This window comes from Juglans microcarpa x Juglans regia, chromosome 3S (assembly GCF_004785595.1).
Source record: "Juglans microcarpa x Juglans regia isolate MS1-56 chromosome 3S, Jm3101_v1.0, whole genome shotgun sequence".
Taxonomy (NCBI): Eukaryota; Viridiplantae; Streptophyta; class Magnoliopsida; order Fagales; family Juglandaceae; genus Juglans; species Juglans microcarpa x Juglans regia.
In genome coordinates, this window is record NC_054599.1 from 3,064,544 (window position 1) to 3,121,569 (window position 57,026).

The 57,026-nt window shown below is 36.2% G+C and overlaps 5 protein-coding genes across 18 annotated transcripts; all 5 read right to left on the bottom strand.

Annotated features, from left to right (window-relative positions):
• Positions 1 to 585: 585 nt before the first annotated feature.
• LOC121257925 (zinc finger CCCH domain-containing protein 15-like) lies at positions 586 to 3,917 on the bottom strand. Its single transcript, XM_041159200.1, has 3 exons — positions 3,700 to 3,917; positions 2,550 to 3,253; positions 586 to 1,135 (listed from the first exon to the last, which is right to left on the bottom strand). The coding sequence occupies exons 2-3, from the start codon at positions 3,231 to 3,233 to the stop codon at positions 830 to 832; spliced, it is 990 nt and encodes a 329-aa protein (XP_041015134.1). The 5' UTR covers positions 3,234 to 3,253; positions 3,700 to 3,917; the 3' UTR covers positions 586 to 829.
• Positions 3,918 to 7,511: 3,594 nt separating this feature from the next.
• LOC121257923 (putative zinc finger protein At1g68190) lies at positions 7,512 to 13,420 on the bottom strand. 4 transcript variants are annotated; one of them, XM_041159197.1, is made up of 7 exons: positions 13,285 to 13,420; positions 11,841 to 12,481; positions 11,272 to 11,361; positions 11,005 to 11,184; positions 9,920 to 10,144; positions 8,610 to 8,923; positions 7,512 to 7,891 (listed from the first exon to the last, which is right to left on the bottom strand). In XM_041159197.1, exons 2-7 carry the CDS (start codon positions 12,363 to 12,365, stop codon positions 7,765 to 7,767), a joined length of 1,461 nt encoding a protein of 486 aa, XP_041015131.1. In that variant the 5' UTR covers positions 12,366 to 12,481; positions 13,285 to 13,420; the 3' UTR covers positions 7,512 to 7,764. The 4 variants fall into 4 exon arrangements, with proteins under 4 accessions (XP_041015131.1, XP_041015130.1, XP_041015128.1 ...); XM_041159196.1 differs by having other exon boundaries at positions 11,005 to 11,193; XM_041159198.1 differs by lacking the exon at positions 7,512 to 7,891 and adding an exon at positions 8,140 to 8,158 and having other exon boundaries at positions 11,005 to 11,361.
• Positions 13,421 to 17,668: 4,248 nt separating this feature from the next.
• Positions 17,669 to 21,925, bottom strand: LOC121256880. Its single transcript, XM_041157665.1, has 7 exons — positions 21,816 to 21,925; positions 21,629 to 21,704; positions 21,285 to 21,349; positions 20,973 to 21,121; positions 20,018 to 20,228; positions 19,205 to 19,377; positions 17,669 to 17,967 (listed from the first exon to the last, which is right to left on the bottom strand). Exons 1-6 carry the CDS (start codon positions 21,816 to 21,818, stop codon positions 19,210 to 19,212), a joined length of 672 nt encoding a protein of 223 aa, XP_041013599.1. The 5' UTR covers positions 21,819 to 21,925; the 3' UTR covers positions 17,669 to 17,967; positions 19,205 to 19,209.
• Positions 21,926 to 43,556: 21,631 nt separating this feature from the next.
• LOC121257974 (lipid phosphate phosphatase 2-like) lies at positions 43,557 to 48,848 on the bottom strand. 8 transcript variants are annotated; one of them, XM_041159276.1, is made up of 8 exons: positions 48,699 to 48,848; positions 46,261 to 46,482; positions 46,061 to 46,148; positions 45,853 to 45,962; positions 45,625 to 45,718; positions 45,050 to 45,238; positions 44,838 to 44,897; positions 43,557 to 44,222 (listed from the first exon to the last, which is right to left on the bottom strand). In XM_041159276.1, the coding sequence occupies exons 2-8, from the start codon at positions 46,474 to 46,476 to the stop codon at positions 44,014 to 44,016; spliced, it is 966 nt and encodes a 321-aa protein (XP_041015210.1). In that variant the 5' UTR covers positions 46,477 to 46,482; positions 48,699 to 48,848; the 3' UTR covers positions 43,557 to 44,013. The 8 variants fall into 8 exon arrangements, with proteins under 8 accessions (XP_041015210.1, XP_041015209.1, XP_041015215.1 ...); XM_041159275.1 differs by having other exon boundaries at positions 46,261 to 46,487; XM_041159281.1 differs by having other exon boundaries at positions 48,596 to 48,829.
• A 1,724-nt stretch (positions 48,849 to 50,572) lies between these two features.
• Positions 50,573 to 56,095, bottom strand: LOC121257905 (lipid phosphate phosphatase 2-like). Of its 4 annotated transcripts, none has more exons than XM_041159172.1 (9): positions 55,899 to 56,095; positions 55,450 to 55,599; positions 54,067 to 54,291; positions 53,600 to 53,687; positions 53,260 to 53,369; positions 52,464 to 52,554; positions 51,975 to 52,163; positions 51,824 to 51,883; positions 50,573 to 50,961 (listed from the first exon to the last, which is right to left on the bottom strand). In XM_041159172.1, the coding sequence occupies exons 1-9, from the start codon at positions 56,088 to 56,090 to the stop codon at positions 50,759 to 50,761; spliced, it is 1,308 nt and encodes a 435-aa protein (XP_041015106.1). In that variant the 5' UTR covers positions 56,091 to 56,095; the 3' UTR covers positions 50,573 to 50,758. The 4 variants fall into 4 exon arrangements, with proteins under 4 accessions (XP_041015106.1, XP_041015105.1, XP_041015104.1 ...); XM_041159171.1 differs by having other exon boundaries at positions 54,067 to 54,288; positions 55,878 to 56,095; XM_041159170.1 differs by having other exon boundaries at positions 55,878 to 56,095.
• Positions 56,096 to 57,026: the final 931 nt, after the last annotated feature.

The following is a 57,026-nucleotide window of genomic DNA, read 5'->3' on the forward strand; positions in this document are numbered from 1 at the left end:
TAACCACAAGGAATCAAACACCAAGGAGAAAACGGACACACACAAAATAATTTTGTACTGTTTAGTTACTGTTAATGGGCAGATAGAATTGCTCTATACCATATAATTTGGCCTGACATTTTTTTATTTTTTTATTTTTGGAATGGTACTATGCATCTTTTAATCCTTTATTTGGCTTTCGAATCACCAACGCCCATACGGCCTTGCTTTTGTCTGAATGAAAATTTCAATATACTCATTACAAAGTCGATTTTTTTATTCTTAATTAATTACTATTTTCTAATCACCAACATAAACATGATACAAAATAAACATTGAAACACATCTGAAGCTCAAATAATTTCCGAGTCACAACAAACAAATAAATGATAAATCCACCAATAAAGTAACTAACATATAAAGTTGCTAAATCTTGGGCCCAGCTTAATTTGGAGGATCCCTTAAATTAGGTGGGGGAGATTCAGGCCCATTGAAGGAGAGGGTCGTGGTTTTTGTTGGACATGTCAGCCCAAGAACATCCACTCCCCCCACCTTTTGGGTTGAAGACTTGAGCAAACCGGGGTGACAATATCGCACCATGCATAGAAAAGAGTTTCTTTCTGGTTGATATTCAAACCACCAAAAATGATCACATATAAGCTGAACATGATCAATGTTTCAGTATGTCGTTTAAATGGAACCAAAACGGGGCAGATATAAAAGAAGAGTTTCCTCACTCTCTGCCACATGATACTATTTATTTTTTGTCTTTTGTATGTCTATATTTGTGCTTGTTACATCAATGTGTATTATTATGTACTGTACCATTTTTTTTTAGTGTTGATGGTGTTTATAAACCGGACCCAAATATGGCTTTCTCCTGGTCAGTGAGTGCATGACGGAAGTGGCACCTATGGCCGTAAGGGCAGGAAACACCAGCAAGGACCATCCTGCAAACCTCAGTCTTGTAGCGTGGGTGGCGGAGGACTGGGCGGAGCTCCTCAACGCCATGAGCAAACTGGCAGTGGTTTGCGTAAGGGCATGCACCAGTCTCCTGCCACTTGTTGCATAGCTCTGTCTTGAACATGCCTTGGTTGTACACTTCTAGTTCAAGTGGCTCCTCCTCTTGCTTCCCTCCCGGCACGTACACCTTTTGCTGTGTGATTATAAACATGCAGGACAACTTATAGAATCATCTCAACAAATACAATCAGCATGAGGAAGAAAATTATAATCTCCCTAAAACGCCCTTGATGCTTTGGAAAGGCCATTCTCTTTTTCGAAAAGCTGTATAGTTTGGGACCAATGATGCTCTAGAGTCTAGACTGGGGCCAATGGACCCCTTCCTTGTTCGGGCCCAATATGCAGCCGAATTCAATATTTAGAAGTAGAAATTCTTTCCCTCCATTGCCAAAGAAAAAAATTACATATATATTTGAACTTAATAGTATATGAAAAGAGTCGTGCTACACCCTCGTAGTCCGACAAATTCTCCCAATAAAATTAAAATGTTTTAATTTTTATTTTTTTATCATACACTTTTTCTATATTCTTAAATATTTAAGAAAAATTCACAATATTATTAAAAAATATTTAATTAATCACTAAATAAAATATAAAAAAAATATCGGTAGATACTCTCGAGATCCAATCTCAAACCCAAGTTTTTCCCATATGAAAGCAGGAAAAAGTCAAGGTATGATTTTTTTTTTTTTTTTTCCTAATCTCTGCTATAACAATTATCATACTTTACCTGTTTTTACCAATTTCAGCATCCCCACCCCTTATATAAACAAATTATAGACACTATTCACAAAGAGCACGTTGGCCCTTTTCTTTCATTGCAGATTTGCAGCTTAATCAATACACAGCCGAGACACCGTGGAACACATTAAAATCGTTATTCTCCCAATACTCGATGGCGCACAATCACCGAAAAGAACAAGCATGGATAAATACAATATGTCGTCACTTATCATATATATATATATATATATACACACGCATACACACACGCAAAGGAAGTCTCATAAAAGTATAAAACTAACGGAGCAAACAGTGTTAACATGATGAGGTTGAGACAGATGTGGAGGTAGAGAAGTACACAAGACGCAACGGTTCAGCTTTTTTTGTTGTCGGCAGATTAGAGAGAATAATTTAATCTCAATGCAAAACCAAAAAAACAAGAGATCAAGATTTCAATTTGAGTCGATTGTTTGTAATCGGGTTGTAGTTTGTACTATATTTCTTGCCGGGTATGCAGGTTGATACAGGTTCACTTCAAAGATTTTTTGTGAGAAGTTATCCTAGAATTTCAAATTGGGCTTTCTATCAAGAAAGACTCAAGGGTGCCGACTTTAGGTCTTGGCGTTCGATGAAGAAAGGATGGCAAGGAAATTAAGGTGATGGAGGCTGATGAGTCATGACTCTTTGCTCCGTTAGTTTCAAACCATGTTTTCCTTTGTTTTAAATCTCTACCGTCGATGAGTAGAGGTGATCGCATTCTTGATTTGAACCAAAAATAACAATATTATGTTCGCCAGTCAGATGATATATGCAATTAGTCTTACCGTCATATTGAGTGGGTTTGTACTGCGAAGCCCAGTCGCGCTCCGAGTCCGACCGCCTCCACTGGCATTTGCCTGAGTAGCCACCTTCAAGTAACCATTGGATCTCACTGAGATACTTTTCGGCAGCGAGAACCGCTCCACATCAACATTCTGGACCCTTCCGCTCTCGATCACGCTCGTCGGGCTCCCCTCCGCCACGTCATCCCAAGCACTCCCCTCGTCCTCGATACTGAAGCCGCGAAAGGCGTCCAGAACCTCAAGAGACGCTGTGTAATCGGTGGAGGATGAGGCGAGATGGTTTTGGGCCGAGGCGTGGAAGAGGAGGCTGAGCTGCTTGTTGAGCTCGCGGTTCAAGGCTTGGAGGTGTGTGTTCTCTTGGCGGAGGGCCTCGGCTTCTCTGGTGGCCTCGCGGAGGTGAGTGAGGCAAAGAGAATGGCGGTTCACGATCTCCTGGTGCTCCTTTATGGAGCGGGAGTGGTGGAGGTGATTGGAGACGACGCTTGAGGTTGCATCAGAGAAGCCCGAGTCCGACTCGGAAATGGAAGTATTGGTAGGGAAGACTGGGGAGTAGGGGGAGGTGTATAGGGCGCCGTCTGGATGGAGTTGAGACTTGAATGGGGAGGATATGTTGATTGCGGCTGTGGCGGTGGGTCCGCAACGGGCGGAGGAGGGGTCCTTTTGCATTTTAAGCTCTTGGAGTATTGCTGCACAGAGAATCAGAGGAAAACGATAGTTCAGTTATTTTACCGTCTATAATCAACACTGTTTTTGTGATTATTCTTTGCTTCCTTGGAAACTTTTCTCTTCCAAGTCTCTGTTGCATTCAATAAACATTTTTTTCTTTCTAGAATTTCACGAGAAAAAGCCGACGATACGTACAGAGATTTCCGATCGATCAACGAGGTTATAACTAATTACGCAGTAAAGATGAAACATAACTATGATGGATCACAAGCACAAAATGTAGAGGAAAATGGAAAGGAGGAAAAGCAGAGATTGGAAACAATCAATTTGTCTATAAATAGAAAAAAGAGAGTAGAGTAGTTCGCCTTCAAATTCATGAACCGAAGAACACAAAGTATCAAACATAGACAGAAATCGTATTGATCAAACAAATATTGTAGAAAATAGAGAGAAACAAAATGCTCACCCGAAACAAACAGCGAATTAAGGACAGGGAGAACCTCCTCCTTCTCTGTCTGATCACTCACTCTGGAATGTGAGGGAAGGTAGGGCAGGGGTGCATTTATATTCAGACTCCAGAGGATTTGGAGAGAGAGTAAGAGAGAGGAGGGTTTGGTGCGAGGGAAGTAAAAGAACAAAATGAAACTGAAAACCGTTTTGATTTTGGGGCGTACTACTGCGACAGCGCTTAATAAGCAATCCCCGGATATTGGTAGCTCTTTTTACTTCCAAATATTTACCCTCGAGTTATACCTATGAAAGCATTCTTATTGGCTTGTCCAAGGTTAGAAGGAAGGCTAAGATTTAGATAATATATATCATAAAAACATCACATTAGATTAGATATTTTTAAAATAATTTAGATTTCAGCTACAGTACTTTACTAAATATAGTTAACTACAGTTACTTTATCAAACATTAAAATACTAGTTTCTCATTCCAAACAAATAAATTAAATTAATTAGAATATAATTAACATTTAACATTTAGAATATAATTATTATTAATATTTAATTGGTAGAACTACAAAATGTGATAAAAATAAATAAATTATTAAATTAATAATATTTTATTATTAAATAGATGGTAAATAGATAATCCAGTGTGATGATTGAATTTAAATGGAATATGCAAATGTAAATTCATATGATATTAGCTAAAATTTGAAGATGCATTTGGCTAATCTAATGAGAATGCTCTAAACAAATAAGGCCCCATTTGGATATAAAAACGATTTCATCTTATATCATCCCATCATTACAATTTTTACAAATTTTCACACAAAATATAATAAACAATTCTAACTTTTTCAAATTCTAAAATAATAATAATATTAAAAAAATATTAAAAACCATCTCATTTCATCTCACTATCCAAACAGAGCCTAAGACTATATTGATTATTAAACGATTAAAGTATATAATTCTGTTGCTCTAAAAAAAAAGTATATAATTCTGGATATAAAAAATACTTATAATTATAATTATTGATATATGTATAGATAAATAATATAAAGATATTTATAAAAGCTTCAAATTAATTTTTCAGAATTTGTTGCTATATATAGTTATAAAACATAATATAAAAAATCAATTTTTTGAAAATTAAGTAACTCAAAATAAGTTGAGCTGTTTGTAAATATAAAATCTAACTCAATAATAAGTTCGAAATCGACTTGTATTTGAATAAAAATTAAACAGTCTGAATTTGATCATCCATTACCTACTCAAATCCCACAGCTTATTTATAGTCTTAAATCAGCTCAAATGCATGGCATGCGTGCTATCACGACATTTCAGTAAGAAAAATAATTAACTTACAACTCTTTTATTACTATTTTTTCACTCTAATTAAAATTGAGAGTAGTTATAACGAAGTAGCGTGATTATGTTGGTTGATTATAAAATGAGTTATAAAATAGCTAAAAATAATTATAAGCATATATATATATATATATATATATCATTACTTTATAAGATTGTATCATTACTCTGTACTACGTGCCTGTTGTATATACTTGGAACATTAAAAACAAAATTAGATCAATCAAATGAAGGTAAGATCATTGGAAAAAATCAAATTTCAAGTTTTTTTTTTTTTTTTTTTTTTGCCTGGCCTATCAAAATATAAATTATATATGTCTGTATGATAGTCATAAGCATCTTTTCTGAGTTCTGCTTTTCGATTTTCTTCAAGTAGCAGGAATTAAGGTAGTGTGTGGTTGGGTTTTATTGGTCTTTTTATAGACGAGAATGGTTTTGGTATAACAAATTAAAACCTTCATTTTCGATAACTAAGACATTCTTTTATGCTTTCATTTCGTTGTTATATATATATATATATATATATATATATATATATATTACAATATTTGTAAGCTTTTTAATTATCATACTTTCATCATCTTCTAATATGATAGCAAACGATTCACAGATTAAGTGACAAAGAAGTAATTTTTTTAATCACAGATTTTATCATTTCCGATCACAATTATTGATTTACGAATTAAGTTAAAGGACCAATTCATCCCCTATTTTATGCAAAAATGGTCAAATAAGTGATCATAATCCCCACACAAGGGGCCCTTTTTATTAAATTATATATCTTATGTTAAATACACCATATATACTCTCTTTAATTTTTCGAACATTAGAACTGAAATTAAGATAAGGAGGTGGTGACATTGACAAAGCTCCAAGGGGGTGTGTGTGGATCCGGAAGGTCCCACTGCGGTTAGAAACGCATTAATTGATTATAAGAGTTGCTTGGTTTAGAAGCTTACCGGTGGGTTTGGGGTTTCAATGAAGTTTTCAAAGTCATGCAACCAATACTAAAGACATTTGTATCATTTAGGAAGAGAAGTGCCATCAACACTCCTTTTTAGCTTGCTTCTTTATCACAACTATAACAACCACCTCTTAATTTTTTTTTTTTGTCAAATTCTATTATCAAATGTTTGGTGAATATTAGCCCCATCATGTTCATATTCCCTCCTACACTAAAAAGCCCCCATAAATAAATAAAAGTGATGGTGGTTAAGGAGGGCACACATTTATATCTTAAGTGTAAACTGTTATATGTTGTTTATCTTTCATTTTCATTGAAATTGGTTATTTATTTATTTAAGAGTTATTCTATTCTTAAGTTGGTGTATAAACTGTAGAGTACACTATCAACATCACTTAAATGGTAAGATTTGATTTGTAAGACTCAAATTTTAAAATTTATCTTCCAAATCAAATTATGACATGTAAGCATTTTATTCAGTGTGATCTATATACCGACTTGAGAATATAATTTTTCTATATTTATATTCCTTGTAGGCTGCGCGTTTCAATTTCATTGAAATTAGTACTTGGCAGGGTTGGCACTCCTTGTTTTTGGATTAAGTTTTGTCATTAAATTATATAAATATAACAATTTTTAGATTAATAATATTGAAGGCAGATCAGAGACAGAAACGTTAAGCGGGGACTAGTGCCCTCTTCAAAATCTCCTAGCAAAAAAAGAAGTCTTTCCCTAAACAGTGCAGGGGTTGGGTTTTTTCACTGGATAAATCACACAAGGTATAAAATAGACCCAAATACACGTTGAATAAAACTAAAAGGGTGGGCATAAAGCCCAATGCTAGTTTGTCAAAGACAGGCCCAATGCTACTGGAGGAGGGTGAAAGTAAGAGCTAAGAAAATTTCAGTCGGCAGAAATCTAGAATAGAGAATGGCTTCCTTCCTACAGGTTGGAGGAAGGGTGACGATGATATCAAATTGTGCTTGGTCATCACGAGGACAGTTGGTTGGGAGCTTTGCAATTTAAATTTAAGTGATGCTTAGGCTATTATAGTAAAGAGACTGCTAGCTACAATTTGACGTACCAAATCGCGTACCGACATTTACATGATTTTTTTTTTATTTAAAAAAATAAAAAAAAAATTGAGAAGAAAAAAGTCCTCTATTTCACGAAAATTATTTCTGTTTTTAATTCACACCATTTCATTAAACGAATGCCTTACATATCAGCATCAGTGTGTGATTTGATGCGCGAACTCGCTTGCAAGAAGATTTTTCCTATAGTAAAACGTATGTAAAACTGACAGATATGCATTTTGTGTAAACGGGAGAGGGTTTCTAAGCATGCACAAAAATTTCCTAAATCATGTTATCCTTAATCACACTTGCCGATACGATACTATCCGATACATTTTACGTGGTTTCATGTATCGACAACTTAAAATATGTCACATACCCCGTTACACCTACTATGTAATAACAACATCTCAGATGAAGACCTTCATTTTTCTTCGCATAATACCTAAGTGACAGCTCACAGTTTTCAGGACAAGAAACAGTTTGAAAGGAAAACAGAGTTTAGATCTGTAGAAACTTATACAATGACCCTGATCAACTAAAGTTCAGGGAAATGATTTTCCCATAATTTCTTCTCTAAGCCTCATAAACTACTTATATAAATACAAAGCTTCAAAAATTTTACCTCTGCTAGAAATGAAATATATGTATAAGACCAAGATGCAAAGCTAATAGCTTTGTGTCACGTCAACGGTATTGGAGTCATAGTTCTCCGTCCTTACAAATCTTCCTTTTACCCGCTTCCGAATATCAGCTCTAGCTTTGCGAGAGGGATATCGAATTTTGTTTTCATGCCTTGAAAAAACAATGGAAGAAGAAGAAAACTATATTTACCATAGGGAGCATAACCAAATGAAACATAATTCACATTCCTTACCACAACCAACCTTGAGCTGCAGTTCCACAACCGTAATAAAGTTACAGATGACGGAAAAATTCGCTAAGAATAGATGATGCAGTTTCAGTCACAATTAAGTCCCATTCAAGAGCTTTGATAGAAAAAATTACTACCATTTTATTTACTTTTCATTGCAGATTCTTCCATACTGTTTTATTTGTCACCTAAATCCGAAAGGGTAAACCGCTAGTTGACTTAATCCAAATCAAGCTAAAATCAAAATAAATTTAATTTAATGATTAGCTTCCACATATTCGTGGAGAGTGTATTGGTTTTGGCTTTAATTTAATTTTGCAATTAATACAGTGTGATCCAAACTGTGAGACACAGTTAACTAATCTAAGCCTACTGCGCAAAAACAGGAAAATGACAACTGTGATCCTAAACCAGTGATTGATATCTCAAAGCATGTTACAATACTCACCAGCAAGTTATGGTAAATTTCAACTATCTCAACCATTGTTTTTGAAGTCAAGGATCCAGATTTTACTAAACGTATAGGATTTAAACTTAATAATTTGAAAACAACAGGTAGGATTTAAGGTTGCAAAGTTCTCAAACTCTAAAAGATTTTGGTCCGAAAAACCTGGTTGAAGAGAGAAACATAATACTCACAGTCGAGACTTCTTCTTCTCCTTGTACCTCATCTTGGCAATCTCTCTGGCGTCCAAATGTGCACCCTCAAGGTTAGGTGAATTGTGAGAAGGTTCTCCTATAATATAAGGAGAAAGTCCACTATCGAGACAATCAGTACCACTGCTCTCGGCACTGAACCTTGAGACAGAAAATGACAAAGTTGAATAAGATGATCGAATCGGGCGAGGACAATCAGCGCTTCCTGGAAGGTTAAAAACTTGGTCAGAAGGACCTATGTCCTTGCCCATCTGAGCTGAGGGAGTGATGTAAATGGAAGAACCTACTGAGGCATCCTGTCATGATAGAAAAGGAGCAGAGGAGCGTAAAAGTTTTATAGCAAAACTAGATGCATAACTCATGCTAACTTCCAAAATGTGCTAGAAGTAATAAAATCTCATCTAATTGTAAGACAGGTTCACTAATAAACATCGTGTGAAACAATCAATGGCCAATAATTACAAGAACTCTTATGCTTATCAAAGTTATCATGACTAAGACATCGCTCCGTCACTTGACCTAGCTACCTGCATAATTGCACCAACCTGCCCAGTGCCAAATGAGTCCCAGCAAGACTGGTACCATGCTCCAAAGTTCGAACAATATAGTACCGACTGGTGGAGCAACAATGCAGCCCTCCAATGCAAGATATTGATAGCAATTGTAGTAACTCAAAAGATACACATGATCTACAAAATGATATTTATGTGTTAAAATGTTCTAGATGTTCTTCTCAGTTCCAGACCTACATTTTAAGTTTTCTGACGCCTCTTTTTCTATCCCAAAGTGTTTCTCCCATTTATCATTTCTTCCTCCGATTTATTAGGGGAGTTGGCGATGCATGTCAACACATTGAAAATTTTAACCTCAGCGATAGACTTTCAACTAATCTAAACTTTGAATTTTCAATTAATGGACTGGCTAACCGGGGCGCTGATGTGCAGGCTCTTTTCTCACATCTCGCTATGAATTGTCAAGGAATCTTATTGGAATCTACACTTTGTATAGAGCAGGAACTAACCTAGCTTCAGAAACTAGTTTTTGTTTCTTTCGTTTCTTTTTTCACATGCCTGTGAATGGCATAGTTTTTTTCTTCTAATGTTTCATTTGCTGTACCTATGTTTCCCTCCACCACAAAATGCGAAGATGCTATTTTAACAAAGGGAGCTTTTCTGATTTAAAAAAAAAAAAAAAAAAAAAAAAAAAAAAAAAAAAAAAACACTAATTGTGACCTCTTTTAAAACACGAGATTAAGCTTACACAGAAGTTTAAAAAAATGAGTTGTGATTCACCTCCATGGTTCTCCTATGACCATTATCTGATGTATTATGGGACACATCCTTCTCTATGGAGGAGCATGAGACATTATCATGAAGCAGAGCATTGATTGGATCTTGATCGCCTCCAAATAGTTCTTCAAAACCTTGAAATGTTAAATCAACATCAGGTATGTTGAAATCATCATCGCAAAGTAGTTCTTCACAAACCCCTACGTCTTGCATATTTTGAGACCACAACTGCAAAAATCAATTTGGAATAATTAATTGCTTTTGTAGACATATGTAAATATGACCACAAATGAAATGACAACCATTTACTGCCAAGCAGCTAACTATGACATTCTGGTTTCCAAGCAGATAAATGTTTGAAGATTGAGATCAGGATCTTGTTCAAGTCATACATATGGTCACTCACCAATCATACAAGCTATTGCAGCACGCAATGTGATAATCTCACTTTCATTATGATGATAGGGTAGAAGAAGAAGGGTAAGACAAGAGCATCATGAATATGAAACAAGTAGTAATCTCTGAGATGCAGTTCTACACTGTGACAAGATACACTTAAGTCAACAAAACGTTTTACTGTGAAACAAGAAAAACTAAACTCAACACAACTCAACCTAACTTTGTTCCACATTTTTGGATTTGAGTAGAGATCCTAATCTTCCATTCCACATTTACCATGCAATAAGTCTTATTACACTTGAAAGGAGTTATTAACTGTGAATCACAGCTTAATATTCAGAAATATGTGGCATTTTTTTTAGGGCCAAACTTGTAGACCTTATGTTGTTGAGGGCCTAATTGCTACAGTGGACAAGTGAAACAGTGTTTAGTATATATTCTTAGTCATTAACCATGCCATTCATGGAATTTAGAATCAAAACTTTGGTCACAGTAAAAATGAAATGGTAGTGAAAAATGAATTAATACTCTGCCCCTTCATTGAGAAGCAGGAGTTTCAGTTATTCTATGTGCGTAGGCAGATGGCAACAGAAACGTCTATGCTCTTGCACCCCTAAGAAAGAATGCATCATTATGCAGCTAATCTACAAGTGTTTCATCCCACAATGTTCCAATGATAATAATCAAACCTGACTAGTTTGAACTGGACTTTTCCATTGCCAGAAGGATTCTCCGTTCAAAGGAAGGCTAGTAATCGACAATGAAGATAAATGCTCCTGTTGAGGAAATGTGAATGATAAAACGTTCTCTTTCAGATCCTGCTGTGAATTGATCCTTTGCTGAATATCACTACTAAGATCCTGGGACTGCTGTAAATGCTGATCAAGATTTTCATCAAACTTCACTGAAGTATAATGTATTGAAGAAGATATTTCCGTTTGTTCTTGACCACGTACCAGAGGTAAATGGTCAGAACTGTCAGTGAGCTGAAGCCTTTCCAAGTCAAGAATCTGTTGGAGAAGATGGCTAGTGGGGTGCTGTTTAATCTGCAAGTGAAGCACAATACTAAGAAGAATTATAAAGGATTTTTTATACAGAGTTCTTATATACTTAAACATAAAAGTTTTGCATCAGTTTAGTTAATCACCATCAGATGAACAAATAACTTTATCCTCCTTTTTATATTACATCTCTTGCGTCGATTCAACAGTCAGGATGATGGTGAAATTCATCAATATAGAGTTGCAAAAACTTTGTTTTGGCTTCGAGTTTATGGACAAGGTAAGGTGAAATGGTATAAACCTCCTGCAATCCAGCACCATCCCAAATCCGGGACTCGCTAAATCGGAATTCACATAAAATTCTTCCAACTTGACTGGTAGTTTTACCTCCTACCTGGGCCCCAAGTTCTTAGAAGTCGTGAAAGGATAGGAGAATTTCGACATAAAAAAGGGCCTGTTATCATTGGAGTCGTCAAGGAAAACTATAAATATACTTGTGAATGTAAATCCTGCCTAGTGCCTACCTTACTTTGTTGACTGCTTGATCCCACTTCAGATCCAGCATTGGAGACTGGAGTTGCACAATTCACTCTAGATGACACTGAAGAGCCTCCAATTTGTGAGAAAGGTTGTCTTGGAACGTCAAAATCTACAACACTGGAATCCCCAGAACCACAAGAAGTGGACACAAGCTGATCGCAACGAGTACTATCGTTGCCGTCATTCAGTTCAAAACCCCACAATGCTGCAAAATCTTTAGCAGAAGGGCATCCCATGTAACTCCTGGTTCCCTTTTTCTGATGCTGGGAAGAGCTGTCATGCAGGCTTCGGTCACAGCTGTGACACATGAACATTTGGTGATCTGTACACCAAACATAAGCTGGGCGGTATCTGCACAAGTCACACAAGACTTTTCGCAGATGTCGGCTAGAAAGTGCATTGGCCGAATGGACTTTGGCATCACAAGAAAGGCAAAGATGTGCTGTGTCAGCCTTACAGTAAACCACTGGCCTCAGTTCTGTGCAGAATTCACAAATTTTCTCCATCATTTACTCTGCAGTCATACAGAACTACCAGACTCCAAAACCTTATAAGTTGAAGTTTCCCGATTGAGTTTCAATGAATAAGGATATCAACTCGCTAACCTTTTTATGAGCTCTGATACCTTTAGCATTAAATAAGTTGATGTCAATTATTATCACGAGTATTATACCCCCATACTTCAAAATTCTTAGAACAGAACCAGCGGCACAAAATGGAGTATCGAAACGTTAAAACAAGGGAAAAAAAAGAGTAAAAAAATAAATCATACACCTTATTAAGTTCCACATCTAAAACCTTCTGTCGAAAAATCCAGGTTGTGTTGATGAACAGATCTTATACATATATATACGTGTGTGTGTGTGTGTATATATATATATATATATATATATATAGAGAGAGAGAGAGAGAGAGAGAGAGAGAGAGAGAGAGAGAGAGAGCTGAATTTAGACATTTAAGATGTGTCTTTCAACAGATATTTATCTATTATTAAATTTCCCTAGATTATATAAACTTCTTCAAGGATGGTTGGCTCTGAGGACTACCGTACAATAGAAGCCTATCCGACTCTCACAACCCTTCGATTGTAAGAGTCGGATGTAGCTAGCCTTCTTAATAAACAGCTAATTGTAAATTTTTAATGCAGGGTCCTTTTATGGCATTGGATGGAGTCGGGGTTCCAATTCATGATCCCTACACTCATAAAATGATAACTAATTGTTCAACAAAATGGAAACAGATGGAAAATTGGGAATTTAACCACTTAATTATTCAGAACTAAACTAAAAGGGAGATATAAACTAAAAATAAAGTGAAAAACCTCAAACTCAAGCCCAAATCCCGTTTAATTTCACCGATCAAAACTTTTTCGAACTTGTATGCAGAAGAAATCAAGCTTCGAAGTAAGTTTGAACGAGTTGAAATTACCAGGATGGCATGCCCTTCAAAAAAGAGAAAAAAAAATAGAAGAACCTATGGATGTGCACAAGAAACTAGAAGCATCAAGAGAAATAGATCAGCCTTTATGTTTGTTGGAATTCATGGAACCTATTTTTTTTTTTTTTCCGGTCGTCGGAGTCGCGGAGCTTTGCTCTATCTTCTTTCTTTCAGTCTTTATCTATTCTTAGGATACTTTCGATCTGCAACAATGGTACGTACAGACGACTTGTGCACGAAATGATACCTGAAAGAGTAATTCTAATTTCTACGTAATCCGCTTATGTGAAATCGTTTTGAATAGAAAGTAAAATTTATTATTAAAAAATTAATTTTTTTATGTAAATTTTATATTTTATTTATGATTTTCAAAACAATTATATTAGTTTATAAATATTTTTTTTATTTGAAATAGTGTGACATTAACTTTTTTGTATTTTCTGTGCTATACTAGTTAAAATTATTTTATATTAAAAAATAATAATACAGGCAATCATATTAATTGAATATATAAAAAATATATAAAAGTGAGTAAATAGAATTTTTATTTATATGAAAATTAATTTTTTTAATAATAAATTCTAGCGTAGTGCCTGTAGAAGACATGAATTTGTTTAGAATCTAAAATCAACTTAACTTATCTTAATTTATTATTATAATTTTTTAAAATTTTAATATAAAATATAATAAATAATTTAATTTTTTTAAATTTTAAAATAATAATAATATTTAAAAATAATATTTTAATAATATTTTATTATCTCAACTTAACTTAATTTAATATTCAAACGCAGTCTATATCTCTTGTGCGTTACTGAAAAAAACTTTCCAGCGTGGAAGTGGGGCACGTGGCGTTGTGTAACGTGGGAACCGCTGACGTCATCCGTGAGTTTTTCATGTGAATGTAATTTTTTTTTTTTTTTTTTTTTAAGAAACATGGGAATGTGATTTGATCCAACAACCTACCTGCCTCCCCGAGAAACAACTCGAAACTGACGCTGTCCGTGAGTTGTTTAAAATAGAATACATCTTCGCAACCCCTTTACACTCTATATTCTACATTTTTTTAATTTTTATAATTTTTTTCTTTTATCAAATATTTATTATATGAATAATGAATAGAAAATTTAAAATAATTTAAAAAAATAAACTCAAAAAAAATATTAAAAAATTCAAAAATTCAAAACAATGTAGAGTGTGAAGTGTGGTGGAGGTTATGTAGTAAAACTCTTTAAAATATATGTAAAAGGAGTAATTAATGCATAAATATTACGTAATTTTTTGAAAAAAATAAGATATATTATTAAAAAATTAATTTTTTTATGTGAATCTCATGTTTTATTTATTTTTTTCAAAACAATTACGCAGCAGTTATATAATTCACGATTGTAAATATATTTTCTCAAATATATTTTCAATCTTGCTACAGGTACCTGCCATTGGGTACCTTTTGAGAAATTGGCAAAGGTGGCTAATGCCACGTCAGCCGATATTATTATAAAAAGAAAATCGATTTCAAAAGTAAAAATCAAACTCAGCACCAAAATTGATCCCCCATCGTAGAAGAAGTAAGCCGTCGAACTCCCATCGCAGAAGATTGTTGACCATTCCTCATATTCCTCATATTTTGCATCTACTAGTGTTAGATGCCGTCGAAGAAATAAGCCCCGATCCTGTCTCTATTTTTCTTGTTGTGCATTCTACGTGCAATATGTTTGTTCACTCAATGTTGTTTGGAATTATGCTATTTCAAAGCTAGAGTAAGAGGAATGAATGTGCATCTTTAAGCTAATTGCAACTAGAGTAAGAGGCTCCAAAGATGAGAAAAGTCTCGCAAACTATCCACCTTCATAGCTTCCACAATTACATTACACATAAAGTTGATCATTAAGAAATGGAGTCCCAAAAGAGGAACTCATTTAGTGAAAACAATTATAGATAACAAGCATCGCCAAAGCCTGCAACTTTGGCTTCTTCGACCCAAGAACATACACTGCATCATCCTCTAATATTCCCGCTCATAGCCTTTCTTCTCCACTATATTACTCCTTGAAGTTTCCATCCCATCTAGCAACATATTTCTAGTTTTATCAAAAAAATACAATTACTAAAAAAGCTCATAAGAGCAACAAAGCTTCAAGTTTCGTCCAAAAAATAAATATTTGATATTTTGAGAAATTTTGAATTTGGATAGTGTACGTACGATAGATCTGATTGATCAGTCTAGGACAAATCTAAATTAAAATTTTATGTAATAGCGAAGACGAAGAAGATGAGAAGATGTGAACTAGTAGATGAGAAGTCCATGTCTTCGTGTTTAGTCTAAATTTGTTTCGTGGGTTTACGAAAGGAGTGCTGCGTTTCAAATGAAAAGAAGAAGATGAGAAAAAAAAATAAAAAATAAAAACAGAAAATGAGAAGAAGAAGATGAGCTTCGTGATTCTCTATGGAGGTATAAGAGAAGAAGATGAAAAGAAGAAGATGACATCAATCTTTGTGGGTTTCTCAAGCTTGCTGCATATCACTTAATCAAATTCAACAAAACGTCTCGTTTTATTTTTACACATGGATGGACGTGTATGCGGGGTTCCCAGTCCCTGATACGAATAGAATTTTTCATATATTTTACATGAGAAAAGATATTTGCAACCATAAATTGTGCAACCGTCTTGTAATCATTTTGAAAAAAGTAAATAAAACATATGACCCATATGAAAAAAATTAATTTTTTAATAATGAATCCTATTCTTTTTCAAAATGATTACATGTCGTTTACGCACTTTACGATTATATATAGATTACATGATATATATATATATTTCTACTTGAAAATTGAAAGTTGATAGATAAAATATATTTTTTATTTTATTGATACAGGAAGATTTGATTTATAAAAAATTTGAAATTCAATAAAATAGAATGTGTAATTTGCACACTAATTTTCAAATATAATTTTTCAAACCGACAAACTTTGCACATAATTTTATTTTAAAGGTAAGCTCGTACCATTATCATGACTTGTTTTGATGTATCCATTATAAATAATTTTTATTGTAAAAAAAATTGACTAGATTATATTTATTTTGAAATTTTTTTTATAAATTTACCATTTCTCTTTTATAAATATTAAAGAAAAATTTAGCTCATCTTATAAAAATATGTTAACAAACTTATATGACTTGTTATTGCATATCAAATTGTAAAATATTTTTATTATAAAATAGGTTTAACTATAGATATTAAAAGACTTAGAGATTGTTTGGATTGAGAGAGCCTCTCAACTTATTTAATCTAATTATTACAATTTTTTTCGAATTCTCGCATAAAATACAATAAACAATTCAACTATTTTAAATCACAAAATAAAAGTAATATTCTGATAATATTTTATTTAACTTTTTACTTTCATTTCATCTTATTTCAACTCACTATCCAAATCTTTCCTAATTTTCTGAAATAACTTTTCATATTTATTGTTTAGGTCAATATGTGTAACATTAAATTAAGGAATGTGAGTCTGAATATAATATTTATCTCTATTTTATAATTAAAAAATTATTTATTATTTATATGTTATTAATTAATATCATATAGACTGGTGGTTAAAAAATATGAATAACTCTATCTGTGTGGCCAAGCAAATGATTAAAAATTAACTAGAACATATCAATTTAGAAGAAACCTCATACTTGATATGGTATGGATTGATGTCTACTAGGTTTCTCATGATCCTCCACGCCCACCACCATTACAAAATCAAATGATGTTATGTTACTGATACAACCAACAAGAATAGGAATCATTATGACATCAAAATCATGTTATATAAGCCCGTTAGAATAAGTGTTTCATCTCATCTCATCATTAAAAAAATTTTAAATTCTCACACAAAATATAATAAACAATTTAATTTTTTTAAATTTCAAAACAATAATAATATTAAAAAATAATTTTTTTTTTATAAATAAGAAACTTCATTGATCCAATACAAAAGTTCCAGACTTCCTCCGCTGTTGTCTCCTTGTTGAAGCATCTCTCATTTCTTTCTAACCAAATATACCACAATAAACACAAAGGGACCATCCTCCATGTCGTAGCCAACTGAGAACTATGATGTTGCCTATTCCAGCAAGCTATAATATTAAAAAATAATATTCTAATAATATTTTATTCAACTTTTATCTCAACTCACTGTCCAAACGGCATAGTAATTAAAAAAAGAAAAGAAAAGGAACAACTCCCTTCAAACTTTATAGCAATATCCATTTTAGACATACAAATACAATTTTCATAATAGACTCAAATTTGCTAAAAAGTTAACTATTGCTAGTACTTTGACTTCCCGTTCCAATATAGATTCTTTCTTTTAGACAAATGCAAGAAACAATATGGGAATTTATTGCACTAGAACATCTGCACAGGCAATTGTTGCATGATTCCATAACAGAAAAGCTTAAGCGAGTTATCCAAAAAAAAAAAGTTTCAATAAATACAGGGCCAAATAAGAAAATTGGCACTCTTCTCAATTATTGTTCACGACTGAGCCGCTTCAGCTTGTTGCAAAAACTGTTGTTCCAAGCGATTTCAGAAATATCCATGGCCCCAAAGATTCAGAGCCAAATATTGCACAACCGACAAACAGAAAAGAACTATTGCCATGGTTGAAGCATAAACCTGAAACAAAGCAGATGTAAGAAATTTGGAAGGTTTGTTTCAGGTTGATAAGCTCAAAATAAACCCACAACACTAAGTGACATAGTCAAAGTAAACATCTGAGTCAGAACCAGAATAAATAGGAAATTGCACAAAAATGCACACAGAAACAGAAGAATTGCTGAAAGCAAGAATGACAAAGCAAGTGAACCAGGTATAGAAATGTTCATGGCTGATGTTGGAAACTCCCCTACCCCCAAACCAACTCATCACTTCCAAACCAAAATGGGTGTCATCCTCCTAGACCCTCTTGTTCAATTCATCAATATATCCTTTCCTATCGATCAATCTGGTTCTAAAAGAGATGACAAAATACTTTAAAAAAAGGTAAAAAAAAGACATGAAATGAACTCCCAATGACACTAAATAAAGCCTGGCAACAGCTCCATCACATAAATTTAGGCCCTGTTTGGATTGTAAGATGGTCTCACACCCCATCTCATCTCATCTCAACATCCAAACACTACAAGCACAAACACTTTTTCAATTAAAAATATTCAACTTTTTTTTTTTTGATAAGTAAAAAATATTCAACTTTTTCATCTAATCATTAAAAATTTTCCAAACTTCCAAACAAAACACAAAAAATAATTCAAAATTTTCAAATCCCGAAATAAAAATAATATTCTAATAATATTTTCACTTTATAATATTTTTATTCAACTTTTTCTCTCTCTTGTCCCAAAACCCCATAAAATATCTTTACTCAAACTATTTCATTACTATTCTCAAATTTCTCAACTCATTTCATCTCAATATTCAAATGAGGCCTTAATCAATTCTATTTGTTTGAAAAATATTTGTTGTCATAAATAAAAAAATGATCTTCTAAGAGATGTCATATTCTAAGAGTCTTGAACGATTAATTCTACATATAACTGTGAAGTATGTAAATGCCGCATAATCGTTTTGAAAAAGAGTGGAGTCTACTATTAAAAAATTATTTTTTTTCATGTAGGTCCCATGTTTTATTTACTTTTTTCAAAGCGATTACGCGGCGATTGCACAATTCACAGTTGCAAATATATTTTCTCTTATAAGTATGATTACTTCCCATAAAAATTCAAAGCAGCCAATTTTCATAAGCATGTCCAAAAGCTGATCTTGGGAATGATACGGCTGAAATATTTGAAAGTAGAATGGCACACAAAACTGAAGGATCAAAAGGGAGAATAGAAACTATACAGTTACATGTTACCTCAATCAGCTCGACTTAACATGCACCTCGATAATGTCATTATCCTCCATACCAAGGCCATCAGGGGTTGCTGTTGGGTTTATTTTATCCCCATCAAAACTAAATGCTAATTTCTGTATGTCGAGCTTAACTCTATCTGCATACATTTTGAAGAGCCGCCCAAAGTTGTCATCCTGTGGGATTAAAAGAAATCCACTCACAATGTGTAATTGTTGAATTCCTTGACAGTATAATACATAAAACGTACAGCCAAAAAAGGAATGGAAAAAGGTACCATTTAAACACAAAATAAATTCGTATATTCTTGTATGAATATCCAGAATGAAGAAATATAAACATTTAGCACCAAAACTAAATAACTGGTGAAAAAATTGAATACAGAAGAGGGACTTCACTAACTAAAGCAATTATATTGATTTTAAACCACCAAAAGCAGTTCAATGGCTCATTGGCAGTAAGGTTCTTTATTACCGATAAAAAAAATTTGATTTTAAACCACTGTATGATTTAATAAAATCAGAATTATGCTTCATATCACGCTGACTTCAGCCCTATGACTCGTCAACCCAAACATTTTCCACCAGTAAGTATTGGAAAGTATTACGAACATTACAGTTAATTTACCTTATTGAAATTGAAATATTTATAGTTTTTTCTATTGGAAACTGATTGACAGATTTGGGCAATAATCCAGGAAAATAGCAGAGAAGTAAGTGCATTGAAAAAAGCTGAACTTTCCTTACATAGTACTGATAATAAATGAGGCAATAATGATTGAGACAATAATTCCAAAATCCTAGCATGAAGATATACCATGTATATGCGAAATTGTTTCAGCCCATCCTTGTCCTGAATAGAAATAACTATCTTAACTCTTTCACAGGAAGGCTTTGATGGTTGGTCAGAGACAGCCTCCAGAGAGGACTGCCTTGAATTCCCGAGTTCTCTTTTTGCAGACTCCTCCACAGCTCGCAACAAATCTTCAGCTGATTGTGCAAATGACACGAGCTCTTGCTTTTTTAACCTATATCCAAGGATAAACTTTAAATGGCAAAAATGGGAAGGAGTGAGTGTTAATAAAACCAGAAAAACAAAATAAAATAAGTCCTAATGACTTTTTTCTTGACGAAGTGCTTGATTAAATAGCGTAGAATTTATAATATTGCTACCAGATAATATATAAAGTATGGCTTGATCAATGTTCATGACTTGAATGTCTACAATGGGTACAATTCTTGCAACCATAGGATGGTTGACATCATCCCAAAAGCACTTCACGTTACGTGTTAACATCTCTCAACATCATCTAGATACCAAAAACTACATGGAATACAGATGCAGGTAATTAACAGAATGTTACTTCACAGCATTAAAATTTAAGCTTTACTTTTCGATGGAGACATTGTGACTTCACGAAAAACATCCAGATTTCATTGACATTATAAACAAAGCTAATTCAAATCCCCATTCTCTTCATGAGGCATGGACTGGAATTAAATTCTAATTGGCATAGATATTTGGCCTGTGGTGCACGGATGCAATGTTTAAATGAAGTAGCATTTTAGAAGATGAGAGAATCTACTTATAAAAAAGAGCGAGATAATCATTTCTCCTTTCGAACCCCCATTCGATGTGGAAGAGAACAATGAGAATGGAGGAAATAAACAACAAATGAGATATAAGGTTTGGGAGATCTTCCCGTGCAATTTCTTCTTGTAGCTGAAGTATATAGAGTTAATTGAAACCCTATATGGACTTATGTGTATACCTTAACTTCGTTATGGTAGAATCCTCTCCAACAATCTTCTGAATATCCCTCGTAACCTTTGGTGGAGGTGCTAGCCAATCCAAATCGTCCTTTTTGTCACCGTTCCCGATTTGTATGACCTTCGCATTTTCCTCCACATCCTCAACAACCTACCCCCCCACCCACACACACACACAAAAAAAAAAAAAAAAAAAAACCATTACAATCATCAAATAAACTTCAGCGTACGATTCTCTCTAAGCAATTCAATACTCACACTATCACCACGTACACGCACATGTAGGTACATCAAAAACAAAAAGAAAATCTTACAACAGGTTCGGAAATCTTCCTCCGTTTTGGAAAGAAAGCTGGAGATGCATCCGCATCATCATCATCTGCCGGAAAAAGGGTGAAAACGGTGATAGAAAGAGAATAAAATTTCAAATTTCACGGTTCAATTGCTTCCATCACCATAAAACACAGTAAATAAGGCTCAGCAGAGCTAAAATCCCATTTTAACGACAGGTATTAAACAATTAAGCACGTAAAATTCAAGACTTTTAATGATCGCACCAATTCCTAAGCTGCCTCGGCAACCAAACAAATGATAAAAAGATGAGAGCCGAAAAGGATTGCGTGAAAAAAATAATAATCTGAAAGGAGTAGGAACCCACCTTCGAGGCACACGCAATTGAGAGGCTGAACGCGGCTGTAATCGAACAAGGGCTCAAATTCTTCAGTGGAATCCGGCTGAAAATCAAAACGCAGAGTTACGAGAGGGAGAGAGAGATAAACCCTAGGTTAATGAAGGTTAGAGATTACAACTGAAAGCCACTAGAAGCGTAAGAGAGGGAGGCTCACCATTGTAGAGTTGTGGTAGAAGCAGCTATGGCTTGGCTCCGCGATATTTTATTCTTTTCAAATGTGTCCCGCCGGGCACCTTAAGTTTTTGTCATTTTAATAAGAAGTTGATTCGTGAAGCTCATCCGAGATATGGGCTTTATCTTATTTAAAGCCCATTGAACGTGAACGGATAAGCCTAGGGAACAAATCTAGGCCCGATACTGAACCAAAGCCCATATTAAATCTCATGGGCTGATCTTATTACTTAATTTGACATTAAATCTCATGGGCTGATCTTATTAAAAGCCCATCATCTGAACGGATAAGCAACGAGAACAAAATCTAGGCCCAATATGCATGCCAAAGCCCATATTAGTGTTTTCCCCCTCATTTTAACATTAAGGACTCATTTGAATTGAGAGATGAGATGAGTTGAGATGAATTGTAAATAGTAGTAAAATTTATGAGTTAAAATTTATGAATAGTAGTGAGATGAATCTCTCAATCCAAACCAACTCTAAAACTTCAATTTTCAATTTTTTATTTTTAAAATCCAAGTTCTGGTCTTAAAATTGAGTTTCTAAAGTACAAGTTGGTGGATAAAGAAATCACTAGGACCCATTATAATTTTTAAAAAAAATAAGAACAATAACAATTCTTTTAATGATAATTTATGTTGAGAGTTTTTACATTAGTAATGTGTTTGGTGTGTTAATAAAGAGCTTTGCAAGTATATTTTTTTCCTTAAAATTATCAAATTTAAAAGTAATACACTGAGCTAGGGTTCTATATAGATAAATAAACATAAATGAAATTAATGAGATGATAAGAATGCAATAGTACTACTTAATATTTTTACCAAATAAAATGAAGATTTATTAATAACCAAGAATGTTATGACAATTTGATCACATCTTTGAGTACTCTATCTAGCAATATGCTAGCTTTCTTCCATTACAAGTTTAAAGAGCTCCTCTCTTTTAACAATAGAGATAGAGGCACATTAGAGAGAGAGAGAGAGAGAGAGAGAACATATTTGCAATGTGAATTGTACAACTGTTGTATAATCGCTTTGAAAAAAAGAATAAAATATGGGATTCACATGAAAAAAATTAATTTTTTAATATTGGATTCCACTCTTTTTCAAAGTGATTAAGCGACATTTACATACTTCACGGTTGTATGTAGAATTACTAAAAAAAAAAAAAAACACAACAACAACATAACAACCGAACAACTCCTAAACATCAAGTAAATACAAGCTTGGACTCAAACAAACCAGCACTAACAACGTAGCACAAAGGCTAAAGCACCATTACCAACGGAAAAATAAGCTCCAGCAAATACAAGATAAAATATGAAAAACTACTTTGATCAGCAACAACAAGCTGAATTCCAAAGCAAATAACCACCTTTAGGCTTTAGCCACAACAATGCATAGCAAACACTAGAACAATTACGTACACAAAAACACCACAATATAGCAAAGCTAATTAAGAGCAACTAGAATGCAACTAAACCGTCATAGCAGCAAAGCAAAGGTACTGCAGATCATCAAAAGAAGACCAAACTTCCGAAGCAACAAAAGGAGTTAAGCTGTAGTACACGAACCACAGGTCTAAGTTCAATTCATGCATGCCTACTTTTGAGTTAGGCATGCAGCACTTCTCTCTATTATTCAATCATGAGGGATTTTATATATATTAAAAACTATCTTTACTAGTAGTACTTGGCCTGACAAGCCTCCTACCTTCCTGGACGGGGCTTAACACCGCTTTGAGGCCTATTGGATTGCTTCACGGGCGTGGGCTACAACTCAGACTAATAACCCAATTTCCTGAAAGTCCAATCCATCCCAACTATTAAAAGAATAACCGATTGAGAGTCTCTCAAACAAGGAGAAATATCTGATCATTTAGATTTGACTAAACTCTCCATCCTGAGACTTGAATTTCAAATAACAGATAAGCCCGATATCACATGGTAGCATAAATCTCATGAGCTCTATATATACATATCACCCAGGTACGTGAAGATAATCTGATTCATTTGTCTAGAAAATGAGATTCTTATTATCTGACTTAGGCATCAGAGGCGTTCTCCAGAACCCCCAAGCCACACAAATCTTTGGTTGCAGGTGATCGTGTGTGTGAAGCTGTGAAACACGTCCATAATAGTTGGCACCCTCTGTGGGATTTCTCTATTTTTCTTACAACCAACGTGCTTTTCACATTCCCACCACCACTCGATCTCAAGCAACCTGAGACCAAATAGTAATGTTGCGACACATGGAGGAAAGGCTCAAGGAAATGGGGGAAATAGTAAAAAAACTCACTGCTGAAGTAGACTCACTGCGGAAGGAGAACAAGACCCTTAAGGCAAAAATGGGCCATTAAGGGAGGACACAACGCCTAGCCAAGCTGAAAAGGTCGAGATGGAAGCACATAGCGCTGGAGCTGGCCGATCTCTCAAGAAAATGACGAAACGAGAAAGCTGCACCATGACCTACGCAGTTTGATGGACAAATATGAAGAGATGACCAAGAAAATAGGGACAACTTCTTTAGTGGATCAATTGTTAACTAGGACTAATTTGTCGTATAACGCAGAAATCACAGCAGTACCCTTGCCATCAAAATTCAAAGTCCCAGCAATAGACATGTATGACGGATTTAAAGATCTAGTGGAGTTCTTAAAAACTTTCAAAGCCCACATGACACTCTACGGATTCCCCAGAGAAATTGCATGTAGGGCATTCCCTTTAGCTTTGAACTGAATGGCCGGAGGGTGGTTCAGAGCATTGCAATTGGGATCCATCGACATCTTTGAAGAATTGGACAATCAATTTTTAACCCAATTTATGACTAGTTGGAGGTGGAGAAGGCCAATAGTGTACCTACTAACTGTGAAGTAGAGGGAAGAGGAGAGCTTGAAGGCATATTTGGCACGATTCAATAAGGAGAGAATGACAACCGACGATCAAGTTGAAAAAAAAAATTATGTTGCCTGCTCTGCTCAAGGGAAATTTGCCAAGAAGTCCCTTTATGGCCGAGTTGGCGAGGAAGACCCCCTTCACCTTGCAATAATTTATGGACAGGACAAATGATTTTGTCAATGCTGAAGATACATAGATCGCCTTGATAGTCAGATCGGAGAAAAAGGAAGAACAAGTGCCCAGAGGGAATTTAAAAAATGAGTGAGATGAGACACCCACACGAAGGAAGACGAGACACCCGCACAAGTAATCATGTGCATTACTCTAGTGTACACATGCAAGACAAAGTCAAAGAGGCCAGGCGTGGCGAGGAACAGGGGCAAGGTGACAGACCCAGAAGTACTTCACCTACCACAATACGAGCAGCCATAGAATTGAAGATTGTTATACATTGAAACAAAATATTGAGGAGATGAGGGCAAACGGTGAGCTAGAACACATTGTTGCCTGAAACACTACTCCCCCTGGTGTCTAGGCAATAGAAGGCAAGAGTGCAAGTGCCAATGAAGCACGAAGCGAAACCCCAAGAAGAAGAGGCTCGCCAAGAAGAGAAATGAGATCACAGGAATCGCAAGAATGGTACCCTAGGCAGGACAAAAATCTGAAGAGAAATGAGATCACAGGAATCACAAGAATGGTACCCTAGGCAGGACAAAAATCTAAGGAACCCACTCGTAGGTGAGATACTGAAAATCGTCGAAGGATATGTTGGGAGTGGCCCCATTTCCTCCAGGAGGAAGGCATATGCTAGGTGGGCCAGGTACGAAGAAGTATACAATATAAGGAGACCTGCCAAGCAGCCCAAAGTGCAAGTTTCACCCACGATCTCTTTTGACGATGATGATTGTCAATGAGTAGTCTACCCGCATGATGATGCATTAGTAGTAACAATACTGGTAGCAAATTACACCACAAGGAGAATATTGATCGACAATGAGAGTTCCGAAGACATCTTATTTTGGGACGCATTCACAAGAATATGAATCAATGTGGACCAGCTATGCCCGACGCAAACTACTTTGAAAGGGTTTACAAGGGAAGCAGTACAACCCATGGGGTCTATCAAGTTACCAGTATCAGTAGGGACAAATCCCTACCTTGCCACTACCATGCCAGAATTCCTGGTGGTAAGAACCTAATTAGCGTATAATGCTATCATTGGCCGACCTATGTTGTATGCTTTAAGGGCAATCACCTCCACGTACCACAAGAACGGAGATTGGTGAGGTACGCGGTGAACATGTGCTACATCCAGAAGCTCAAGTAAGGGGAACGAGAAGTGGAAGTGGTCCAGACATGGGATGATGTTGTCGCAATCCTCCCACCGCCACCTGAAATTTTTATGACAGAAGCAGAAACAAGAGACGAAGACGCCTTGAGACAAGGGGAGGCAGATGAACCCTTGGAGCTTATCAACGTTCATTCAGCCCAACCAGAGTACTGCGTGAAGATTGGAGCCAAAATGACGAGTGATGAAAAGCGGCTACTGAAACAACTCCTCCTCGAGTACAATGATGTCTTCACATGGAGTCATAAAGACATGCTGGGAATCGATGTGGAGGTGATAAAACACAAACTAAATGTCAGTTCGGGTGCTCGAGCTGTCAGACAGAAGAAAATGAGTTTTAGTTCAGAGAAGTACAAGGCAATTACAGAAGAGGTAGATTGATTACTAGCAGCTGGATTCATCAAAGAAACTCAATACCCCGAGTGGTTGTCAAATGTAGTGTTGGTAAAAATATCCAACAGGAAATGGCAGATGTGCGTGAACTTCACGGATCTTAACAAGGCCTGCCCAAAGAATAGTTTTCCTCTTCCGCGCATAGACTTGATAGTTGATGTCAGAGCAGGACACAAGGTGTTGAGTTTTATAGATGCCTACTTAGGATATAATCAAATCCGAATGAGTCAGGTCGACCAAGAAAAGACGGCTTTCATAACTGATCGGGGATTATACGGCTTCCAAGTCAAGCCTTTTAGTTTGAAGAATGCGGGGGTGACATACTAAATATTGGTAAACAAGATGTTCAAACATCAAATAGGCCAAAACATTGAAATATATGTGGACGATCTATTGGTGAAGAGCATGGAGTTCAGACAATATATGATGGATCTAAAAGAAGCATTCGGTGTGCTGGACTGATACAGGATGAAACTTAACCCAACTAAGTGCACATTCGGAGTACAATTAGGCAAATTTATGAGGTTCATGGTATTGGAAAGGGGCATTGAAGAAAATCCTAAGAAATCGAGGGCAATCATTGGAATGAAGTAGCCCACGAACTAAACGAAGTTCAAAAGCTCGGGGAAAATAGCGGCGCTCAACAAATTCGTGTCCAGATCAACAGATAGTTGTCTCCACTTCTTTCGAGTCCTAAAAAAAGCACAAGGCTGGGACTTTAAATGCGAGGAGGCATTTGCACAACTCAAAGAATATTTGGCGCACCCACCTCTACTTAGCCAGACTAAGCAAGGAAAGCCGTTGTTGCTGTACTTAGTCGCAACCCCAGATGTCGTATTTGCCGCGTTGGTAAGGGAAGAAGGGAAAGAGGGAAAGAGCAGAGACATGTGTACTATGTAAGCCGAGCCTTAAGAGAAGTTGAGACAAAGTATCCAAAGATAGAATTAATTGATTTCACCACGGTGAAGGTTGCGCGATGTTTACACCCCTATTTTCAGGCCCATCTGATAAAAGTTGTTACCTCGTCGCCCTTACAAAAGATGTTGCAAATGCCTGACACCTCAAATTGATTGGTTAAGTGGTCCATCGAACTGAATGAGTACGACATCAGTTATGTTCCCAAAACCACCGTCAAAGGACAAGTCCTCGTTGACTTTGTAGCAGAATTTGCAAATTTCCAAGAAAAAATGCCCAAGACTCCAGGGAAAACGTTGTGGTAGGTGTATGTCGATGAGTCATCTTGCAGAACAGGATGCGGCGTGGGGGTGCACATAGTGAAAAATGACGGGACCAAGTTGAATCATGCAATACGGCTAAATTTTAAGGTAACAAATAATGAGGCTGAATACGTAGTGGAGGCTTCAGACGGGGAGGAAATCGAGATGAGAGTGGATTCACAAGTCGTGGTTGGCCAAATCATATGAGAGTATTTGGCGAAAGGACCAAAACTGATCAAGTACCTCCATCAGGTCCAGGAAGGGTGCAATCACCTTCAGTACTTTCAAATCGAGTGAATCCCTCGAGTTGACAACTGGAAAGCCAATCGATTAGCAAGAGCAGCCTCGGCGAAACAAGAAGAAACTTTACCATGTGAGGTCACTATGCGGGCTGTTGACAGGCCAGCCGTAGGAAATGAAGTGTTGGAGATAGGAGGTAGCATGCTGGAGTGGGTGAATAATATAATCAAATACCTACGAACTTGTGACCTTACTAGCTCCCACAAGGAAGTGAAGAAAGTCAGAAACAGGGCAGCCTGATTGACCATGGTAGACTGGAAGTTATACAAGCGAGGTTTTTCGACCCTATTGTTAAGGTGCATATCGAAAGAAGAGGCCGAATACGTCAGGAAAGAGATGCCTGAAGAAGTGTGCGGAAACCACTCATGAGGGAGATCCCTCGCCGCTAAGATCATGAGGGTAGGGTACTATTGGCCAAACGCCCTAAGAGATGCAAAAGAGTTTGCAAAACGATGCGTTCAATGTCAGCTACAGGTGCCAGTTGCGAACACCCCTCCCGAAGAACTGAGATCAATAATCTCCCCTTGACCATTCGCTTAATGGGATATATACCTAGTCGGCCCTATGCCGCCCGAACAAAGGGGGAACCAAAACATGATGAGGTTTTTATGGAAGACTGTAATATGCAGATTTGGGGTGCCACGAAGCATTTATCTCAGACAACGGTAAACAGTTTGACTCGGATCATTATCGCAAATGGTGTGTCAAACTCGGGATCATGGTCAAATACTCCTCCTTAGGACATCCACAAGCAAATGGGCAGATTGAGGCAACCAACAAAACCATTGGGCATGGGCGGATGAGCTTCCTGGGATTTTGTGGGCTTACAAGACAACGGAAAAAACTTCGATTGGTGAAACACCTTTTGCCTTAGCATACAGGAGCAAAACAATAATACCAGTTGAGGTGGGGTTGCCAAGCCACATAAGGGAAAGCTTCGAGGTCAAAGCAAATAATAAGAAACTAGAAGAGAATCTAGACCTATTGGAAGAAGTGAGGACAGATGCCGAAATAAGAGTGGCAGCCCACAAAAGAAAGATGGAGTAGTACTTCAACAAAAGTGTAAGACTGAGATCCTTTAAAATGGGTGACCTAGTCCTAAAAGGGACCAAAGTAACTCGATGGGAAGGGCCATACGTCGTGGTAGCCCGCTATTGCCCGAGAGCATATCATCTAAAAGACAAGACGCTACTAACCATGAACTACCTCACTCTTATAACGTCGAGCACTTATGAAGATACTACATTTAACCCAAGATGTATTACATTCAGTACAATAAGTTTGAAAGCTTGTGAGTATTTTGTCATTGTTTTGCGTATTTATGTCAGTTAATTTAGTTGCAAATATTTTGTTACATCTAACTCTCATCACCAAGGTTACGCGGTGTTATGCGGTCGAGGCATCCTCCCGTTACACCACTCGCTAGAGTTGTGCGGTCGAGGCTTCCTCTCACCACACTCTTATCGCCAAGATTACGCGGTCGAGGCTTCCTTCCACCACACTCTTATCGTCAAGATTACGCGGTCGAGGCATCCTATCACTATACCAATATTGAAGTAACATTTACATCATTAATGCCAGGAACCAAATTGCAAGCACAACATAGCCCTTTAAAAAAATCATAGTATCTTGTCCCTAATACAAAGTTTAAAAAGAAGAACTTCTAGAAGTATGAGGACGGGGGAAGGCATCTGGCATAGTATCCTTTCCAAAAGAATAAAAAACATGGTAAGCAGAAGAGCTAGCTTGGATTGACTTCCAGTCCAGGGCGCAAAGATTTGTCTTAGGGTGGTTGAGTAGGAACTCACGCAACTGTTTAATCCCGGGCTTGAACCCAAGACCCCAAGCTCAGCCTTGAATGGAGTAGGCAGCCGTCAGTTGAGGAAGAATGCAAGCAACCTCACTTTGAGAGCAGCCCAATTTGGTGTTCAATTCGGCCACCTTAACTTCCGAGTCCAATAGCTGCTTTTTGCAAGTCTCCAAAACCTAATTCAGCTACAAATAATGGTAGCCATACTCCTTAAGTTCTTTTTTTGCCACTGCTAGATCTCGTTCAGCCCTGACCTTCTCACCCTCCGTTATGCTCAATCTAGTATTGGCTTCTAGGCACCCTTCTTCGGAGGTTAGTAGATGAGCGACGTAATCAGCCTTTGCCTTTTTCAGCTCCTCATTTTCTACCTTCATTTGGTTAAGGCGAGCAACTAGATCATCCTGCTCCTTCTCGTTAGCTTCTACTTCGTGGCAATGATGGTCGGATTCTTCCAAAGAGCTCACCAACTCCATTCTAAGCGAATCAACTTGGGCACGTAAGGAAGCCAACCCACCTTCAAGCTCATAGGAACGGGACTCAGCTTGGGATAATTTGTCAGCCATCTCCTCATTCTCGGGGCAAGCAGCACGAACAACATTATGGGCTTGACTGATAAAGGATCACATGGATTGGTTTTCTTCCTCTAATTCCAAATGATCCTCAACCGAAGTGATCGCCAAACAATCAACTACCTAAAGAAAAGAAATAGGAGAGGGTAAAAAACGGCAGGAAAGAAGAAATAAAAATCTTAAGGCAAAAGAACTTATTGGCGAGAGGATACTTCGAAGGTTACGAACGGTGGAGTGAAAGGCCTCTTCACGGCGATCATGCGAGTGATGAGAGGAACTAGCTGGGTGAGAACTACATGAGCCTTAAGGATCAGGAATCTTAAAAGAAACTGAAACACCCCGACCTCGAGGGTCCGTAGAGTTAACTCAAAACACCTGATGATCAACTCCAACATTGCTAATACTCCTCCAAAAGTTTCAAATCCAACGTAAACCCTTCAAATTTAATTAATCACACATATTCGTATATAAAATCCTCAATACAGTAACCCCAATAAATTACCAACTTCTCTACATGTCACTTAAACTCACATTTCAACAATATAATTATCAAAAATACCAATATTCATCGAAAACTTTCTATTCTTAATCCACTATTCTTAAGTCATCTCACCTAACTCTTCATAGTCCTGATCCTCAGCTGAAATATCCAAAAATCATCTGAAAATATTGGAGATAAGAGGGGGTGAGTTATCAACAACTCAGTAAGCAGAGAACATATAGTAGTATGCAAACATGAGCATTTACAGATTTCAGAATGCAGAACAAAACACTTTATTTTCAGAATGCAGAGTCAGAACATGTTATCAAAAATATCAGAGCGAAAGTTCACAATATTCTTATTCAAAATTCCCTTGGCACAGCATAACTGAAATATCATATCATAACAGAATTCCATGTTTAACCCCCGTGGTAAGGTTGTGCAAACCTCGGCGGCCAACCGAGCAGAAACAGAATGTGAATCTTCCCCTTATCATTCTAGGAGCCCCGAGTGTGCACATAGGAAAGACCATGCAGAAAACTACTTTGTTTCCAAAGTGGGTGCACCAGAAATAGAAAAGTTGGTACCAACCCAAACAAAAGCCACAGTTTTACACCCGTAGTAAGGTCAGAACAGAAACAGAATGTTATGCCAGAGGTTTCAGAAATCATATCTTCTCATATCAGAGTACAGAACATTTTCAGAACAGAACAGAATCAGATCACAAAAAAAAAAAAAAAAATTTATGCACAAAATTTCATATTCGCTCTCTTTTGCACAGTTCGGAAGCAAAATGTCAAAATAAGCTCATGTCTACACTAGTCATAACAGAAAATATTTTCTTCTTATACAGAATTTCATGAGTAATGCAAAACAAATAACTAAGGTCGTTTTCAAAATTTCCTTTCATAACAAAACATGCATATTTTCAAAATTGACCTCAGTCTATTTTATTTTTATGTAAAGTCTAGCATAGGAACCCCGCTTACCTGGACTTCTTAGCTTTTCAGAATTTTCCTAAAAAATGTTGAGTTGACTATAAATTATCACCTAAAAAAATAATCACGTAATTTTAATAAGTTTTCAATTAATCACGGATTTCGATATTTAAGCCTAAGTTTCTAAAATAACCTATTTTAATTCCTCAAAATTTAAAACCCTCATAATCCCAAAATATATCATCACTTCCTAAAATCACCAATATCTACCATAACTAACGTCAAACTCAAAACACCAATATTTAAACCCGAAACAGCCAACAAATCTCATAGCATAAACCAATCACACAAACAACTCCATCATCCAATCCAACCGACCCCCTTACTCCTCGGACTTGGTCCGACACAACCAACTAATTCACAGTAAATGAGTTATTGCAAAAATACATTTAAATCTCAAAAGTTCTTTGGGAAAATACTTACAATGCTATAATATAATTTTTGAAAGATCATGGAAGTGCAAGAGGTGGCAACACAGCAACAGAACAGTGCAAAATGCACTGTGGCCGTGGGTCTCAGAAACTCAGTTTTGAAAGGGGGCAAACCAAGACCCGAGATTGATAGGGTATGGCTTAGGGATGTCGGTGAAGCCAATGGTGGTGGTGGTTGGCGGCGTGGGAGGTGTTTGGAGGCCAAAATGCTCAAAACGGAAATGTGAATGGTAGAGCTTTACCGGTGGCGGATTGGAGTTGGGGATGTGTGGGTTAGGTTGCTATGAGGTCAAGGAAGATGTGGTGAAGAAATGGTGGCCAGAGGTGGCGTGACGGCGGCGCGCGAGCTCAAAGGGCGCCGCGGCTTGATGCCGTGCGTGGGGGCTCACGACAGCGAGGGAGGAGCTGAAAACCGGAGGGGGAGGTCGCCGGTCGGAGAGGAAGAGAAAGGGAGGGGCGGTGCCGACCATGGTGGCGCACAGCGGTGGAGGCTGGAGGACGACGCACGGACGGGGAGGGAGGGCTGTGCGCGTGCGGGAGAGAGGAGAGAGAGAGAGGAGAAAAGAAATGGAGGGAAAAGAAAAGAGGAAGAAAAAAATAAGAGGAAAAGAAAAAAAAATTGAAGGAAAGAAATGAGGTTCAATCCTCATGTCTTGGGTCACAAAATGATCCAACAAAAATAATTTCAAAACAACAAGTTAAATAAAATAATTAAATCCAACAATAAATTAATTTAAAATAAAGAGAAACTTAAATGCATAACAATAATTAATATTAAGGAAACATATCAAATTTAATTTTCACAAATTAAAAATCATAAAAATAAACCCACTAAAAATCTGATAATTTTAAAATAAGAGAATAAATTTTTGAATTATTAAAAATAATCCTTCAATAAAAATATACTAAAATACAGGGTATCACAAAAACACCAGTGAACTAGATGAACCTTAAGTAGGTGTATCTTGAAAGAAGGAAAGTTACTCGATACATTCGGAGGTGCATTAAGGAAATCTGGGCTCAAAGTTACAATGTTGTCGCCCTCATCTAAGTTGATGTAGTCGCATGTCTTGTGAGTAACTATAAATGGTATATTAGGCGACAAGACAACTTCAGCTGCTATCACTGACTCGAGATCGACCTCAGCTCGAGCCATAATCTTGTCAAGGGAATTGGTTGGAGGTACTGGGGGAGGATTTGATTTTTCTAGGCCACTTGCCAAAGGTGGTGGCGAGGGTCCACCCTTTGTGGAATTGGATTCTGTAACACCCCGTATTTTAGTGTATTTTTACTGAAGGATTATTTTTTTTATTGTTAAAAATTTATTCTCTTATTTTATAATTGGTTGGATTTTTAGTGAGTTTATTTCTATGATTTTAATTTGGTGAAAATTAATTTTTATGTGCTTTCTTAATATTTATTTATTGTTATGCATTTAAATTGGTTTTAATATTTAAATTAATTACTGTGGAATTTAATTATTTCAATTTGACTTTACCATTACGTTTAAATTATTTTATTTAACTTGTGGTTTTAAAATCATCTCCGTTGGATCATTTTTGTGACCCAAGTTATGAGGATTGGACCTCATTTCTTTTCCCCTCTTTTTCTTTCCTCTCCTTTTCTTTTCCTCCCTTTTTTCTTTTTCTCCTTATTTTTCCTTCGGTTTCTTCTCTACCGCGCGATCTCTCTCTCTCCTCTCCTCCGCCCGTTTCTAACGTCCCCTCCCAGCGCCGTTGTCCGTCGGCGGTAGTCGACACCGCCTGGTCCCTTGCATTCCCCTGCCGCCGGCCGTCCTACCCCACCAATATCACCTCCGTTCGTGCCGCCGTTAGCCCCCACGAAGCCCACGAAGCCGCGGGCCACTTTCACGCCAGCGCCGCCGTGAGCCAGCGGTGGCCTTCACCGCCCACCCCATTGTGTTCCCCTGCCGCAAGCGACCTCACCCCACCAACCTCACCTCCATTCGCGCCACCGTTAACCACCAGTAGCCCTTCAAGCCGCGGCGTCACTTTCGTTCCAGCGCCGCCGTCGCGCCACCTCCGGCCACCATCTTCCTACCACTTCATCCCCGACCTCTTGGCAACCCATTGGACCCAACCCCACCTCCGATTTGCCACCGGTGAAGCTCCACCATCTACATTTCTGATTTGGACATTTTGGTCTTCTACAGCCCATTTCGCCGCCACTCACGGCAAACCACCACCACCATTGGTTTCACCGACTTCCCTAGGCCCTACCCTATCAATCTTGGGTCTTCGTTTGCCTCCGTTTGAAAGTTGGTATTTGTGACCCACGGCCACAGTGTATTTTACACTGTGGTGTTGCTCAAACGTCGCATTTTTCAACTTCTTGATCCTTCGGAAATTATCATATTGCACTGTAAGTATTTTCCTTAAAGAACTTTCGTGATTTAAATATATTTTTGCACTAACACATATTATCTGTGAATTGGTTTGTTTTGCCGGACTGAGTCCGAGGAGTTTCGGGGGTTGGATGGATTGTGGAAGGAGTTGTGTGTTTGTTTGCATTGTGAATTGTGGTTGTTGGTTGTTGGTTATGGCTTGTTCATGTACATCGCATATTGCACGCATGATCATGTTTATAAAGAAAACTGGGTTTTCGCATGATTGCATACAAGTTCATGTGTTTATTGAAAATTGGATTTTCATGTGAGTAAAAGGAAAAGAGACTGTAGGGATGGTGGTAAGCAGGGATGGTGGTAGAGTCCCGCCTGCGATTCCCGCCTACGGTGCACGCGGTAGGGATGGTGGTAAGCAGGGATGGTGGTTGTGTCCCGCTGCGATTCCCGCCTACGGTGCACACGGTAGGGATGGTGGTAAGCAAGGACGGTGGTAGAGTCCCGCCTGTGATTCTCGCCTACAGTGCTCTGTTAAGTATTCATTGTGTGTAAAGGAACTGTAGGGATGGTGGTAAGCAGGGATGGTGGTAGAGTCTCGCCTGTGATTCCCGCCTACAGTGTCCGATAAATGAGTTGTTTGTGTGAATCATTTTCTGGGAAAATGACAAACTATATTTTTGGGCCAAAATGGGATTTTTGGCGTGTGTTGGAAATAATCATTTTTCTGGGAAAAAATGGTATTTTATGGCTAAATGTATTTTGCTATATTGTTGGTTGCATTAATGTATTTTTATCCCGAGAGTTGTTTGGTTTATACTTACCTGTGGTACCATTTTATGGTATCGCAGATTTTGATGCAGATGATGATGACGAGCCTTAGCTTGGCTCCGTTGGAGGAGTGATCTGGGATTGCTCCTGTTTAGTGAGTTATGTTTTTATCAATTACTGTATTTACCTTTTGTATTATATTTGGGATGACTGTATAATTTTTAAAGATAAATTGTGTTGAATATTTGTATTTAAATTTCTGGTACTTAGTTGACTTATTTATATTATCCGCTGCGACTTTTATTGTGCACATTTGCATGTTGCACACACTTGAACACATTTCGTTGGGATGCATGACCGTGTTGTCACCATCCTGACGTCACGATTCCCTTGTTTTTGTACGTGGGAGTTGGGGCGTCACAGATTCATCTAAAGGTGCCACAGCCACACGAGCTTTCTTTTTCTTCCTCCCTCTATAATGGGTTGTAGCCCCATTTTTAAGCCACTCATCGACAATGGGACACCCAAAAAGTTGCACGCCCCAAAAACGTGCGCTAGACTAGGCACCATTAAAAATCTATCAATATTAGAAGGAGTCAAAATGACATTCAACTAAGTAGAGCTAGGATTTTGTTCTAACCAAGCCTGCACCAATTGAATACGACCTTCCTCTCGGGTAGAAAGGAGAATCTCAAATCCACGCTCCTCAAGAACCAAAGACCACGAAGCCTTAATGGGGAATTCCTGATTCGAGACTTTATCCCCAGGGAATCCCCAACCATCACCAGAGATGAAGAAAAATTTCCTCTGCCAATCCTTGGAGTGGGAATACTTATGCCTAAACTATTTGTTGTGAGAGCTAAAACTACAAAGGTTCCCGTCCAAGCATCTACATCCATGAAGAGAAAGAAACTCACAAGTCGTGAGATCGAGATATTCATCACTCGTAGGCTCCAATACTCGTCGCCAAAGAATGCAACAAGGCATTAAAATCCTTTAGGCTAGTCAGGTAATCCTAAAGCTACCGAATCTGGGATGTTGAAGCTGTCCCTCGCGGTGTCCAATTTGTGACAGGAAATTGTTGAAGACCATCGATGACCCTAAAAAATCGAGCGAGGAGCATTTTCCCCTTCCCTGATAGGGTTAGCAACATCACTTTCAGGACAAACAAGGGAATTGCAAGGTTGTGAAGAACCAGACCCACGAGAGGAAGCCATAGGATTGCGCTTAGAGGAAACCATAGATTCACAGTGAAAGCTAAGAGAGAGAGTAGGAAGAAAACAGAGCGCTCAAAAGAATAAAAGAGAGAATCGAAAGAGGAGAAGTGGGAAACAGAGTGTCTGAAAACTATAAATACCAGTGACAATTAAAGGGAAATGTACGAAAGGGTGCTAAGTCGAAACAACGCTTTGACAAAGGGGCATAAATGACGGAAAACCCAGATAACAAAGCGATGCTATAACTGGAAAGGGCTTAACACCACTCCGAGACCTATTTGGCCGCTTCATGGGCCTAGGCTACAACTCAGACCAATAACCCAATCCCCTGAAAGCCCAATCCATCCCAACCATTGAAAGAATAACCGATTGAGAGTCTCTCAGACAAGGAGATCTATCCAATTATTTAGATTTGGCTAAGCTTTCCATCCCGAGACTTGAATTTCAAATAACAGATAAGCAGCTATCACATGACAACAGAAATCTCATGGGCTCTATATATACATATCACCGAGGTATGTGAAGATTATCTGATCTAGAAAATGAGATTCTTATTGTGATCGTTGACTTAGGCACAGAGGCGTTCTCCAAAACCCCCAAGCCACGCGACTCTTTGGTTGCAAGTGATCGTGTGTGTGAAACTGTGAAACACGTCCATAACACTTCCCTTCCCTTGAAATCATGCATTCATCCCTCGACAAAGAGTACACTGTAGCAGCAAGTTGCCTGCATTAACTTTGTTAATATATTAGAGGGCAGCTATTTTGTTATACGCTGTTCATGGGGAGGCATGGACCCATGGAAGAGAACGCATGGATGAGGGGTAGAGAGCTTCGAAGGAATGCCTATGACAAGTAAGGGGGAAAACCCTAGCTTAAGAGACTAAAGGAGTGTTGTGGGCGTGTTGAGCTTAACGGGCTGAATAGGTGTGGGCCTTGGGGTCTGAATATGCAATTGGGTAGGGCCTATGACCCAAATGCTTAGCGTTATTAGCTTTAAATAAATGTAATAGTAATTCTGAAGCCCATGGACTTGGAGCAATTTAGTAATTTCCTTGTATTAGTATATATACCACAGTACGACACTAAGGGAAGCATTTGGAATATTATTGTACTATTCTATTACAATTTGGAGGTACTCCCCTTGAAGAGAGCTGTTCTTCTGAGATTAATATACAATTCCATTTCCATTTCACAATTCCTTACAATTCCCTACTGTTCTATTACAATTTGGAGGGTGCTCCCCTCTCTTTCACCCCTACATAGCTAAAGCTGTGGCCTAACTCTTTTTAAAACATATTTTCAAACTACATGGCCTACTCCACACTATCATCTCAGACAGAGATCCCACTTTTACTAGTAGATTTTGGAAGAAATTATTTGTGATGAAGGGGGTACAATTGGCATTTAGCACTGCTTACCATCCTCAAATGGATGGCTAAACTGAGGCCGTTAATAAATGGGTAGAGAATTATCTTAGAAGCTACGTGGGGGACAAACCAAGAAAATGGTCACAATGGGTGGCCCTGGCAAAGTGGTGCTACAATTCTAGTGTGCATGCATCAACAAAAATGACGCCTTTTGAGGCTTTATACGAGTATAAACCCTTAAGATTGGTGAGTTACACTACAGGAACAACAAAAGTACAAGAGTTGGAAGATACCTTGCAGCACCGTGACCAACTGTAACTGCTGCTAAAACAAAACTTAGTTATGGCTCAGGATCGCATGAACAAATATGCGAATAAAGAAAGAAAGGAACAAACTTTTCAGGAAGGGGACTAGGTCTACCTGAAATTACAATCCTACCGACAGTCATCCTTGCGCCACCGTTAGAACCTCAAGCTTTCACCTCACTTTTATGGGCATTTTCAAGTCGTACAGACAGTGGGGGAGGTGGCCTACCGCCTACGACTACCAGAATCTGCACAGATCCATGATGTATTTCATGTCTCGCAGTTAAAATGAAAGTTGGGTCAAAATCAGACAACCATTGCAATCTTACCACCAGGTGATAAAAGAGGGATCTTTAAACCAAATCCAGAAGAAGTACTTACCAGAAGGATGAGGAAGGTAAAAAATACCCCTTTGTCGAGCTTTTGGTGTTTTGGTAGGGACAACCTCCAGAGGACGCTTCGTGGGAACCCTGCCACAAACTGTGTATAGAATACCCCCACCTTGTGGGCAAGATGTTCTAAAGGGGGAGTCAGTTGTTATATGCCATTCATGGGGAGGCATGGACCCATGGAAGAGAATGCATGAGGGTAGAGAGCTTTGAAGGAATGATTGTGTCGGCTAAGGGGAAAAACCCTAGCTTAAGAGACTAAAGGAGTGTTGTGGGCATGATGAGATTAACGGGCCAAAGAGGTGTGGGCCTTGGGCGTAGGGCCTTGGGGTCTGAAGATCTAATTGGGTTGGGCCTGTGATCCAAATGCTTAGCGTTATTAGCTTTAAATAAATGTAATAGTAATTTTGAAGCCCATGGACTTGGGCAGTTTAGTAATTTTCATGTATTAGTATATATACCATAGTACGACACTAAGGGAAGCATTTGGAATATGTACTGTTCTATTACATTTTGGAGGTGCTCCCCTCGAAGAGAGTTGTTTTTTTGAGATTAATATACAATTTCATTTCCATTTCACAAATCCCTTCTTTTTTCACTACTTAATTGTTACATATTTCATGAGCAGACGCTATATATTCTCTTACATATATTTCCAAAACCAATCTGGGATCAACTTCCTCACCACTAGAGACCATCATCGAGATGATCTGTCGACCTTTAGGAACCCTCTTTCCTCACCACTACGTATGCATCATGCAACTTTGCCAAAAGCTTAATTGGTGAAAGAATAACGTTGAGTCGTCTCAACTTTGGGTGCGATCCTATCCTCCAAAGCCGCCGGGCAGTAGCCCTAGCCTTGTAATTTTGAGCTTCCTTTTATTGCTACAATTTGCACCATCCAGCCTTTGGTATCTTGATCTCCTTCTCCAAGACTGTTTCAGGTTTCCGTGACATGCAGAAGGAGAGATCTCCATCAATTTTACTGCTATATATATATATTATGAGAAACTGATTTAACTACAATTCTACAAGATCATGTATGGCTGAGAGATGTGGAGAAATTACGTCAAGTGAGAGAGGCTTTATATAGAAGGGAAGAGAGGACGTGCGTGGTAAGTACATGTTCAAATGGGTTTGGTACATAGGAGTGTTGCCATCGATATTCCAGGAAAGAATATGGTGAATATATATGAGAGACAAGAAGGAAACTACATTGCATATAATTTTGTCAATATCGCCTTTCTGACCAGGCAAGGGTTTTATATATATATATATATATATATATATATATATATATATATATATATATATTAGTTGATTAAAGTAAAAGTTTTGATATATTAATTCTAATACAAATATTAATTCTGGGCTGGTTTGGTTACAACTATCTCATCTCATATAATTATTATAATTTTTTCAAACTCCCACATAAAATATAATAAATAATTCAATTTTTTTAAGTTTTAAAATAAAAATTATATTAAAAAATTATATTATAATAATATTTTATTCAACTTTCAATAAAACATCTCATCTCATCTTATCTAAACTGCATAACCAAACGAGTCCTAATCTCTATCAAGAGTGCAGGTCTAGCTAGTACTGATCATCGTAAATAATTTGAACTGAATGGATCACTTCTTAATTTCTGCATAACAACATGATTACTTTCGATATTAAAAGGTAGGGATGGGCTTGATTAATAAATTTATTGATTGAGCTGTCTGTTAATGTATTGATTGATAGAGTCAATATTAATTTACCTCTCCAAACTCGATTTATCTAACTTAGACATAAGGTACTTCAAAAGTTGGTGCTTTTGTCGGGAAACCTTATCGTATTTAACAACGAACCAAATCGTCATTAGCAAAAACATGTACCCAGCAACTAATTGATATATCATTACCAACTAAATTCAGTTGTTGTTAAAACATCGTTATCAATAATATAATCTCGTTGGTATCATCATTAGCAACGGTATGATTTTGCTACAAAAAAAATGTCAGCAACAATTTCAATTTTTTTACAAAAATAAGATCATAATTATAAAAATAAATTAGCAACGATATGATTTCCTTGCAAAAATATCTTAGCAAGGATTTCATCTCCATGCAAATAGAAGAGTAGAATAATAAAAAGCTTATTACTAGGGACATATTTTCGTTGCAAAAACATTTTATTTCCTTGTAAAATAATATTAGCAATGATATAATTTCCTTGCAAAAACAAATTGAATTGTAAAAACCTCTTTACCAACGATATATTTTCCTTGCAAAAACATCATCCTCATTACCAACGATATGATTTCTTTGCAAAAACATGTTAGCGCAACGATTTCAATTTCCTTGCAAAGACATCTATCCTCATTAGCAATGATATAATTTCTTTGCAAAAACATGTTAGCAACGATTTCAATTTCCTTGCAAATAGAAGAGTAGAATTATAAAAACCTTATTACCAACGATATATTTTCGTTGCAAAAACATCTATCCTCATTTCAAACTATATGATTTCCTTACAAAAACATGTTAGCAACGATAGAATTTCCTTGCAAAGATAAATTAGCAACGATTTCAATAATTTCATTGTTAAAAGTACTCATATTTTGCAACAAAAAAAGGTATTTTGCAACGATATATGTTCTTTGCAAAAAGCGTTTCCTGTTGTAGTGATGATCACCAAATTATCATAATTAGAAGAGAAATACACTATGCATAAACTCTATAATATTTAATTTTATTCATAGATATTACTGTGTGAATTTCAATATTAAATATTATGGACTTGTGCATGCATATACTCTAAAACTGTATCTAGCATATATATTACTCTAATGTATATTATTAATTGTAATAGTGAGAGAATTGTAAGAAATCGCCCTGATCTTACGTGGTAGTGAATCCAAATCAAAACCAAATTACAATAAATATTTCCAACGCTAGCTATGTTGACCAAATAAACTCTGGGATTCGTCTCTGATATATCCCTGAAACACGTTATAAGACGTTTAGGATATGCATGCATGCCAAAAGTTCCGTATGAGATCAAACATACTAATCATTTTATAAATAGCTCTGAATATATAATATATAATCCAAACTAAATAAATAATTTATTATTAATTATTCATTGAATTACATTATATATATAACAGAGGTAACATTTTGTCACTACCAAAGAAAGAGTCTCCTTGAATTTGTAGGATATTGATTATAACCATACAGGAACCAGTCCTAATTCGTCGACATTACTCATCAATGACTCCATCATTTGCTAATCAGAAATGATAGTTGTAGTTGTGAGAGTGTAAGCGCAGTGTAATCACTTTAAAAAAAATGAATAAATACGAGACCTACATGAAAAAAAAATAATTTTTTAATAGTGGATCTCACTCTTTTTCAAAGTAACTATACGGCGCTTGTGCACTTCACAACTGCATGTAGCATTACTCTTAAAGAGCTAGAATGTAAATGAACCTTAAACAGGATCATTAAAAACATGAATACTATACACACATTATGAATACTATACACACATAATGTTAAAAGGCAGGATGAAGTTCCCGAGTGGATGCTATCCTTGGATAGATTTCCATAACCAACCTGGTTTGATCAACTTCTTCTCCACAAGAGACAATCGAAATCTGTCGGCCTTTAGGAACTCTCTTTCCTCCAAACAAATTAACACTGTTGGGGTTCCCAACGTTGCCAGCCAAGCGAATCATCATGTCAACATATGCATCATGGAACTTTGTCAAAACCTTTATGGGTGAAACTAGAATAATGTCAAATCTCAGCTTTGGGGATGATTTTACCCTCCAAAGCCGGCGACCACTAGCACTATTACTATTACCCCCAAGCCTTGCAATCCTGAGCTTCCTTGGATTAGTATAACTTGCACCATTAATCAGCCTTTGGCATCTTCTCCTCCTCCAATACCTCTTCAAGTTTTCATAATATGCAGAAGGAACAATTTCCATTTTCAACTACTTTTTATGTGCAAGTAGGTGTTGTCTGAGAGATGAGGAAAAAGGGCAAGTGCTAGAGGATTTATATAGAAGATGGAAGCCCAGACTTTGTGCCAATTCTGATGTGGGGTTTGAATATAGTAATGTTGTTATCGATATTCGGGAAAATAAAGGACATATATCGGATATAAAGAGCCAAGGAGAAAGTCATGCTTTACTTTGTCAATGTAGTCCGACTTCTAATTTGAATAAATTAAATGCTTTTATATTCTAATACATTGTTAGATTCGATCACAGGTCCCAAATAAGGATCTGATGTACTAGCTTATAATTTGACCTTGATGGATTTTTTTCTTTTTTCATGGAATTAATTTGCTTATATACCCCAAATGCCTGGTTTGAATATACAGTAAGTTGAGATGAGATGTGAATAATAGTGAAATATTTGAGTTGAAATGAGTTAGAAATTGTTTGAGTTAAAATGTTTTATAAGGTTTTGAGAAATGGAAGAAAAAAAGTTGAATAAAAATATTATAAAGTCAAAATATTGTTAATATATAATTTTTTAATATTATTTTTATTTTAAAATTTGAAAAAATTTTTTTTTTTTTTTTTTTTGTGTTTTGTTTGGAAATTTGGAAATGTTGTAATAATTAAGTAATGATTAGCTAAAAAAATTTAAATATTTATATTTATAATATTTGGATAGTGAGATGAGATAGAAGCATCTCTATCTAAACTAGGCCTATGTCTTTGTATTGGAACGAATGGGTTTGTTTAACAAAATGTCTTTGTTTTTTTTTATCCTTCGATAAGGTCAATAGTCAGCACTCAAAAATTGAAATGATATCATATTTGTATTGAGGAAGAAGGGAGATAGGAGAAAAGGGGCCGATGGTTGCTGAGAGTGTTATATTCTTTATATTGATTGGGGGCATGATGTTATCAGAGCTAGTCGTACATACCATAAACATGTATCTGTGTCAACAGAATCTCATGGAAAAAGCCATGTTAAACCGATAACATCATCAGTTTCGAAATCATGATTGGAAATCCAGTTTAATCAACTCCCAAAACCCTAATTTCATGGGTAAGAATACGATTATGTTCCAGTAGAATGCCAGGAAATTTGCTAAGATCAATCATCTGTACGTCGTCAAAACAAGAACCACAGAAACAGCTGAGCAGTCTTGAAATCAACCGATCTAATGAGGGATGATGGTTTTTGTTGGTTCCATGTTAAATGTTCGAGGTCAGGTATATGCACAGATGAAATTTTCATCCTAATATTATCTTGAAGAAATATGGACACGTCTGGTAGCGTCAAGCTATTTGCAATCCAAGCCTAAAAGTGATCAGAATCTCCTCCCACTTTCCAATGCATCAAGCATGGGGCTTGAGTCCGCGGTATTGACTCCTGATATTTCAACGATGTGTTGAGGTCGCATGTATACACTTCCAAGCTCTGATTGCTGCACATTGCGATTATTTGTGTTGGTTATTGCGGACTGAATGTCATTTCGAGAGTCTGCCAACATCTGGAAATACGCATGAGGTCCCCAACCTGCACATGTTACGTAAAGACAATGGCAACTCATGAATGTATAGGGAGCAATAGCATTGATGGGGATTATGTGAAATTCATGCCGACAAGCTGAAATCCAAGGAGTGAGAACCGTCCTCCATCATGGAAAAAGTGAGTCCTTTAACACCTTTTGTCTAATCTAGCTAATTCATTTAAACAGTACAATGAAAAAATCGTTCTCAAGATTGTTAATCAGGTACACTATCGATGCTCTTAGCAAGCTGGTATTATGTTTAGAATGCTCTAGAATGTTTATGTCAAAGAATAGTAAATCCTCGTAAAATCTTTCTATATTTTATAAGAAACCATCTACAACGACATTTCAAAGCCCACAAGCAACAAAATTCTTATATCGACAAATTTCTTAGTCCGGTTAAATGACGGCAATAGAAATTTAGTTAAACACCAGAAACAGACATAGTGCACTGGACTTGGCCATTTGTTCTGTGCATATTGAAGAAGTGCTTAGATGCAGGTCACCAAAAGGTTAGATCATAGCATCAACATAGGCTAATATATATAATTATAAAATATATGAAAGAAATTAGAGCATATTACACAACCAATTGATTAAAAAAAATATTAGGTGCTTACCATCTATGTCATATGGGGGTGGAAAGAATTGTAAGTAACAAAATGAAGCAACTGTCATCCCTGCATAAAAGTTTTAAGTGAGAAGGTAAAATATTTCATTCTAAGAAGCTAAAGGGAGCATGCCATGTACCAACAAACAGTACAGCACAAGACCAAAAAGTGGAGGGGGAAAAAAAAAAAAAAAAGAAGAAGAAGAAGATCAACAAACAGACCTATAAGACCTCCAGCAAATACATCTTGCCAGTGATGCCAATAGTCATCAACTCGAGAAATACCAACTAGAGAAGCAGTTAGTATTGGCAAGAAAACAATACATAGCTTTGCAACATGGCCCCCACGATCAAATACCCTGATTTTCCCTGACAGATACCAAGCAAGAAAGCCAAGACCTGCAAAGGACCCTGAAACCAAATTGATTTGTTAAGCTGAGGTTTTCATTGAACAAGGTGCTCAGATAATACTAAAAAGATAAAAGGGAAAAAATGAACTGATATTAATATCCAAATCCCTCTCTCAACACAACCATGTGTAGAGACTGAGAATGAAATCTTGGGTTTTTTCTTCATATAAAAAAGTTATATTGCGACTAACACTGCAATCCTAATTACTAGTTAAAAAAACCATTCATTTCTGTCAACATGTTATATTTCCAGCATGAGTTTGAAATACATATGATTGCCATCTCCAGGGATGAAAACAACGCATCAAACAAAAGGCAAAATGGAGAAGAACACAACCACTAAGCTAGCAGCATAACCCTAGTCCTGAAAGAGATTAGATAGCTTACAAGATGTATGCCCACTTGGGAAACTTTTGTGTCCTTCCTTAATGACACTCTTATCTCCGGTACACATAACATTCCTTGTGACCTGCTCAAATACCTGCACATGTGATGAACCAGCAGCATGTTGACTGTAACGAACTGGGGAAGGGCAAAGACTTCTTCTATCATAAAATCTTAAAATAAACACGGAGAAAAGTAAAACCAGGGGAATTCATGAACTTGAAAACCAACCGCTTTGCCATCAGGGAAACAACGCCAAAAGAAGTCTGGACGTGGACGACCAACACCATCTTTGATCGCATCAGTTATAACTGCAGTGATCAGTATAGAAAATAGAAGACCTGGACATGCACACAATATCAATTTGACGTTATCATTATACAACAATAACGTGCAAACAAAAACCTGCACGGCAAAAGTTTTAAAAGGGAGGAGCTACCCAATATGGCTTGGTGCAGATCAAAAACATCCCTTCTGATGAAGTAGTAGATGAGAATGACAGCAAAAGGCAACAATATCCCGATAATCTGTCAAAATAATGAACACAAAAAGATTATTTTTGTCGTTGCAACTAATGTGCAATTACCTCATACAAGAAGATTCCCTTTGAATTTATCAGTTCAAGGGGCCAAAACTTACTGGAACAGCCCAAAAAGGAACAGTATTGTCTGTCAAAGGGTATCTGAGGTCAGTCATCATCCCCTCTCCAACATAACGGTGAAATGGTTCTATAAGGTTCAAAATGATGTCTAGCACCACAAGAAGGCCAAGAATTAGCCAGTCATGCACATGCATTCTTGCCACTGTAACTCCATGTGATCTTATAGTGTGTACACCCAAATGAATTTCTGGCATCTTTCACTGATCTGAGGCAAATTAAAAGGTTAGTACATGAATATGAAATTAAAAAAGGTTGAAGAACTATAACTGAGCAAATATATAAAGAAAAGAAAAATTAAAAATAATGTCACAGGAATAAATGTGAAGACTTTAAGCTTCTGTAAAGGGAGGGACAAAATACGAAAGAAAGAAGGGAAATTAATTCATTAAATAATTATACTCCTTTATATCGGTTTAAATTTTTGAGACAATTGACGATAAAACACCTATAAAACCATGAAAAATATGATGATCAGACAAAAAGACATAATAGGAGCACAAAAAGATAAAAAGGTCAACTTCAAAGTTTCTGGATCCAATCCACAATTGATACCCTCAAGTTCCCATTTGAATGATATAATATTTCTTTGTACAGGTATTTTATATTTTTATTTTATGGAAGTTGTACAGATTTGAAGGCCCGTCATGGTACTCACAAAACACCAAACTATGAACAAGTACAATGATAGCAGGGTGGCATTTGTTCATCAAAGTAAGAATTAAGGAATATCATCTGCCAAAGATGATTGCCTAACAAAGAGTCAAACGGTAATCCAGGTCAACTTATTCCAACAGGGAACTAGGAGGTCTGAACAGGCAATCCACACAGGATGCCTGCCTTGCTTTTGCCTAGCACAGTTAAAAAGTATAAAAAACCTTTCCATTTCAAAGTACATAAATCACAACCCACCCTTTCCTAAGCTAAAATGAATTTTGCATCAAAGTTCATAAAATTTAAGCTGCTTGATGGATAACCACAGGTTATGATAAGATGTAATAATCCACTTGCCAAAGAACCGAAGAAGAAACTTAAAAGTCATTCTAATTTCAAAGGCACTTATAATCATCTATCATAATATCTCAGAATAGCCTGACGTTATAGGAACTAGCTGAGAAATGTTTTGAATACCATGCAGTCCCCCTAAGACAACCTTCTGGTTGAATTTGAAAGCGCTTAATGGATGAAGCACCACTTTTAAACATTATACATCACCAGAACTATCTTAAGTAAGTTGCTGGCTCCCCAAATACAGTTTTCCCAGACTACGCAGTTAGGGATCCAAGGAACATCTAAAATTTAAAACCAAATAATATATTCATTATTTGCACATAATCATGGATCTTGCCAGCATCCATTGAAATTAAGTTATAATAATGCTTTAATTTAGTAATGGCATCGGAATAAAACCGTATAGCTCTGCATTACTGAGTTTTAAAATTACTTAAATTTGGCAAAATGCCCCGATGGTTGACCATTACAGCTCCGAAGCATATTTAAAAAAAATGAAATCGGGAAACCATAACTCAATGACAATTATGAAGGCAATAAATTCCATCTGTTCTCCAGATACCCTAAATAAAATTTTTTAAGTGAAAACAGGATAAATGTTCCAGTAGAACTGAAAATAAATAAAACATAAAGTAACTATTTTCCAGTGGTCAGTTTAAATGCGGATAAGAAAAAGTAAAACAAGTTGATTTGAGTAGGTACTGACACTGTAACCAAAACTGCCAAAAAAATGAGCATGATATAGATATAGTACTGATATACTTCGGGCATAAGGCGCAAACAGAGGATCAGAAAAAGTATTGAATTGTTATAATTTTGAAATTTCTAATTTCAATAATCCTAAACAAGTATAACGTACTCAAACTTACCGAAAGCAAAAGGCCAGGGAAGCAAAATTTCTTATTAAAAAAGAGCCCTGTTTGGAAGCTAAGAAAGTGAATGAAAAGAGAAGAAATCAAATATCCAGATATTATACTAGGAGAGCACAGAAAAAGAAAAAGAAACGCAACTCAACTCAACTGAGCAATAATTCAAAACTCATCAGAAAAATCAAAAAGAAAAAACGTTATAAATTACTCATAATTATACTTCCTTCATATTTACTTCGTTTTCCGGTGAACGAAACGTAAAGGCAACCAGGAGAATCCACACTCAGGTTTGTTGACACATGGAAGAAAGTTCTCCATAACAAAAGCATGCGAACACTACGACAGTAACAAGCGAGAGAAATATAGCATCGCAAAGTGCACAAGAAAGCGAATAAAGAATAGATTCAGAGAGAGAGAGAGAAAGAGAGATTCGCACAGGTTTCTGAAACATAAATTTTACCTGAAAAATATACGAAAGTGAGAGGGGACTGGGAGCGTTTTCAGCGAGAGAGAGAGAGAGAGATTTGTGATGATTTTACATTGCATGCAGTGGAGAGCAGGTGGGGGCAGGCACACGGCACAAGAAATAAAAGCGAGCAATAACAAAAAGAAGCTGTTTTTTGAACGTTGTTGAAGGCGGTGCTTGTTAGGGAAAAGTAGCCACTGTCGTTTCGAGCTTGCTCCGTTCGATACAGAAACGGTATCAATGTCATCTCATTCTCATCTGATAATTTTTTTAAATTATTATATAAAATATAATGAATAATTTAATTTTTTTAAAATTTTAAAATAATAATAATATAAAAAAATAATATTATAATAATATTTTATTTAACTTTTAATTTTTATCTAAAATCATTTTATCCCACTATTTAAACAGATATTATTTAGTGATTGGTTACACTTGCTTCTCCCAGCAATAATCAATAATAATAATAATAATAATAATAATAATAAATCAAAGTCCAAAGTTAAGTATTGATTAAAACATAAAAACAAAGAGAGAATCTATTATTAATGTGAAACTTTAACTCATTCCAATTTTTATAAGATAACTTATTTTTCATAATAAAGTATATTAATTTTTTAAAAAAAATAATTACTAAGTAGTATCGGAATACAGTTGAAAACCACACAGTGAGATTATCGGGGACTATTATACAAGATGAGAATACTATTAATCCAAGACTATTGGACAAGATGAAAGTTGGGCATCTTACGGTTTTAGCATTCTTCAAAAATATTTGAGTCAAAATAAAGTGTATGAAGGGGATTCAAAATTCCAAAAGCTACATGTCCTTTTTTTTTTAACTCGAGAATTACTTTATCACTTTATTCCATAATTTCATCAAAATCGAGATGAAATTATCACATTCTGTAACCTAAGCCTACATGGATGATGACCATTTGTCAAAACTCTTTATATTCTTTGCTTGTTCTTGTTACACTTGCCTTTTACAATTTCATGTCTTTAAGACAAAGGAGTAGGTGGCGGAAGATTATACGTGGATTATAAGAGAAACAAGTTTAGATTGAAAGACATGTTGATAAATTATAAGGAAGGGAAAATTCATAATCAATATTATTCTTTTATTTCTTTTTAATTCAATTGACACGGAGAATTTGGTAAATGAAAATAGACATAAGCCTAGGCAAAATGCTTATTACATTAATACCCATGACATTTTCCTTCAAATTTACCAAGAAATAAATATATAAAGTAGGTATATAATATTTATTACTTATTTAATGTTGTCAAGAAAATTTATACGAACAATAATTAATAAATTAAGTTCATTTCATGTGTCTATTTCTCTCACACTCTAGACTCTCAAACTCATACAAGAAATCATTTTCTATCCTATCACAAAATTTAATTTAATGTTATTAATGAACGTTTATAAACATTAATTTTTAATAACACGACATTTTAGTAGTACGATGAGTATTTTAAAATTACTTAATAATTACTCTACTTAGAACCATATTGCAAGAGTCTAGAGATCATGATAGCATGAGAGTCATCATTAATGGCGTGCGATCTAAAAGAGATGGAACATTCTCATGGCTAGCTTTGTTTCAAAGCTAGGGAACCCGTTAACATTATTCTCTTCACTCCTAACATTTCGTGATGACTTCTCCGCACTCAAACAAACACAGATAAAGTGGAATTTCCAGGAATGCTTTTTACACGCATCATCCGTAAGGCTGACTACATTGGGATATAAATCCCATACGTCGTTTTTAATGAACGTTTCGTGGTATTCTCGAATTTTCACGCGTGAATGCAAATAGTTACAAAATGCCATTACTTTAGGTATTTAATATTAGCATAATTATGCCCAAACTGATGGGCTTAAGCTTTTGAATTGGATGGTGTCAATTACACCTATTGTGTATGTGTATAGACTGATTTAAACAGAAAAACAGATTTTCTTTTACCATTATTAGAGTACCATTTTCAGGTCATCTATCACCTTACAGGTTGCATTCTAGGTTTGCTAAAACTAAAATTCAGTCGATTCAGGAAGTTATCATTTACATATGAAGAAAAAATTCAAGGGGCGTGGGATTTACTTAAAACACAAGATATACAAGATCACCTCTTCCCTAATTCCATTACATCAAGTGTGGGGCTAAGACCGCTGTTCAAAGAGAATGCCGCATCATCATGTTGCCCTGCTCGTTGACTCACAATCTCAATCTCTGCAGCCTGCACATTCTGGACATTCATTTCCTGGAACGTGTCTGTATTGGCAGATGACTCCTTCAAAGCTAGGAAATATGCATAAGGGCCCCATCCTGAAACCAGAATATCAAAAAGGAAAACTCAATTAACCTAATTGATTTTCGGAAAGTAACAACAGTACTTCAGTTTTAGAAATAGATTCAGTTTTAGAAGTAGCGGATCATAACGAACAAGAGAGGAAGCAATTCACCGTTGATATTTTCAGGTCACAAACACCGGTGACTAGGTAGCTAGAGTTACTTGGTTTTCTAATTCTACTTCTTTTCAAAGATTCCAAGCTTTACACTTCTGATTGAAGCATTGTTAGTACATTAGATACTTAAAAGAAGATTAACACTTGCAATCATATTATATGATTCCAAACTTTCTCCCCTTTCGGTTACCATGTGGCAATCAGTGGAGCATTAGCATACTCAAAATTGCAATTCAAGATAAAACAATCCACTCACTATTCAGGATGCATGTGTTCCCGTTCATTCATTCTTTATTTTCATTCCCAACACAAAAGCAGATTTTTTCTCCATACATCAATTCCTCATTTTCTAATATTTTATTATTTTACACAAGCATGCATGCATTTTTTTTTTTTTTTTCCTGGAGAAGCATACATCCTTTGAATGTCACTGAAGACATTCAATTTCTTTAATTGAACCTAATGATACTATAAAACTTCCTGTGTACTTTCTAGTTCCTTTGTTATAATTAGGTATGCTCTTGTATATACTTTTTGTGTACTTGGGCAACCTTTTCATTATGTTTCAACAAACTTTACTTTTACCAATTAAAAAAGTGATACCATAAAACTTTTACTGATGTTTCGAGATAAAGGTAGCAACAGTATTCTTTAGAAAAAAATTGAAATTCCAATGAGAATGAATCACTTCTTGAAAGAACAAAAGATAGAAGGATGGATACCTTCATCGTCATATGGGGGTGGGAAAAATTGCCGATAGCAAAATGCTGCCACAGCTAGACCTGCAAACGATGAACTATGTAAAGCTGCTAAAGTTATATACTGAAAATCTGATTCTGATTTCATTTTCTAAGTGATGATACAAAAACATACCTAGAACACCTCCAGCAAATACGTCTTGCCAATGGTGCCAATAGTCATTAACCCGTGAGACGCCAATGAGGGATGCAACGAGCAGCGGAAAGAAAACAATGCATAGTTTTGCCACATGCCCTCTGCGATCAAATACTTTGAGTTTTCCAGACAAGTATAATGACAGAAAACCTAAACCCGCAAAGGACCCTGCAGAGAAAAATCCTAAATCATATCCAACGAGCATTTCATACACTGCTTTGATTTTGGTGAACTAAGAAGGTAGAATATATTTGCATTCTTTAGTAATTTGACAATCTATTTAGAAAATTGTCTGCTTGGTTCAAAATAGGAAAGGGAAGCATGAGACCACCATCAACCAACTTACATTTGGTATAAGTTTTCCCAGGTGTAATAGATTATGGATTCGCTAATGTGATTTGATGAGTAATTTTTTCCATTTCAATTCACCAAAACACATTAGAGCCAGTAGCAGGAAGTGTTGCTTACATGAAGTATGACCGCTTGGGAAACTCTTGTGTCCTTCCTTTATTACACTATGTTCACCATGACATACTACGCCTCCCCATTCATCATAAAGCTAACAAAAGAAAAAATACACAAGATCAACAATAAAAGTACTTTGGAGCAGATATTCATAATTCTTTAAATGATATATTGGATATTCAGGCCAGAAAAAAAGGTCCAGCAATGACACCCACGCCCCCAAGAAAAGCAATTAGTTTGGGAGAAACTCAGACCTGTAAAGTTGAACTAACAGAAAAGAAAAAGAAGTTTAAATTTACACATTTATCCAAAATTAAGATTCTTGATTCCTGAATAGGATTTTCTGCCAAATTTGGAGAATTAACTGAGTGCCAAAATTTGGCAACCATTGGATTTTTTTTTTCAGGGAAAGGGGGGAGGGGATGGAGGGTACATGTATATACCTAGTACCACACCTCATTGATAGCTCTGAACACCTAACCAGCAGGTCATACCCATCCCCCCCACCCCCTACAAAAAAAAAAAAAAACTCTTTAACATCTTTTTTGTCAAGGAAAATAGAGAACCCATCTAAGGTATAGTTAACTAAATAAAAAGTGGGTATATGTATGAAGAAGAGGAAAAAATTGGCATATGCCTCATTCAATTCGTTGAAAAAGTTAACATGAAAGGGCTTGTTGAGGATGTGACATACAATGCTAACAATGTCATGAAACCATATGGAAATTTTAAGATAAAAACACTGGCACATATAACTAAAACAAAGGGGTAAAGAATTCGGAGGAAAGTGGGAGCCTACATCCTTTCCATCAGGGAAGCAGCGATAAAAGAAGTCTGGTCGAGGCCTACCAACTGCATTCTTTATTGAATCCGTAATGACCGCAGTAATCAGTACAGCAAATAAGAGACCTGATCTTCAAAAGAGACGTAAGTAGTTTCTTTTCTTTCTATGCAACTTCACTCCAAAAGAATAAATATGATTACTACTATTATTCTAGGGGCTTACATAAGGTATCACAGAATAAGATAGAGATAGGGATTCAGCAAAGGAGATGTAAGCCATTTCCTTAGATAAGAACATATATGCTGTTAAAAACTTAAAAAAAGGTTCTAGCTGAATAATGACTGTGAACTATTACCAAGAATGCTGTGGTGCAGATCGTAGACATCTTTCCTATGAATATAGAAGAGAAGGAAAATGGCAATAGGCAACAAAACTGCGTACATCTGACCACAAAAAGGAAAAAGAATCCTGTTATCAATGTTTGCCTCCAGCAAATTAATACAGCTATGTTAAAATCATTTCAGTTTGTATAGTCATAGCACCTTAAGACCAAAAATTTAGATTTTTTGAAGAAAATAAAAAAAATTCCATGGTGGAAATAGTCATGTATTTGCATCAAAATTGTCCTTTTCCATATAGCACACTGTCAATAATGGAGATTTCTAAAATAAATCTTACAGAAACTTGCATTGCAAAGTTGATGAAAACAGAATACTAATTGTTGCTTTTAGTGACTAAACAGAATCTAGCCAGTTCAATTTAATGAAAATTAAGCTAAAAGTTTTTTATTAATGAAATAAAAACCAGTGACAGAGAACTTACCGGAACAGACCATACAGGAACTGTGTTATCTTTCATGGGATACTTGAGGTCTGTCATCATATCCTTTCCCACAAAGCGGTGAAATGGGCCAATGATATATACAACTACTTCTATCACGGCAAGAAGCAGCAATATAAGCCAATCATAACTGTGATTCCATGCAAGAGTGGCACCATGAGATCGAATAGTGTGCGTTCCAAGCTCCACCTCCCCTGTTCTTCGCTGCTGTAACATGCACATAACACCATAGGTATGATGATTCCTTTTCATGATTCACTCATGCTGGACCATTCAATCATTTACTGCTCTAAGATCTAGAGAGATAGCACAATGAACCTAAATTCCATGATGCAGGACAACGAGGGTATTAGAGTATTCTACCATCCGCTGACAGATTCAATCATTAGTTGGTTAGCCTAATCAGCATTCAAGTTAGTTACTACCATGTGTAAATATTAGAGTTAATTAGTGCAGATTCAATCTTGTATGCCTATATATATTTATCATCCTGATGTACAGAACTGCACAAGTCACAAGATTACGAAATACAAGTTCTTGGTTACTGATTTTTCTAGGTTCATCTTCTTGGTTCATAGTCTTTCGGTGATTGGATCACCTTGCTTTCTTTACACTCTGTTCTCCTACAGGAGGAAGAGAATTACTGTTCTAACTTCACAAATGATCGGACAAACAGATGGTGTACAGCAATCAAAGAAATAGTTAGTGTCGCACCAACCAAAGATGCAAAAGAATCACTCTCCTGCATCGAATTTCGAGATTCCAAATGAACCACAAATCTGTCTACATTACTCGAGTTCCTTGGTTTTTGTTCAAAAAAGAATAATACGAACAATAGACTCTTGCTAATCACAACCAAAACACACGACAATCTCAATAGACAAGTCCAATAAAATATGAACTCCCAAGTAAACCAAATAACCAAGGAATAACCGAAGCCTAACACACTTCTGCAACGCACAGCACTTTCCACGTCGCTACACGACTCAGTTATATTCTAAAACAAAAAACGTACAAAAAGTGCACAGCAGCTGACTGCATCGTTCAAACGATGAGATGAAAACTAAAATCTGGCTTATATCAAACTATAGTGTGCCGGAAAAAGGTCCATTAACAGCTTGTTGCAAGCAATATACGCAAAAAAAATTAAACCAAAACTGAATTACCGTCGGTACTAAATAAATATGCTTTACGCAACTCTGAATTATATTCGGAAATAAAGAAAAGAGTAAATTAATTTTTTATTAGATGATAATCAAAACTTTAATAAAGTGGCTGCTAATCTAATCTAGATAGGAAGTCGCAGCGTATATATATACATATGCAAAAGTGAAAGTAGAGGAAAAAAAGCAGCAACTCACTAACCTGAGAGGTATTCCGGAATTTCCGAAAGGAAAGAAACGATGCCATATCCCTCCACGCCATGGGACGAACAAACGCAAAAATATTTAAAAGCACACTTGCCGAATTTTTAACCCCAGATCTAAAACGATGGCGAATCGATTTAATAATTACCTAAAAAAGGAGGAAAGACACTAATAAGAAGAGAATCTTATCTTGTACAGGAATGGAAAAGTTAAAAAAAAAAAAAAAAAAGTAGTGATTACAAAGAGACGAGATTTACAGAGATAAGATAAGGCACCGAAGAAGATTAGTGAAAAAGTTAGGAAGTTTTAATACAAAAAAAAAAAGGTGCTTCTCTGTTCCCTCAGGATACTAGTAGCTTTTTCGAACCGAACAGTTCTCAGAAGAATAGAGCGAGTGGGAGAGACAGTGCGAGGTTTGAACTATACGATTTGCCGCTGGATGGTTACCGCATTGGATCGCCGGTTAACAATCTCCGGATTTATCGGGTTAGATTTTAAAAAAAATAGGCTTGAATATCGAGTAAACGACTTCTTTGAAGTCTTCCGCCGCGGTGTATGAGGGGGCCCCCGCCCCCAACAAGTTAAACAGGGCACGCAGCTATCCGGTAACCACCACCATTGAGCATGTACATACGACATTGCTGAGCTCATGCATGTACCATTGGGCCATTTGGGTTAGGTATCAAGTATCAACCATATTAATTATTATTATTAATAATTATAAAGAGAAATTATTTCTATAATTTTAATCGAATTAAATCTTTCTATTCTTATTTAAAAAAATAGATAAAATTTGTGACACACAATAAAAAATTAAGATTTTTATGATAAATTCTAATTTTTTAAAAAATGTACGTGAGACTTATACACTCTTAATTCAATTAATCAATTATAAACAGTGGTTGAATTTTTTTATTCCATTTTTATGATTCATTTTTTATACTTGTGAATTATATTTGTAAAATCACATTAGGTTATGAATTTATATTTGTGAGATCTATTTGCAATTAAAGTATTTATCTATTAATAATAATAATAATTATAAAAAAATGATTTTTATAATTTTGAAGGATGTAAGTCTTTTGTATTTTCATTAAAAAAAATAGAATAAATTTGTGATATACAAGAAAAAATCAAAATTTTTTTATGATAGATCTTACTTTTTTTTTTTTAATCATTTATAAACTGAAGTTGGATTTTTTTTATTCCATTTCTATGATTCATTTTTTATTCACTGCCGACATTAGACTTCAACTAACACGCTAGTCTTTGATTTATTCACTCTCTTGAAATAATCGATAAAACCAATGGATAGAGGCTTTGTACACATTTATTTTTCTCTTTTTCTGTTTCCTTGGGCTATATTTTTATAGAGTATTTAAATAGTGGACCTGATTAAAAAAAAAATAGTGGCACTGCTACATTTGGGAGCGGAGTCAGAGTTGAATACCCACCCCCACTTGCAGTTGCAGCTAGATCATGTTGGGTTTGGACAACCATTTGTTTTGTTTTAAGATAATTCCAAGCTGTCAATTGGGTCTTTAGGTTTGGTCCCATTTTATTTGTTTTCGCAAA

Bases quoted from the DNA above. Each gene is read 5' to 3' on its own strand.
- LOC121257925 (XM_041159200.1), bottom strand. From the start codon at position 3,233: ATGCAAAAGGACCCCTCCTCCGCCCGTTGCGGACCCACCGCCACAGCC. The intron at 1,136-2,549 runs GTAAGACTAATT...ATAATCACACAG, and splicing joins CAAACCCACTCAATATGACG to CAAAAGGTGTACGTGCCGGG.
- LOC121257923 (XM_041159194.1), bottom strand. From the start codon at position 12,365: ATGATGGAGAAAATTTGTGAATTCTGCACAGAACTGAGGCCAGTGGTT. The intron at 8,924-9,919 runs GTGAATCACAAC...CTATCATGACAG, and splicing joins GTCATAGGAGAACCATGGAG to GATGCCTCAGTAGGTTCTTC. The intron at 7,892-8,609 runs GTGAGTATTATG...TGTTTTTTCAAG, and splicing joins GAGAAGAAGAAGTCTCGACT to GCATGAAAACAAAATTCGAT.
- LOC121256880 (XM_041157665.1), bottom strand. The intron at 21,350-21,628 runs GTGGGTTCCTAC...TTTTTCCGGCAG, and splicing joins CAATTGCGTGTGCCTCGAAG to ATGATGATGATGCGGATGCA. The intron at 21,122-21,284 runs GTAAGATTTTCT...GTGGGGGGGTAG, and splicing joins GGAAGATTTCCGAACCTGTT to GTTGTTGAGGATGTGGAGGA.
- LOC121257974 (XM_041159276.1), bottom strand. From the start codon at position 46,476: ATGCCAGAAATTCATTTGGGTGTACACACTATAAGATCACATGGAGTT. The intron at 45,719-45,852 runs GTTGGTTTTCAA...TCACATGTGCAG, and splicing joins GTTTCCCTGATGGCAAAGCG to GTATTTGAGCAGGTCACAAG. The intron at 45,239-45,624 runs GTAAGCTATCTA...ATTTGGTTTCAG, and splicing joins CCCAAGTGGGCATACATCTT to GGTCCTTTGCAGGTCTTGGC.
- LOC121257905 (XM_041159170.1), bottom strand. From the start codon at position 56,090: ATGTCGTATGTACATGCTCAATGGTGGTGGTTACCGGATAGCTGCGTG. The intron at 53,370-53,599 runs GTAATAGTTCAC...TTTGAAGATCAG, and splicing joins TCTGCACCACAGCATTCTTG to GTCTCTTATTTGCTGTACTG. The intron at 52,164-52,463 runs GTAAGCAACACT...TTTTCTCTGCAG, and splicing joins CCCAAGCGGTCATACTTCAT to GGTCCTTTGCGGGTTTAGGT.